The sequence below is a fragment of the Sardina pilchardus genome, chromosome 21, assembly GCF_963854185.1.
Source record: "Sardina pilchardus chromosome 21, fSarPil1.1, whole genome shotgun sequence".
Lineage (NCBI taxonomy): Eukaryota > Metazoa > Chordata > Actinopteri > Clupeiformes > Clupeidae > Sardina > Sardina pilchardus.
In genome coordinates, this window is record NC_085014.1 from 7,728,079 (window position 1) to 7,800,167 (window position 72,089).

Below are 72,089 nucleotides of genomic sequence, written 5' to 3' on the forward strand. Positions count from 1 at the left end.
AAGCCACACACACACACACACACACACACATACACACACACACACACATACACATACACACACACACACACACTTCCATCATCAGCACTGTAGCTGTACTGCACCCAACACCGAAGCCACACACACACGATTAGAAAAGCTTGTGCGAAATACAAAATGTCTTCCAAGGTCAAGAGTTAGGTCAGGGATAGAGACCCCAACAATAGTTGTCATGGTAATTACAGCCCATAAATAGTTGTCATGGTGATTAGAGTGACTTGACCAGTCATCTCTAGTCTCTGTATTAACTCCTAATTCTTCATAAGTATGTCCCCTTCTTCATTACATGGTCAATCCTAACAACTACAACCATGTGATGGGCAATATGCAATATATAGTCATATATCAAATGTTTCTCACATATCACGGCAGAATATGACGCGTACGTACGTCCAAAGTATTATGTGTGGAGGAAACACACCATTATCTAGTGTGCACACTTTATGCTTCCATTTTGCTCAATTCACTATTATTACTATGACCTAACCTAAGTGGGATATGTATGCCTCTATTAACTTTTGCATGTAACTTTAATGAAAAATCACATCATTTTCAGTAACTAATGTGGTATATATTTTTTTACCTTTTATACCTTTAATCCGATAGGACAGTAGAGAGAGACAGGAAGCAAATGGGAGAGAGAGTTTGGGTGGGATCCGGAAAGGACCACGGGGAATCGAACCCGGCTCGCCGGCATGCGGTGCAGGTGCCCCAGTCAGTTGCGCCACGGCTGGGGCCTAATTCTTCTTTAAAAATCTTAACCTAAATCTTCCCCTACACATTCCCAAAAGCTCTTCCCATAAACATTCCCAAAAGCTCTCCCCCATGCATTCCCAAAAGCTCTCCCCCTATGCATTCCCAAAAGCTTTCCCCCTATACATTCCCAAACACTCTTCCCCTACACATTCCCAAACACTCTTCCCCTACACATTCCCAAGAGCTCTTCCCCTACACATTCACAAAAGCTCTATCCCTACACATTCCCAAACGCTCTCCCCATACACATTCCCAAAAGCTCTCCCCCTACACAATCCCAAACGCTCTTCCCCTGCACATTCCCAAAAGCTCTCCCCCTGCACATTCCCAAAAGCTCTTCCCCTACACATTCCCAAAAGCTCTTCCCCTACACATTCCCAAAAGCTCTTCCCCTACACATTCCCAAAGGCTCTTCCCCTACACATTCCCAAAAGCTCATTCCCAAACGCTCTTCCCCTACACATTCCCAAACGCTCTTCCCCTACACATTCCCAAAAGCTCTCCCCCTGCACATTCCCAAACGCTCTCCACCTGCACATTCCCAAACGCTCTTCCCCTGCACATTCCCAAACGCTCTTCCCCTACACATTCCCAAAAGGTCGCTCACCCCAAAGCACTGGAGCAGCACCCTCTTGTTGGTGAAGCTGCGCTCCTTCTCCATGTAGCGCTGGACCGACTCCAGCACGCTGAGGCGGATGTTCTCCGTCACGCGGACGCTGGTCATCTGGCTCTCCTCCAGCGCCACCAGCAGCACCACGGAGAGGCTGGCAGCCTGGCGCAGCGCCGACGCCACGCCGGGGGTGAGGAGGCGGTCCACGCGCGGCAGCACCTCCGCCAGGCCACAGCGCACCAGCATCTGCAGCGCCTGCAGCTCGCTCGCGCTCGCGCCCGCGCCCGCGCCCGCGTGGCACACCGCGCCAAAGTCCGCCGCGCTGCACGACCAGTTCAGACGCTGCGCCACCTCACGCACCGGGCACGGGGGGGCAGAGGACGGGGGCAGCGTTGGGGAGGGAGAGGAAGGGGTGGTGGTGGGGGAAGAGGAAGAGGAAGAGGAGGAGGAGGAGGAGGAGGAGGAGGGGGAGGAGGAGGCGGAGGGGGTGGTGGTAGTAGTGGTGGTGGTGGTGGTATTGGGGCTACTGCCGTCACCACTATCTGCCCCGCCACCAGTGGTGGTGTAGTTGGCGTAGGTGGCACACAGGGTGCCCACCCAGGCGCTGGAGCTCTCCTGGCGGAGGAGGGCGAGGACGGGCGGGTTGGAGCAGACGGACGCCACGAAGTTGGCCTGGTCGTAGTCCCAGCAGAAGGCCAGGAAGAAGGGGTCGGGTAGTGCCACCGTCCAGCTGGCGTAGTGGCAGTGCCGCGCGGGGTCCACGGCCGCGCTGTGGTTGGCGCAGCGCTGGAGCAGCCAGGTGTTGTCCAGGTTGGCGAGGAGGTTCTGCAGCACCACCCGGTCGGCGCAGACGTTCTCCGTGAAGTTCTCCGGGTCCCGGTCGGCGCAGAGCGCCACGTCCGTCATGTCCACGATCGCCGGGCGCGTCCAGTCGCCGTAGCGGCACGTCCGGGCGACCACGCGGTCGCGCTCCTTCTCGTCCTCCACGCACGCGGACGTGAGCCACTCGTTGAGCGGGTCGCGGGTCAGGCGCTCGAACAGGTCCAGGTCGCAGCAGACGTTGTTCCGGAAGCTCGGCCGGTCCATCTGCCAGCACAGGCCCACCACCGACGGGTCGACGACGGGCGCGAGCGCCCACTGCGTGTAGTTGCACCACTCCGGCACGCTGATCTGCGGGCCCGTGGGGGGCATGGGCGAGGGCAGCGTGGCGCAGAACTCCCTCACCCACCCGTGGGCGTCGTTCCTCAGCAGCTCGGACAGGAAGGTGGCGTTGTTGCACGCGTGCAGACGGAAGCCGAGCTCGTCGTGCTGGACGCAGACGGTCAGCTTCTCGGCGGTGACCTGCGCCCGGACGTCCCACCGGCCGTACGCGCACGCCTCGGCCACCAGGGCGGCGGGGTCCACCCTCTCGGGCTGCCGCGTGCAGTTGGGCCGCAGCCAGCCGTTCTCCGGGTCGGAGAAGATCAGGTTGAAGAAGTCCAGGCTGAAGCCGCACAGCAGGGCCTTGAAGCGCTCGCGCTCGAACGTCCAGCAGAGGGCGACCACCAGGGCGGGCTGGACGCTGTCGGGGCCCCAGGTGTCGTAGGCGCAGTGGCGGCGCACCATGGAGTCGCGCGAGCGGTTGAAGCAGTAGCCCCACAGCCAGGCGTTGGAGGCGTCGGCCAGGAGCGCGCCGAAGACCTGGACGTCGTCGCACACGCGCGGCACAAACTCCTCCGGGAAGTTGTCGGCGCACAGGGACACCACGCTGGGGTCCACCCCGCCCGCCGCCGTCCAGTTCTCGTACACGCACAGCAGCTCTTTGAGACTGCGGTTGGACCGGGACACACGCCGGAGACTGGTGGTGCTGGGGGAGGAGGAGGAGGAGGAAGAGGAGGGGGATGAAGAGGAGGAGGAGGAGGAGGAGGAGGATGAAGAGGAGGAGGAGGATGAGGATGAAGATGAGGAGGAAGAGGAGGAGGAGGTGGAGGAGGGGGAGGAGGAGGAGGAGGAAGATGAGGAGGGAGAGGAAGATGAAGAGGAGGAGGAGGAAGATGAGGACTCCTCCTGGGTGTCCAGCGTGTCCTCTGGGCTCAGGGGCTCCTGGCTGCAGGCGGCTTCGTCCAGGAAGGGGTCCAGCAGTGAGCGGGCGGCGTGGCAGCTGTTCCTCCACACCTGCCGCACCTGCTGGGGGGAGAGCCAGCTCAGGGCCCTGCACAGCGACGCCAGCATGGGGGAGGGGGAGGGGGAGGCGGCCTGTGTCTGCCCCTGCGTCTGCCCCTGTGTCTGCAGCAGCTCGGCACACATGGTAGCGTCCAGGGGGGCCAGGCTGCTGCGCTCGCAGCTCAGGAGAGGCTCGGAGGCGGCAGCAGCGTCGTCGTCGTCGTCGGAGGGCGCGCTGCGGCTGAACTGGGGTGTGCCCGTCTGGCACTCGGCTCCTGCGTACCCGCACTGCGGGAGCTCGGGGGAAAACAGCATGTCCAGCAGGGACTCCCCGAAAGACCAGTCCAGATCGTGCGTCATGCCCCTGAGGAGAACAGTGCACACCTCACTAGTTTACACTCTCTCAAACTTTACACCTCACTAGTTTACACTCTCCCAGTTTACACCTCACTAGTTTATACCTCACCAGTTTACACTCTCTCAGTCTACACCTCACTAGTTTACACTCTCTCAGTTTACACCTCACTAGTTTACACTCTCTCAGTCTACACCTCACTAGTTTACACTCTCCCAGTTTACACCTCACTAGTTTACACTCTCTCAGTCTACACCTCACTAGTTTACACTCTCCCAGTTCACACCTCACTAGTTTACACTCTCTCAGTCTACACTTCACTAGTTTACACTCTCTCAGTCTACACCTCACCAGTTTACACTCTCTCAGTCTACACTCTCTCAGTGTACACTTCACTAGTTTACACTCTCTCAGTCTACACTCTCTCAGTGTACACATTAAGGCATTAAGATCAATAGTCAAAAGATTTAGACTTTATATTCCTCTTTTTAGCCAACTTTAGCATGGGGTCAAACACTTATTCTCCCCACTGTGTAGGCTGCACCTGTATAAGACATCAAATATTCAGCTACTGTACATGGGTAGGCTGTAGCTGTAGCAAGAAGACAGAAGCAATCGTTCAGTGTTTAGCTTACCACATCAGGAGTTGTTTTAGATCACCTATGCACAGAAAGGATAAAAGTTACTTAGATAAAACTGTCATCTGCGTTATGCAATGAATAAACACGGGGTATTTCTGAAATCACATGTTTTAATAATATAATATGAAAAAAGCACCTTGATTACACTGCTCACTTTGGTCCAAGGCAGGGATTTCGATACCCAGTTGCAAAGCAATTTTTATAAAATCCATCGGGGTTTGAAGAAACGTCACCATGAAGCCAGATACATAAGAAACTATAGATGGCATGGTCAGATCAATGAAGTTGTTCCAAGACGAAATAAAGTTATTAGTGGCATTTAAGGGAATATTGAGCAAAGCAGTGACCAGCATGTCCTCAAACGCATTCATCTGATTGAGCGTGGTATCTTCGACTCGAAGATATGACGTAAAAAAGCTAGTACTTGTGATGGATTTCGACAGTGGACATGTTTGACTTCGAGCTGATGCCACGAACGAGCGCAGTGGTCCCTGTGACGCACTGATTACTATCCGTGTCAATTCGGCCTCAAGGCCGCAGTCTGTTCTCTCAGACAAGATACACACCAGACTACTAGGCAACTCGTTTAGGAATCTGTCTCTCAGCAGAGGCTGCGAGATGGCAAAAATGTTACTTAAGATATCGACATAGATGCTGTAGCTGCTTTGCCCTGGCGCGGAGCGCGCGCTAGCGGCCCCGGTGGTTTCGCCTTTAGATAAATCGGAGGGCAGTCCTCTGGCAGTGTTCTCTTCTTCACCATTTCCACCGGAGAGAACACGCATGTCCTTTAACAAATTTCCCAGCGTCTCTTCAAACTGTTTGTCACTTTCGGACCGCGTGTCTGCTTTTCTTTTTACAGTGCGCGTTCCTGAGTTTGTGATGCGCGTGTGCCCACAGCGCACGACTCCTACAAATGAAAACACACCAACAAAAACCCTTTACATCTTAAGCCAAATAAATGTTCACCCTATTATAATTAAATACATAGTGAAACTCTTACCCAAGATGCACACGGTGACGACAGTCAAATGACTCAGGCGCATCTTGCTAGTTGGAAACCCCGGACTCTGCTAAATTCTCGGGCACTGCCCAGAAGAGGACACTTTCAAAATATCCGGATAAGCTGATTTTTTTACACGATCCCCTCCAAACATTCTTTGTAGGAAATGTCTAGTTATTTCAGTAAAAAACAATACTGAAGATATCGACACCCTCCATTCTGAGGAACCTGCTATAAGTGGCTTACCTGTAGTGTCACCACTCAGTTGGAGTTTTCGTGCCCATTGAAGAGCTGGGTGACTCCTCTTACACCAAAAGGTGGACATTTCCACCGCCCTGTCGTATCTATCACGGCTCCCGTGTCCGCTTGACACTCTACCCCGGGAGAAGACCTAATTAAAAGACAACACCAGAAACGAGGTGCGAAGAATTGGCTGTGAACTACAACGGCCGGATTTCTACCCGGTGGCCGGGCGACGGAATGAAAATTTAATTCTCTGAGTTGACCGTCGACACTCCAAACGTTGCCGTTAACTGACACCTGCTACTAGTGAACCAATGATATTTGAGGAGGCTGAACCAAGAGGGCGGAAGAGAGCACACTCATGCAAGAGCTACAGCAAAGTTTCACATCTAGTACATTTGATTGAGGCGCTCTGTGCGAAGGCGAACACTAGACGCTTTTACGCACCCAGATTCGGGCATGGAGATAGACGCCCATTGGTCCATTTCTGTTATGCATTGGCCTATGGGCCGGTTTATAATTCAATGTGAATAATCTTCGTAAATGAGCATCATCCTCCTCGAAAAACTAGTTAATTCTTAATTAGGCCTTTTTTTTGTGTTCAACATTGAGAAGAACATGCAACACTATACTGTACTTTTAATGTCAACCCCAGGATTAATGTAGTCTGCAGAAACGAGGTGCTTATGTGCCTGAATTAAATATATTCCCCCCACCGAATTTACTACAAAAACATGCAAAAGAACAGGAAATAAATCAATTCTGAAACAGTTTTTTTCTGCAGAAAAAGTGCCAGGATTAAAATTTAATTAAGGACTTTCCCACAAAACAGGCTTATGTTTTTCTACATGCTAAAGATTTGTCCTCTACTACAGTGCCCTAGCTAAACGTCCATACACAGACAATACAGTAAGAAAAAACAAACAAAAAACACTCCATCTCTTGTAAAGTTAAATCTTCATTAATACATTTAAAAAGTAGATATGACATGCCTTTTGAAATCAAAAATACAAAAAGTTTTCCTTATTTTAAGGATTTTTTTTTCTTACATGAAGCTGCATGTATTTCCGTACAATATTACTCCATTGTACAATAAAAATGGTAATGCACATAAATGAACTGGTTGTACATTTTCAAATCCCTCCAACGCCACTTTCTTCTATATTTTTTTTAAGCATCAATCTGCTACTGCTTAGACAATTGTACAAAATAAGCTCTCTTGGTAAGAAAAGTGCCTGGGTTTTAGTCGGGGCAAGTTGCACCCATATCTTGTCCTATTAGGGGGGGAACAATTTATAATTGGGGGGGGGAGGGATGCTGGCTACAGGGCTTGGCTCTCACACATTTGCATAATCTCGTCATGATCGTTATTAGGTGCCCAACGTCCTCGCAGCGGAGGACAGCGGGTGGTCAGGGCTGAAGGTGGAGCCAGTGTCCTGTGTAGTTTTAGTCTTATTTCTCCCCCCACGTGGACAACACAACATAGCTTTCCATGTATGGCGCAGTGAAGGGTTTTTTGCAGTCTTTACACATGAATGAATGAAGGGGAAGCCTGCATTCCAAAGCGGGATCCTTGGGACCAAGCTGTCTTTTGATCTTCCGACTCTCAGTGAGGGCTTTGCTTTGGCCGAGACAGGAGGTAGATCCAGGAGACCACTCCTGCCGTTGCTCAGCAACGGCGTTCTGGAACACTGGAAACCCCAAACTAGTCGTGGAAGTTCCAGAGACGTCCACCCTCTGCCAGTATGCATTTTTGACCCACTTTACAGATACAAGTTACAAAAAAATAAAAGGAAAATGAAAATGTATATAAAGTTAATATGACAAGATAAAAACATACATGTACCAAGTTCATCTTTGTCCATAAGGAGACATACATGGTGTGAGGGACAGTGGCCCTATAAACCGTCCTCTGCCTCAACGCCTAAGCATGTCCTCCCAACACTGTAGGCCCGGCCCTTAGAGACGCACGACACGCTGGGCTGCCGACCGCCCAATAGGAGGAGGAAGAGGAAGAGGAGGAGGAGGAGGAGGAATAGAATGGCACCATGAACATGATTCTACTCAGAACAGGCGGAGGAGACGAGCGCAAGGCCCATCACTACACACACACACACACACACACACACACACACAGGCAAGGCAGAGCAATGACAGAAAGAGAGAGTGAGGCTACAACATGGACACCCCTGTTTTTAGCTTTTTTTTTTTTCTTTGTGCAAAGGACAAAGGTCTATTTGCCGTGAAGTGTCCATGGCCCTGGGAGTGATGCAGGGGGTGGTGAGTGGACAAGTGTATTCCCCGCCTTCCTAAACCATGTTTTACTGATTTCTCTCCCTCAATCCCACAAAGTTGACCAGAGTCGCACATTCAATCAAGATGCTTAGCACAATACTTGAAACTGCATTATTGTTTTGTTGTACAAACCAAGGCATTTAAAAATACAAACGTAAGTCCACAGAATAAGATCCATTTAAAAAAAAAAAAAAAAAAAAAGTAAAATAAAAACTACGAAACTTTTAAACCAGTCATGAGTCACCAGTCACCACGGTGATCTAGTGTTGACCATTGCGTCGCGCTACATACAAGGTCCGTGGCCCTTTGGAGAAGAGGGACCGGAGAGTTCCCAACCGTTCAGCACCAGAGGGCAGCCCTATGACACAAGGCTACCTGCTTATCCAGGTAACTTCAGGAGGAACCATTTGAAAAAAAATAATAATAAAAAAGAAACAAACACTTTTGACACCATATCTACTCTCAATCCAGTGTTTTTTTTTTTTTTTTAAAGAGATCGGTGAGAGCAGGCTATCTCTCTCTCTCTGTGTGTGTGTGTGTGTGTGTGTGTGTGTGTGTGTGTGTGTGTGTGTGTGGTGTGTGTGTGACCACCTCGCTTCATAGCTTGGTAACTCCCCGCGCGAGTGAGGCTGTGGTGATGGAGAAGCAGACTGGGAGAAAAAGAGAACCGGACATGGAGAACAACCGCGAAAGAGAGGAAATGGAGTGAGCATGAGGAGAGAGAGAGGGAGGGGGAGAGAGAGAGAGAGAGAGAGAGAGAGAGAGAGAGAGAGAGAGAGAGAGAGAGAGAGAGAGAGAGAGAGAGAGAGAGAGAGAGAGAGAGAGAGAGAGAGAGAGAGAGAGAGAGCGCACTACATAGGCATTCTGCAGATATACACATCACATTTAGGCTGTGTAAACCCTGCATGATCTGCCAGCGATGTGGATTTCGCCCTGCAGCTCAGGCTGGAAACCTGCGCATCTACCTCTCCTGCTTCCTGTCCACGTTTTCTGGGTCCAATCACAAACTAGCTCATCCAAAGTGCACAGCCGGATTGTTGGTCTGATTGGTTGAAGGACTATCCAAAAGCGTAGTCATTCAAAATATGCCCATTGATCACGCCTCTTGTTCTGTAGAAATAAAGCGCACACTGCCCAGACTGATGTTCAATCATGGTGACAGCCAGACTACTTCCCACTATCACCTGCAACACTATGGAGGCAAGTCAGATCTCTTTCATACACCTACAGCCGGGGCTACACCTGGTGCACAGGTTGAAGCGGTACAATATTTTCCAAAGACTGATGTCATTCTTTTCAAATGTGCGCCCTGCCATCAGGTCTGGTGTGGCCAGTGACCACTGACTGTAGTGTGGTAGAGGTGAGTCAATGCTGCAGACACTCCGCTAACCAACATTTCAGCCAGCTGTCTGGTGGAGCCTACCTGTTAGATATCACATATCCAACACACACACACACACACACACACACACACACACACACACAGAGCCAAGTCTAAGGACCAAAGTCGGGAGAACTAACAACCGTAGAGGTCCATTTTTACACCGTCACCTGTTCACAACACTGCCATTATTCCTACTGTTACAAGTACATCAACAAGACCAGACCAGATGACGTGGCTAAACGGCCCGGCAAATCATTACTCTCTTCCGTCGAGATTTGAGGGAGGGTAAATATACAAGAAGGAAAAAAACCTCACAGGTTGTTCTGTTCACAATCAAATATCACTTTTTTTATATATATATAAATGACTTCATTCGTTTTAAAAATAATAATAATGATAATATAATAATAATAATAATAATGGGATCATGGTTTAAACAAATACAATCTTTAACCCTGTCAACAATTTTGCTACTTCAGAGCCGGACCAGCTAAGCTCTCTGTTACTGTTATGTTTCCTTTGTTTCTCTCTTTTTTAAAAAGAAAGACAAAAGACAGAGTCCTCTTCTGCAGTCACCAGCAGACACACTGTAGGCGATCAGACGGGAGGAACACAACAAACACCGTTAGAGTGCACGAGGCTTCAGCACGGGCCAGCACACCAGAATACTACACATGGAGGAGACACAGTTACAGGAATGCATTACACCATGCTGGGGGGAGAAGAAAGGCTGTTTTCACTCACTCTCTCGCTTTCTCAAACTCACACACTCTCTCTCTCTCTCTCACTCTCGCCCACACACACACACACACACACACACACAGATGTTCCTTTGCAGTACTGGCCATTCCTGTTGAGAGTGGGGTGCTGCTGAAGAGGCATGGCGGCCCGTGTGTGAGAAGAGGCGGCGTCCTCCTCCTCCTCGTCCTCCTCCTCCTCCTCCTCCTCCTCCTGCCCTCTCCTCCCTCCAGACCTTTACACATTCACTTCATCCAAATCTCTGATGGGGTGAAGGGGATTGTGGGAAAATGAGTTTTCCTTCCTCTAATTGACTACATTTCTACAGGTCACGGGGGGGGGGGAGTGAAGGAAGGGTGTAACCCCCATCAATCAAGTCAGTAAGTCAACAGCTTGTTGACACAAAATTCTGTTTTTGTTACTTTCGAATGCGTTCTTTGTTTTAAAAACAAATGAGGGACTACAAAAGAAAATTAAAAAACGGTAAAATTTCAACAGCAACAGCAACGCTGTGGTCGGAATCCAGAATCGGTCTGCTTGTTTTTTTTTTTGTTGTTGTTGATTTCCTTTGTACAGGTCTGTTTGTTGTGGTTAGAGTTGTTTGTTTGTGTTTATTACTTCGTGTCCGTCAGAGAAGGTCCGTTAGAGGCGGGAGTTTTAGTCCGGAGGCAGCAGGTCGTGGAGACGGAACCTCTCCCTTACGTGAGGCCGGACATCCTCATTCTGCTCCATAACACCATGGATGGAGGGAGGGAGGGAGGGAGAGGGAGAGAAAGTTTAAATTAAATACTCGCAATACTAAAGGTGATCACAGTTAACAGTCAGACTTAAAATACCAAGACAGACATAGTATGGGTTTAGGACATTAAAAACAGGGCGAGTGACCTCATCTTCTTGCTTCTCTTGCTCTCTGTGTGTGTGTGTGTGTGTGTGTGTGTGTGTGTGTGTGTGTGTCAGTCACAGTTAAGCCACACTTGAGTACACTCACCAGCTCAACTAGTTTCTCCAAGAAAGGAACCAACTTCTGAAGCTCGCAGTCATTCCTGTCCATGAACCAACTCTCGATCGGGATGCCATTAGACAGCTGTTGGGAATGCACGCACGCACACACGCACACACACACACACACATTGAGAAACAAGAACCCCTAGCCTGCAGCCATTAACACCAACTAATGACTGTCTGTCAGTCTAATTGGCCGCCTCACCATCCACACAAAAACATCAACACAGTTACACTTTAGCAGATTAAAAGATTAATAGCACAATTCATTTGAAACAATTTTGGCTATCGAGTTGTGTCGTAAGGTTGGATCAATCTAAGCTCCTGGCTACCATACAGCTAATGTGTGCTGTGTAACACGGCGATGTATAGTTTATGGAAACTGTTGTCAGGCCCAAATTACAATAAAAGCCAGGGAAGTTCACAACGTAGCGGAAGACACATTAACGCTTTTTGGGTGCACAAAAGTAATTGGCGGGACAGGAGAGAGGGGAGCGATTTGAGGAGCAGAGGTGAGTCTACTGGCTCATCTGGTAAGCAACGTTTGAGTCTACTGGCTCACCTGGTATGCGAAGGCCTGCGGGGAGTTATCGATGATGATGGTCTTGGACAGGTCCCTACCGAGGATGTTCAGGTCTTTGATGTAGTTCCCCTGCACGCACACACAGTGCTCCCGAAACAACCGGTGTCTGCCAGGACGAGAGAGAGAGAGAGATGAAACACGCTGGGAAAAGGGCGGATGAAGAGACAATCTGGAAATACAGCAAGAACTGGACTGGGAGTGAACAGCAGCAGCATGGCACTGGACTACTACTGCGATCCAGTCCTGTCAGGTCATCAAATCTGTTCAAGATGCCGTTCAGATGTTAATCCATTCCAGGCAACTGGATTATTACTCTCACTACCAGCTCTACTGCACACTCCAACATAACTGGACTATTACTCTAATATAACACAACTGGATTATTACTCCAACATAACACAACTGGATTATTACTCCAACATAACACAACTGGATTATTACTCTAATATAGCCCAACTGGATTATTACTCTAATATAACACAACTGGATTATTACTCCAACATAAAACAACTGGATTATAACTCCAACATAACACAAGTGGATTATGACTGTCAGCTCTACTGCATACAATAAAACAACTGGTTCAGGTCCTTCGGGGAAATGATTAGTCGTTAATCTTCAATCACTGATATCAATATATCAATTTATCACAATGGCATCACTTTACACACGTGTGTGTGTGTGTATGTGCTGTCCATGTGTGTTGACTGAGCTAGAGGCCTGTTAGTAGATCAATAAAACGGCACGTAAGCGCGCAGGAGCGGACGAGGCAGAGGAAAGGAACCGGGACAAGCTCAATCAATCAGCACAAATCTTAGGAAGGAGATGAATAATTCACACCGAGCATGGAGCAGGACACCCTGAACACACACACACACACACACACACACACACGCACGCAATCATTCATCATTCTCACACTCTGGACTGTAACATCATCTCCTGGCACGTAAAAGGCCAAAGGTGGGGCAGGGTCAGGTTACCCGGAGACTGACACACACACACAGTCCAGGATGGGGTCAACACCATCTGATAACACCTCGCCGACAGACCCGGTGTTTAGTCACGACCTGCCGAGGGACAAAGCGGCAGCAAGGGGCCTGGGGGGAGCGCTTGACGCCGAGGAGAGGAGAGAGAGAGAGAGAGAGAGAAAGACAGAAAGATAGGAGGAGAGAGGAGAGGAGAGGAGAGGAATACTAACCTAACCAGCTGTTTCTTGGGGTCGAGGATGTTGAGCAGTTTGTCTGCGTACACCTTCTTAGAGGCCGTGAAGAGGATGATCTACAGGAGACAGAACGCACATGAATCATTAACACATATGGGATAAGAGGGATCAGGGCTTACAGGAAAGGAGCCTTTCTGGGCCTGAAGTTGAGAACACATCAAAGGCGTTTGTATATTATAATTATTTTCCAGTCGTATATAGCCTTGCCCAAGCACAGTTCTTAAGAACTTTAAGCCCTAAGACAATGAAATACACAACAAAGTGTGCTAAACATACAAATCAAAATCAGGCAAACAAACACTCGAACAAACAAAGGGTGTTGTGGATTGAGAGAACCTTCTGCCCTAAGAAAATTCAATACAAAAACACACACACACACACACACACACACAACAAATACAACACAAAAACACACAAACACACAAACACACAAAGGGTGTTGTGGCGTGAGTAAAGACAGGAACCCTTACCTCATAAATCTGTGACATCCGCTCCAGGAACTCCCGAAAGAACGGCCTCAACCGCACATACACCTGTACACAGACGACACAAAACACAGACACACACACCTCAACGTCACCTCCACAAAACAGCCCTGTCCACTCTCTGCTGCAGACAGCAGATTCCACATATCTACAACACCTGCCTTGCACACCCTGAGGCCTTGTTGTTCACACCGGAGAGAAATCAGACATATTCTCCAAGGCAGATCCTTATTGATAATCTTCACAAAGGACACCAGCCTCCCTAGAATATTCCTTGCCATTGGCTACAGTCCTTATCAGGCAAGTCTAAACGATTAGCCATATCAATCTAACTTAACTAGTCTGAATTACATGGAGCATCACAGACTCACTGAAGCATTACCAATGGGAGTCCCTGAGATGGCTCAAGGTCATTCAGTGGGATGGGGCGTTCATGCAGCGCCATCGCCCTCTAGTGGTCATAAGAGGAATGTGTGCTGAATGAGTCCAGCATGAGTAAGAGGTTTACACTGTGTGTGTGTGTGTGTGTGTGTGTGTGTGTGTGTGTGTGTGTGTGTGTGTGTGTGTGTGTGTGTGTGTGTGTGTGTGTGTGTGTGTACCTGGTATATAACGTCTTGGAAGAGGACAGGAAAGGTGAGTGCTGCGTCCTCCAGCTCGTTTAGGCTACAATGTACTAGCGTCTCATCCTGCAAACACAACACGGAGCAGAAATGCAATGTGTTACACACACTTATACACACACGCTATATCTAGGAGCAGACATATCTGAATGAACGCCTGTTCGCCATGCTCTGACTGAATACAAATATATTTTACACTCCCACCCACCACATAACTAGACCACACGTCACATCTACACACACACACACACACACACACACACACACACACACACACACAGGTGCATCGTAATAAATCTGTCCGTCGGGCAGGACATCACCGCTTTAAATTTAGCCCCACGTCACAATTCTGGGTGTCTCTGGCACGGAGTCAAGTGGGCAAAAGGTGGCAGAACGCCATTATAACGAGGAAAGGAAGTACTCAGCGGAGGCACCCCGTAAATTACTGCTGTAGTTAACAGTTATTTATACGGGGAGGGATCAAAGCACACTGGGATCAATCTGCATTCCGCAGGGGCTGAGAACTGTAGCAGGGGACAGTGGCGGAGCTGCTTCCCCCATTCATAAAGTGCAGCATCACACAGCCCTACACACTATGGAGGGAGGGAGGGGGGGGATGAAGGAGAGAGGGGTGGAGGAAGGAAGGGAGGAAAGAGGGGGATGAGGGAAGGAAGGATATACGGACCCTTCCTTATATCCTTCCTTCCTTCATTCCTCCATTCCTCCTTTCATGGAACCGGGTGAGAGAAAGGTAAGATGACTCCAAGGTCCACTACATGTGCCCAGAGTGTTGTACAGGCCTCGGAGAAATCAACCCAACTAGACCCAACCCAACTCAACCAGACCCGACCCAAATAGGCCCAACCAGTACTCAACCAACCTAACCAGGCCCAACACAACTAGGCCCAACCCAACTCAACCAGACCCGACCCAAATAGGCCCAACCAGTGCTCAACCAACCTAACCAGGCCCAACACAACTAGGCCCAACCCAACTCAACCAGACCCGACCCAACTAGGCCCAACCACCCAGTCCCAGTCCAGCCCAGCCCAGTCCCAGTCCAGTCCCCCCTCACCAGGTCGAGCACCAGGGAGAACTCTGGCGTGCTGCGGGTCTTCAGGGGCAGCGCCGGCTTACGGGTCAGCTGCTCCTCCGTCAGAGGGGGCACGTGCTTAATGAAGAAATACCTACAGAGGAGACACACACACACACACACACACACACACACACACACACACACACACTGTTAACATACACTGAGAGACAAGCACTGGATGCAAGAACGACAGATCCTAATGAGCATGATCTACTTGTTAACGGTTATTCTCAAATTCTAAAGAAATACCTACAGAGGACACACCCACACACACACCCACACACACACTTGCTGTTAACATACACAGAGAGACAAGCACTGGATGCAAGAACGACAGATATAAACAAGCATGATCTACTTGTTAACTGTCATTCTCAAATTCTTAAAATGTACTCAAGCAGTGTGAAAGAATGTAGAGAGAGAAAGAAAGAAAGAAAAAAAGAAAGACAGAAAGTAAGTGTGTGTGTGTGCGTTTGTACTCACGGGTCAAAGACCTCCCAGTCCTCCTCGTAGGAAGCCTCTGCTGGGACGGTGGCAGGGACCTCCACATAGGCCACCTCCGGAACTGTGTCCGGGGCTGGAGAGGGAGAGGGGGAGAGAGAGAGAGAGAGGGAGAGGGGGGGAGAGAGAGAGAAGGGGGGGGGGGAGGGAGAGAGGGAGAGGGGGGGAGAGAGATAGAGAGAGAGTAAGAGAGGGAGAGAGGTGTAAAGAAAGGGAGAGAATGAATGGGCCTACCCAGTGTTCGGAGGTCTGATATTTCTCGATTGCTAAGTATAACAGACCACTGTCAAGGAAAATGGGGTGGGGTTCTCACCTGTGAGGGGGGGCAAGTCCGCGTCTACGGCAGGTTCGGCCTCCACAGGGGGCTCGTCTGCGGGCGGCGGGGGCCGGAGGGGGGGTGGGTGCAGGTCGGCGGGGGGGTCGGCGTCAGCATCGGCGGGGGCGGGGTCGGGGGTGGGGGTGTAGAGGGGCGCTCGGACGAGCTCTGCGGAGGTAGCGGTGCTGGTGGGCGTCTCCTCGCCCTGCTCCATGTCCAGGGCCTTCACGATCTCCTCCGCCTCCACCGCCTGGTCCGGGGAGTCAGAGCCAGACGTGCCTGGGGGGGGGGGGGGGGGGGGGAGTGAGGAAAGATGAGAGTAGAATAGAGTAGAGGAGAGGAGAGAGGGAGGATGTGAGAATAGAAGGAGGAGGAAGAAGAGAGGGGGGTAAGCACAGGTAACGCAACAGCACATGCATGGATTAAAGTGAAAAAAACTCATCTGACTGAAATTTTTTTGTCCAAAAAAAAAAAAAAAAAATTGACACACGCAAGTGAGGCAAATCAAAGGGCCTTAGCGCAGACCTACATAAAATAGGGCCATACAGACTAATTGTACCCTCCGTTTACAAGTAACACATTTTAAAGTAGGCCTAGCTATTCAATACTGCACACTGTTGCTTATTAAGAGTGCTCCGAGGGCCGGCCATAGCCCGTTGCCCCCCCCTCCCCCCCAAAAAAAAATAGGGGGTTGGGGGGAGTCACTGTCACCCCTGAGAAAATTTATTAAATACTGTTATGTAAATGCATAAATTCTGTGCATTTTCAATCAGAGATTAGGGCCAGCATTATGCCTAAAATGCATGTATGTCTCCAAAACATTCCTCACCAGACATGCATGAAAACAATTAAAACTCACAGCCATAGGTTAACCGTCAGATAGGCCTCTGTTATTGAAGATTTGGAATAATTGATTTGAAATGTAATATGCTAAAGAATTCTGATGTTTGCTGATGTCAGGATATAATTTGGTGTAACTTTACTTAGTGTGATTACTGTAGGTGACATGTTGTTTAATTAAAGGTGCATGTCGCTTTAAGACGTTTTAGTTGTTGGAGAACGTGATGCACGGCAGAAATGTTAGGAGTTCCACGGTATTTCTGACCGTGTTGGTCGTGTCAATTGTATGAGAACTGTGCTGTTTGTTACAATAAACATCCAAGAATATTAACTGGAAGACAATACGTTTTTATAAGAACACGCGTCAGTCATAGGACTCCTAATATAAAAGTTTCGTTTCTTGGAAACGGACCTACGACTTTCTCTTTGAAGAAGACAAATTAGGCAAACTGTATAGACATAGCCTAAGCTACTGGATCCTTTTGAATTGTATAAATTAACCTTGTTGGCTTATTATAATTATTTTTAGAGAAATTAGCAGTTAAACTAAACAGTAGGATAGCCTAATAGTGGCGTGGCGCAGACACACACTTTTCCGTTGTCTGTCTCTGCGTTTCGGGCGCACCCGACTCTATTAATATTAATAATGACCGAAAGTAGGCTATAGCCATGTTCTTTTTGACTATTCATCTTTAAGCTCCCCAACACTGCCGACCTCTAAGTAGTCTAATTTGATGAGATCGGGGAACTAGCAAGTGCGGACAAGAAGTCATCGCAAACAACGCAGAACTTTGCGCAGCTAGTGCGTGGATGTCTGTCCTGAAGCTATTCTATAGCTTACTATTACAACTGGCGAAACTACTGTTTATTTTCATTTTACTTTTATGAAGAATAATTAGCCCAAATCATAGACTAATTAAACCGAAAAAACGACAGCTTTCCTGAACTTCTGCAACGCTTGTCCTACAAACGCCTAGTAGGCAATGTTAAGCATGCGGCTCCAAAGTAGGCTATAAATCAAGACTGTTCTTTCATCTGTTTCAATTGGCCTTTCTCTCGTTTATTATTGTATCATTATGATGATGATGATGATTATTATTAGTAGTAGTAGCAGCAGCAGCCTAATAGTAGTAGCCTAGTAGTAGCCTAATGTTCATCAACGCAGTTGCACGACCGCATTTATTTATTTATTTATTTTGCGCACAACGAAGATTTTAACATAGGCTAAAACACAGGCCTATCACAAAACAGGGTTCAACAAGAGGTGTAACCATCACTGCAGCTTGCAAGGGAGGTCGCGCCGCATCCCCCCCCCCAAATATTTTCTCCCCGGATCTGCATCAATCTCATGATTGACCTAGCGCCTCCGGTTGACGGAAATCCGTCATATGACGGAAAACTTTAATCCATGCACATGGCATCAGCAGGCCCTGACAGGCAACATGCAGAACAAAACTCACATATGAACCAATAGAACTCTGAAGTTCGCCTACAAAAAGGATCCAAAGCTGCCATCTTTGTCCATATAAGGAGATCCAGGAGTTAATTGAAGCTAACTGCCTATGACAAGTTGCATGGTAAGTTAGCTCAGGGGTAGCAAAAATCAAAGTGTGCCATCTTCACCTACCGAAGATCACAGTACCACTAGATGGCAGTGGACAAAACTGTGTAGCGAAAAACGTCTGCATTTCCAATGTCATCATCCCCGCGAGAGTTTAACAGGTGCGATAATTGAAAATCCCCATGTTATTTTCCCATAGAAAAAATCTCAAGATACCGGATCTCCTTATTTGGGCAAAGATGCTTTTTTGTAGGCGAACTTCAGAGGTCAATGGCAATCAAGCAGCAAAGATATTGGAGTAGCTTGGCTGTTGCCCGTCACTGGAATTGGGTATGTGTCTGTGCATGAGGTGATGCTCTCTCCCCCTCTCCCCCTCTCTCCCTCCCTCTCCGCCTCGTGGGACTCACCGTTCTTGTTTGCGGGGGAGAAGTAGTTGAAGACGGGGGAGAAGATGGTGTCCAGGAGGGTGGTGCGGGGCGGACTGGTAACCGTGTCAACCGCCTCCTCCAGCTTCCCATTGGGCTTGGAGCCTTTACTCGTGTCATGGTTAGTTGCCTCTGAAAGTACACACACATACACACACACAAATTCAATATGTATGTCCACCACTTTTCACACCTTTAACACTTTAACTTTTGATGATCATTTATCAGTTAGAGCAGGCAACAGCACAGCATGTCCCTCAGGATCAATGAAGCATCATTCATTGTGTTTATGACTACTGCAGTCTGCTACACGGCGTGACGCATGAAGTCGATGCATTCCCTCCGTCGGTTGTCTTGACGCGCTCCAGTCCAGTCCAGCCCATAATACTTTAGGGTATATCGCTGACGCTGCACATCTGCCCTACTGTGAAAGGAAGCCCTTCTGGCACCGAGCTGCCATTGACGTCAGAATAAAGCGAGTTAGCGGCCACTGACGGCCGGACACACACACACACACACACACTGGACTCTTTTATGCTTCCCAGCATCCCTCTCTGGACGCTGGCACGTGTCCAAGCGACCGTCGGACCACGAGAATCGCATCACACCTCCTCTCGTCTCAGCTGAGTGTGTGTGTGTGTGTGTGTGTATATATGTGTCGTGGATGACCCCAGGGACTGCAGGGGTGTGTGTGTGTGTGTGTGTGTGTGTGTTCTGCACCCAGCCCCGAGAGAGAGGAGAGAGGGAGTTCAGCAGCTGTGGCTTCTCCAGATCCGTTTATTCAATCACAGATAAATGGCCTTTAACAGAACAGTCCTCAGGCGTTCACGGGGAGAAGTCCGTCACCAGCAGAGCCACCCAAAATCAGTACGGCAGCCATGAAGTGAAGCTAGCAGAGAGACATGTGGCCATGAAGTGAAGCTAGCAGAGAGACATGTGGCTAGTAGAATATGGGGTGAGGTGAAGCTAGCAGAGAGACATGTGGCCATGAAGTGAAGCTAGCAGAGAGACATGTGGCTAGTAGAATATGGGGTGAGGTGAAGCTAGCAGAGAGACATGTGGCTAGTAGAATATGGGGTGAGGTGAAGCTAGCAGAGAGACATGTGGCTAGTAGAATATGGGGTGAGGTGAAGCTAGCAGAGAGACATGTGGCTAGTATAATATGGGGTGAGGTGAAGCTAGCAGAGAGACATGTGGCTAGTAGAATATGGGGTGAGGTGAAGCTAGCAGAGAGACATGTGGCTAGTAGAATATGGGGTGAGGTGAAGCTAGCAGAGAGACATTTGGCTAGTAGAATATGGGGTGAGGTGAAGCTAGCAGAGAGACATGTGACTAGTAGAATATGGGGTGAGGTGAAGCTAGCAGAGAGACATGTGGCTAGCAGAATATGGGGTGAGGTGGGAATTTCAGCCTCACCCCCGTTAAAAATGACCTCCAGGGAAGATGACTCAGAGGTGAAATGGTGTGTATGTGTGTGTGTGTGTGTGTGTGTGTGTGTGTGTTTTCCTCAAGGAAGCTTTTACGAAGGTGAGGTGAAGTAAGATGAGGTGTGTCTATGTACATGTGTGTGTGTGTGTGTGTGTGTGTGTGTGTGTGGCATAGTGGGCAAGGAGTTGGGTGAGAGGGGGTGCGTGTGTGTGTGTGTGTGTGTGTGTGTGTGTGTGTGCGCTCACCCCCATTGACGGAGCCTCTCCTGCGCACCCTGGTGTATGTGTGTGTGTATGTGTGTGTGTGTTAGGGATGCAACGGTTTTCAATAATTTATTGAACCGTTCGGTTTGGCCTGTTCGGTTCAATAGACTCACCTAAACCGCAATATTTCGGTATACGCGACATTAAACTTTTTATTTAATACAAGGTTATTGCACGCGCGTAGCCTGGGAGCGATAGCAAGGAGTGCTTAGGACCCGGGGGATGAGTTTTCTCTGACTGTTCAGCTTGCCTCTCGTCAACCTTGCAACAACCAATCAGAATTTTACTGAATTTCCCAAGACCCAATAAGCACGTTGAAATGCAAATGAAGGAGTCATGTGAGAAGAAACAAACTTTACCGGCGGCTGCACGATCATGGCGACATTCGAAGTAGCCTAGCCTACGAACAAGTCAAAAAGACCGTCAGTAAACAAAGCACAGTGTGCAAGCACTGCTTCACAACGATCACCTAATAAAGGTAACACATCCAACATGTCGGCCCATTTGCGCCATCATCACCCGGCTGTAACCTTAAGTGGAGCAGCACGGAGAGCTAGTTTGCCACCGAAAACCCAACCATCCATTGCTGCAGCCTTTCGGCAACAATATTCCTATAATTCCCAAAAACACAAAGACATAACGAATGCGATTGGCGTGTTCATAGGAAAAGACATGATGCCCTGCCTATACGGTGGTTTTGGGTATGGGATTTCGCTACATGATAAATGTTCTCGATCATCGCTTCAATATCCCCTCCGGCACGCATTTCAGCAGTAAGATTCCTGAACTGTACGAAGTGTGTAAGAGAGAAGTTGAAAGTGACTTTTAAAGTTTACATTTTATGCAACCTACTTAATATTACAAAAGGGCTATATGTTCTGTAAGACAACAGGTAAGGGATAATCAACGACGCGCCGTGCGTTTATAGGAAAATAATGCACGTTCGAAGTGGTAATAAGGACCCGACGCCGCAGGCGGACACTTCGATAAGTGCATTATTTTCCTAGAAACGCACAGGGCGCGGAGTTGATTATCCCGCTTATACCACTGCTACTATCATTTTCATTTATATTGCCGCTGTCTTAGATGCAACATTGCTGTTTTTACCGTTACATTCACATTGGCGAATTAATATTCAAGTGTAATAAGCCCAAAAGAAGGGAACTACATAGCCGTGCGGTATATAGAAAAATAATGCACGTTTCAAATAGCGCACCACAATAGGACATTTGACCAAGCAGTGGTATAATCAGTAGTCGAGTTGAGGGGGGATGAGGAGGGATGGCATCCCCCTTTGGAATTGATATGGTCAAAATCATCCCCCCTCTGAAACGGCCATCCCCCTCCCCATCCCCTGTAATTTTTCAATGAGTGTGGAAATATCACCACTATTTCATTTTCAACATTTAGCTTTTGCACACATCGAGGCTAAAATACTATGTACGAGGGGCATGCTCCTCCTATTGTCACGGCAATCAGCGAAGCATGCAGCCTTCTTTTATTGTCTATGCGCACGACAGGTGATTTCATTCAGCAGCATCATGGCCAAGCGACAAGCAAAGTTTGATCTAAGGGACGTCGGCTTTATTAAGAGGACAACACGTTGATGAATTAGAAAGAGTACATTTATACTCAAACCTGAAACGCCCAGTCTCCCTTGTTTGCTAAAGTGAAGGTTCCTAGCCCGCTAGCGAGAGCTAGGTGTTCACTCCAGCTGTTTCTGAACAAACTTGCCATAATGTAATTGGAAAGGATAGGCTACCGTAGCGGCTCATGGCGAACGCAATGTTGTCCAACTTTTTAGGTCATCTTATTGAGAGTGATGTATGAATGCATCCTCACTCACACGAAAGAATAGTTTTGTAGTGTGCGATTCTGCAAATAGACAATGTCACGAGGTGGCTGAAGAGACAAACGTCTCTTCATCTGTTCATCTTTAGAATTATTATTCCGCTGTGCAAGTAGCCTAGTCACAAAGAATAGGCTACGCTTTTGTTTTGCATTTTTAAAGGTAGAACGTAAGACTGAGACTGAGCTACAAAGTATCCCACCAACATTGTTGTGTGGCAATTACAGTTTCTGTTCTAGGCTATTGTAGCCTATGGTGGTAGAATTCCAGAGTGAAAGCAAAAAGTTTCAACTTTTTTTGTTCGTTCCATTTAACTTGGCTAGATTGGTAATTCTAACAAGTCATCGTTGAATGCATTAAAATTGATGTCTGGTTCACTAATTCAGATCTGATAGATATTTAGTATATTTAAGTGATAATACTCTGAACTGGGATCAATTTTAGCAACTCAATGTAGACATGATCTAAAATGTTAGTGACACATAAAATGTACATGAATTGGAAGAAATTTAGAATTTGCCAATGTTCAGCAGGTCACACTATAAATGGACTAGAATACAGGAAATTGCATCTTAAAAATTAAAAATTTTCTGGGGGAGCAGCCCCATACCCCCCGCAAGACTAATACCCAGATGTGCATTTTAAAATCCACCATCCCCCCTGCCATTTTTTAACAACTCGACTACTGGGTATAATAAATAAATAATTACACATTACTTTATGCTGCACTTCACTATGGATAATATTGCCTGTTTATGACAGAAGGCAATGATGGTGTTCTTTTCTTATAATACATTTTTGTGATTCTGCTTCATCTGTGTCTGGCTATGCATTTAATATTTTCTCTGCAAGTGTAAGTAGAAGCACATTGTTGATTTGAAATAGAAAAGGCAAATATAACCTCCTGTATGCTAGAGCCAAGATAATATTGATATATTGAAACCGAACCGTTACCGTGGCCCAAAAACCGTGATACAAACCGAACCGTGGCAAAACTGTACCGTTGCATCCCTAGTGTGTGTGTGTGTGTGTGTGTGTGTGTGTGTTCACCTCTCCTGCGCACCCTGGTGTGTGTGTGTGTGTGTGTGTGTGTGTGTGTGCTCACCTCTGCTGCGCACCCTGGCGATGCTCTTCTTTGGCCGCGTGCCCGTCTGTGGCGTGGAGGTGATGAGGTCACAGCTCAGGCGACTCCTCTTGGCCGGGTTCTCATGCTCCACCTGCACACAAGATCCGACAACAGAACCCACTTTAGAGCTCTTAGAACATAGCCTAGTGCTCGCAGAACATCACATCCGCAAAGGAGGATGGTAAAGAAAGTGCCATCCATGAGCCCAGTGTTGACTATGATGACAAAAACCCTCCCCGAGTTGTGCCCTTTATCATTACTTTCAGTTACAACTAGAAAAGCACTGGTGCTGAAATAGACTATGTGAGCCTCCCTGTCTCCCTGGCTCCATGAGCGAGTCAAACAGAATGAATCTACAGTTGGACGCATATTGAATTCAGACTTATAATAGAAATGTGTGCAGGACTCTGACCCACCGGTACTCCTCTAGTACCATGACACTTGAGACTCTGGACTCAGTTCTAGGGATACAGCAAATCATCGATTTGACGTCATCTATTACATTAATCCGCAACTATTTTAGGCATCCAATCATCAGCTTGCGTCATTCATTTAAGGAAAAATCTGAGGAAATTCTCTAGTTGCAGTGTCCAACTTTATTTGTTCCTCTATAAGTCACGTCTCTGGTGTGTAGACAATAGTGTGTGTGTGTGTGTGTATGTGTGTGTGTGTGTGTGTGTGTGTGTGTGTGTGTGTGTGTGAGTATGTGTATGTGGGAAATTGAGAGCGTGTCCAGCTACCAAACCTCACAGCTGCCACCTTTGCTTCCTTCTTCACTACCAGTGGTCCGTCCTCTGAACCACACAATCACAACCTGTGTCAGCTGGTTAAGGGTAGTCTGGCTATAACCATACTAAACTCAATCTTTTAAGATTGGACATTAGTCTGGGGAGTCGGCGCTTTATTTCTACTGCACAAGAGACGTGATCAATTGGCATCGCTCAAATGACTCTATACGCTTGGATAGTCCTTCAACCAATCAGACCAATGATCTGGGTGCGTCTTTTGGATAAGCTAGTTTGTGATTGGAGACAAAGGTTGTGGACAGAAAGCAGGGGAGATAGATGTGCAGGTTTCCAGCCTGAGCTGCCGGCAGGTCAGGCAGGGTTCAGCCAGCCTATATGGACCAGGCATTTGTGGGCATAATCTTGAGCTTTAGGAAGCCCACTGACCAGCACTGTTTTCATCATCTGCTGTCATTTTATCGATCAAACAACTACTTGAGAAAATAACTCCCAGATGAATTGACTATGAAAACAACTGTTAGTTGCGGCTCAATTCCATCCTACAGTGCCAGCAACAGCCCAGAGAGGTTGTCAATATGAACTCTTAAGCTGCTCTTACTGCTACCGCCACTACTACTACTGCAACAACTGCATTAGTGTCCATTTACAGAGGATTTAGGATCTCCGTTGTGTGTGTGTGTGTGTGTGTGTGTGTGTGTGTGTGGAGGAAGAGAGGGAGGGAGAGCAGGCTGGGTTGTGTGCCAGCCTGATTTGAGACGGCGCGGCCGAAGCTACTCGCTGGAATGCGTCCATGCAATTAGGCCGAGCAGCGCGAGAACAAAGGCGGCCTTCTGCTGTAAACGTTCCCTTAATGCCGTGTTGTCACTGAGATGATTAAAACCATGCTGCTCTGCGCTGCTCGACGCTACGCTGGACTGTGCTGGACAGCGCTGCTTGCAAGGCTCTACCAAGGCACAGATGGAGCTCCTTAAAGGTGCAGTGCACCATCCTAAACCCCGATACACTTTCTTCTGAGCCAAACTCCAGCTAAACTCTAGCTGTCGGAAGTGCAAGGTTTACAAAGGCTAAAGGTAAAGTAAAAGTAATGTTTTGTGCAATGGTGGTTATCAAAGGTGAAAAGACCATACACAACTTTTCATTTGTAAAAATCATGTATAAGAATGTTTCATTAGGAAACCAGATAGTTAGGCCTATTTAAACAGATAATGCCCCACACCTTCATCCAAAATGTTATGGGAGAAAGTTTTTAAATTGTGTTGGTTAAAAATTACTACCTGTATCGGCCGATATCAGTTATTGAAACTCTCAAATATGGATATCGGTATCGGTCTTCAAAATCCCAAATCGGTCGGGCTCTAATGCTAATGCACTTTTAAACTTAACCCCTTCATGGATGGGCTAGCTGTGAACCGAACTGCCCCTCGGGAACTAATAAAGTTATCTGAATCTGAATTTGCTCATTCAAGCTCTTATTTAAGTTCTTACACGGTTCTCCTGACATTGTAAACGCAACGCAAAGAGGCTCGGACTGAAGAGTACGCTAATCCAGACCATCAACGCTGTGCTTGAGGAGGATGGATGGAAGGCCGGATCATCAGCTACATTCAAAATCACACACAACATTTTTAATAGAGAGCCGAAGTCCCGCCCTTCTACTTCCGGTCTATGGGACCTATTTTACGACTTTTAATGCACGGGAGTCAATGGAGAGATAACAATTATTTTTTGGTCCCGTTCGAGTTGGACCGTGCATTTCACATATGATGTGTGGGAATTTAAAAGATAATTTTTCACATGAATAAAGTTCTGTTTTTCGTTAGACTTTAAAAGTTATGTAAGTTTTGTGCGAATCCGTTCAGTGGACTACATATCTCGTCTCAAACAATGCACGTCACCAACTAGCAAACGAGAGGCTGGCTAGTTAGCTAGCTATTATGCTAGTTAACGGTTACATCTTGCTGCCAGCTAAGTCACTAAACAGTAGTGTTTGTACAGTCTATGAATGAAATTCAACTTATCTGATGTGTTTAATCCTCTGACTCATGATATTTTCATCGGCAAGGGGGAAGCTCAAATAAGACCTGTTGCTGGCGCCCGTGGCTGTGAATTGGTCTAACGTCACTGACGCGACTCATGTGTTTGTAGTCGTTGGAAACACGATCTTTCACAATGTTGTAATTCACTAGTTACGACATACTTTTCAAATGTCTTTACATGAAAAATTGTCATTAAAATTGACAAACATCATATGGGTAACTCAAGGCACAAGATAATCGGGACCAGAAAATAATTTATCTTTCTCCATTGACTGCCATTAAAAGAAAATCAAAAGATAGGTCCCATGGAGGCAAACGGAAGGGGCGGGACTTCGGCTCTCTCAAAGCTGGACATCTTACTATGAGATATGTCACCTCCGAGGCTGTGGCATTATTCAACTCTGTTTAGTAAACAGAAACTCCGCCTCAGCTATTCCACAGCTTCAAAGTCCACAGGCAGCTGGCTGCACGCTGCATGCTTGCTCAGGCCTCTGCTACCTAGTGCCATTATGCAGGCGAGCACTCTAGAACCCGCAGCTAAAATTAGAATGCCGCCAATGTTCTCAGACAAGTGGCTGCATTCCGCCGCTCAGTTCTGGGGGGTGGAACACGACACCAGCTCCTGACAAACTCTGAATTTACATCTTAAATCTGGAGGCGTGGGCTAAATTAAGGACTGCCCAGAGGCAGGGGAGTGGACAGTGTGTATGTCTGTCTGTCTACGTGTGTGTGTGTGTGTCTGTCTGTCTGTCTGTCTGTGTGTGTGTGTGTGAGAGTTGTGTAACAGAGCCCTAAAAGAGTTCTCAAACCTTCTGAGAGGGACAGTATAGATTTGGATTCTTTTTTTCAATGCTCAGCCATAGCTTTAACTATAGCCAACTATAGCTTCTTTTAGCGACATATTTAACAATACATTTTGCATTTCTTGTCTAAACATAGTCAAACTTCGACACGCAGAACCACGCTGAGTAATGGCCCATACTGAAAAAGACAAAGACCTAAGACACTATTCGGTGTGTGTGTGTGCGTGTGTGTGTACCTAAAACTAAGGCTGTCACATATAAACAAAATAATATCTTGAATGCAAGACTTACAAAGAAAACCTTACGCCTCACAAAGTGATGAAACATTACTGGGACAGACGAGGCTTGCCAAGCGAACATTACGTTCCATAATACGTTTGTTTTACCCCACCCGCGTTCAAACAAATGATCACATTTCAAATACAACGAGTGCCCTACCCTTGCTGATCATGGAGGTGGTCTAGGGATTGGGGATCAAGGTTACAAAAGCATTATTATGTGCAGTCACGCCACAGGGGTCCTGGAAGAAGAAGCCACTGGCTAGATGCTCTTGGGCTGGAGGAGGCTGCACTGGCTAGATGCTCTTGGGCTGCAGGAGGCTGCACTGGCTAGATGCTCTTGGGCTGGAGGAGGCTACACTGGCTAGATGCTCTTGGGATGGAGGAGGGAGGAGGCCACACTGGCTAGATGCTCTTGGGCTGGATGAGGCTACACTGGCTAGATGCTCTTGGGCTGGAGGAGGGAGGAGGCCACACTGGCTAGATGCTCTTGGGCTGCAGGAGGCTACGCTGGCTAGATGCTCTTGGGATGGAGGAGGCTGAAGTGGCTAGATGCTCTTGGGCTGGAGGAGGCTGAAGTGGCTAGATGCTCTTGGGCTGGAGGAGGCTGAAGTGGCTAGATGCTCTTGGGCTGGAGGAGGCTACGCTGGTGGGGCAAGGTGCAACTGCCAAGGTCTACCTCTGGACTGGAGGCCTCTTTAAATAAAAACTTCCAGCCACCTAATAGATGTGATGCGCGTGTGTGTCTGTGTGTGTGTGTGTGTTCCTACATATGTGTGCATGAATGTGCACAAGGCAAGCATGTGCATGCATGTATGTGTGTCTCCATATCGTTGTCTTCCTGTGCCTTGACAGTGTTGTCTGTGTGCATCAATACCTTAACAGCTTTGTCTGTGCGTGTGTGCACGCGTCTGTCCATACCTTCACAGCACTGTCTGTGTGTCTGTACCTTGAGAGCGTTGTGTGTGTGTGTGTCGATACCTTAACAGCGTTGTCTGTGTGTGCGTGCGCGTGTGTGTGTATCTTGACAGCATTGTCTGTGAATGTCCATATCTTTTTTTTTTTTTAAGTATATTTTTTGGGCTTTTGTGCCTTTTTTTAATTTTGACAGGGCAGTAGAGAGAGACAGGAAGCGAATGGGTGAAAGAGTCGGGGTGGGATCCGGAAAGGACCACGGGGCGGGAATCGAACCCGGGTCGCCGGCGTGCGGTGCAGGTGCCCCAGCCAGTTGCGCCACTGCTGGGGCGTGAATGTCCATATCTTGACAAGATTGTCTCTGTGTGTGTGTGTGTGTGTGTGTGTGTGTGTGTGTGTGTGTGTGTGTGTGTGTGTACCTTGACGGCGTTGCCTCTGATGATCTTCTTGATGGTGGAGAGCAGGCCCTTGCCCCCGGCGGGACACGCGTGCACCTCGGAGTGCTTCCGCTTCTGCCGCGAGGGCCGCGCCGCGTGGGCGGGGCCTGTCTGCTGAGACGCCTTGCGCATTCTCAGCCTCATGATGCGAACAGTCACATGTACGACTGAGAGAGAGAGAGAGAGAGAGGGAAGGAGAGGGAGAGAGAGAGAGAGAGGGGGAGAGAGAGAGAGAGAGAGAATTAGGAAAAAGAAGAGAGCAACAGATGTTATTGCAATTACTACAGTTAGTAGTTATTTCAACTCCACACACGCAGCAATACCACTCTCCACACACACACACACACACACACACACACACACACACACACACACACACACACACACACACACACACACACACACACACACACACACACACACACACACACACACACACACACACACACACACACACACACACACACACACACACACACACACACACACACACACACACACACACACACACACACACACACACACACACACAAGGGTTTAAAATGTGCACTTGCCCCTCGACAGGTAAATAAAATGAAAGGTCATTCGCCACTGTAGTGGGTTGCTGATATAAGATTGCTTCACTGTACACGCAACAGTGTGTGTGGTTTTCTTAATTCAGCTCCCGCCGAATTTCTGAGCAGTAACGCCGGCTCACACAACATGTGGGTTACGCTAACTCCCGCCCACTCAGGCGACACGTGTGTGTTACACTCACTCACTCTCGCCCGCACCTGCAGTGTGTGTGTGTGTGTGTGTGTGTGTGTGTGTGTGTTACAGTCACTCCCACCCGCACCTGCAGTGTGTGTGTTACACTCCTTCCCGCTCACGCAACGTGCGTGTGTGTGTTACTGTACACTCACTCCCGCCTGCTCATGCAACGTGTGTTTTTCTTATAAAACAAATCTGCATGAAGACACGTAGGCCTACGTTTGCAAAGAGGAGAAACAATTTCATTTGATTTACAATGAAATACGTTACGTTTACTTTACATGTTACTAATGAGTGGTTTTGGTTGTTGTTGGTGGCGTTATCGCATTCCTCAGTTACAATGCACAGTTATGACCTCGTGATTGAGAGCTCCTGTGCATTTAAAAACATTGCGACGTGAAATGCCACAACACGGCTTGGAATTGTTTGTGAATAGGTCTTAGTGAGTTAGGAGGAGTCCTCTTGACTTCTTTTAAGCGGTCCCAGACTAAGGTGCTACTTTTAGGGCTAAAATGCTTCATGAATTACTCTGAGTAAAAAAAAAAGTGACACGCCCACCATTTATCCTAAATTCGCCATTTAGGAGCTACGTTAACTTTAAAAATCGTTGTGAACATGGCCCCAGAACTTCTAACAAAACTACTCATTACACAAAAATAATAACGTTAACATACTAGACAAACCAAAACATCAACATTGGTTATTTCCAATGACTACCCAGGAAACCTCACACTTTAACTAACAACATAACTTCAACACAACCAGGATGTAATATATCCGTGTCAGATTTCAGTTCTTGGGCAGAGCATCATTTGCTAAAGTGAGAGAGGGAGAGAGAGAGAGAGAGAGAGAGAGAGAGAGAGAGAGAGAGAGAGAGAGAGAGAGAGAAAGAGAGAGTGTGTGTGTGTGTGTGAGTGTGAGTGTGTGTGTGTGTGCACATTGAAACTAAGCACAGAACTTCTCTTATATGTTCCCCCACCCCTGCCTGTTACATAACCGCGGCCTGAAAATGTGTTCCCGCATGTCCGCGACCTGTCAGGAACTCAGCCAGGCACAGTCCTGCCTGCACCATCTACACACACACACACACACACACACACACACACACACACACAGAGAGCAACATCTGCAGCAAATCAAGACTACAGTACTGAAAGCGCACACACACACACACACACACACACACACACACTTCACTGTAACATTAGCATCCTGTACACAAAGAACCGCAGCAGCACGGTTCTGTGAGAAACTAACTGATGACCTCAGAGCGCTCCCATCCCCTCTCTGTGCTACACACACACACACACACAGCTCCCCTCCTGTCTCTGTTCTGCGCACACACACACACACCACTACAGCGCTCCCATCCCATCTCTGTTCTGCGCACACACACACAGCGCTTCCATCCTGTCTCTGTGTCTGGTTGCACACATACACACACTTCCATCCAGTCTCTGTGTCTGGTTACACACACACACACACACACATCCTTCCCTCCTGTCTCTGTGTCTGGTTGCACACACACACACACACGCTTCCATCCTGTCTCTGTGCTGGTTGCACACACACACACCCTGCCCTCCGGTCTCCGTGTCTGGTTGCACACACACACACACACACACACACACACCCCCTATCCTGTCTCTGTGCTGGTTAAACACACACTTCCATCCTGTCTCTGTGCTGGTTGCACACACACACACAGCGCTTCCATCCTGTCTCTGTGCTGGTTGCACACACACACACACGCTTCCATCCTGTCTGTGCTGGTTGCACACACACACACACACACGCTTCCGTCCAGTCTCTGTGCTGGTTGGCAACATTACAGGCAGCCAAGCAGAGCAGGAGTAAGAGGCAACCCAGAACTCTGTGTGTGCTCTGCTGTGCACATTTGTCTGACAATAGGGATGGCGAAATTTAAAAAAAATCTTTACCGGTTACCGAGCCTCCTTAACCGGTGGTTAACCGGTGATCGAAAATTCTATAACGGCAGTTATGGACCCCCTGTCCTGTCGCGCGTCGTTTTCTACCAGTGAAACAAAGTTATGCCCCCAAATTAGAATGGTTAGGCGCATTACAACGTCGCTTTACAACGTCGACCTTCTATGCAATGCGACACAGAGCTTGGGCTATAGCTCACGTAGCCTACAAAGTCACAAACAAAAAGCTGCTAGGTCACTATAGCAACCGGTAAACTGTTCGTTTTCCGAATGACTGTGAGCTCTCCCGAATGACTGTGAGCTCTCCCACAGCAGAGCCATGGTCTGTGCTGTGGTTGTTGTGCTTAATAAATTCCACCACGGGACGGCTCATGCTGACAGTTATATTTTTTAGAAAGGCTATTGAGTGATCATATCGGCCCATATAATAGCGTACAACACCAATAACGTGTGTGTGTGTAGGGCGGGGGGGGGGGGGGGGGGGGGGGGGGGGGGGGCGCGGTTAACCGGTAAAAAAAAATTTAACCGGTTACCGTACATCCAGTCGACTACCGGTTAACCGGTTACCGGTTAACATCCCTAATTTGTCATACAGCTCAATCTTCTACTGGAGAAATACACATACACACACACACACACACACACACACACACACACACACACACACACACACACACACACACGGTAGTATAAATGGCTATTCACTTAGGGTGCAGTTGATTTGCTTTCATGACGCATGCACACAATAATAGGTATACTACACTAAATGTGTGTATGTGTGTGTGTGTGTGTTTGTAACCAGCACAGAGACAGAATGGGAGCGCTGTAGTGTTGCCTGTGTGTGTGTGTGTGTGTGTGTACTGTGGGTTCTGTCGGCACATGCTTTGCTGAAGGGCTGGGCTGGTGGATAACAACACCATGACCATGGTGGAAAGCTGGGGATGGACCTATCAGTGTTATGGATACTGCATCAAGATTACATTTGATTTGCCTACATGAACAGAAGACAGTCATCACTCATGCAATGTTACACTGCACAAAGCAATGGGCAAAATCAGTAGGCTTCACCCAACTCTACTTCAGAGGGGTACATGCACAGCATGAAGCTCTGCCACTGAGCTGGGACTACTGGCATGATCAAACTGCAACCGGTGTGTGTGTGTGTGTGTGTGTGTGTGTCAGTGTTTATGATTGTATGTGAGTGAGACAGTCTGAAAGACAGTGTGCAAATGTGTGTGTGTGTGTGTGTGTGTGTGTGTGTTTTGAGACATAATGTGTGAGTATGTGAGCGTGTGCCGTTGTGTGTGTGTGTGTGTGTGTGTGGTGTGTGTGTGTAGTAGCCTCAGGGCTTCCCAGTAATGGGACCAGCCGGGTGTCAAGCTGAGCAGGGACACAGTGGGGGGACCGGCATGCCGCAACAAGTCACCAGTCCTAAACAGCAGCAGATATTTGCACACACACACACACACACAGAATTACATCCTCCTTCCATCTGCAAATCAGCACTACATCACACACACACGTATATGCTCATTCATAGGAAACACATCTATTATTTTAACAAATGCACCAGCACGCAAACAGGCACAACCACCACACACATACAGCTTTCCAATAATGTGGGCACATAATCGCAGACAGACAGTGTACGCACCCCCCCCACACACACACACACACACACACACTCTTCTACCCGCAGAGTCCTGTGATCTGGCAACTCCTCACACATGCAGGAACAGCGGCCGGCTCAAATTAGGCTGCAGCATGCTTGCTGTGAGCAGGAGGGAAACACACGCACACACACACACCTCTGTCGGAGTTTGGGAGAGAGAGCACAGATTTGTAGCTTGAAGACGCTCCCTGTCTTTTTTCTCCTTCTTTCCAATCCATCAGAAAGCATGACTCATCCACAGCTTCTAACACACACACACACACACACACAGTGGCTACCAGCTCCAACAACGCTACATTCATATCAGTAAGGAAATGGCTGAGAGTATATATACACAATTACTGCAACATATCTTACAAGGAGTCATTTTTAATATTTAATTTCATTTTTAAAAGATCCATTTGTTCTCAGACAACATTAGACAAAGCCTACATCACAGTCCTGCAGAACATACTGTCCTCTTTCCGCTCGCGTTCAGATTATTCCTCTTAAAATTACATCCAGCTGTTACACACTCTGAACAGAGGGAAATGACACCACACATGCGCTTGCTCACTGCTAGACACACACACAGACACACTTGCATAGAATACCACTGTATTGTTGTAAGGGGGGGGGGTGGGGGTGGCGGGCAGTCCAGTCTGCCCGCGAGGCGAATTAAACACTCAATAATACCCAAGACCAGAGATGATTCACCGCTGCCTTTGGTCACGCCGACACACACAGACGCACACACAACCCATGCGAGCGAGCAGCACACTGGGAGGTGTGTGTGTGTGGGGGGGGGGGGGGGGGGGTCTATGGAAGCAGAGGGAGATCTCTATGAGCTTTTTATCAACTGGACCTTCAAGATGCAGTCCTTGATCCTGGCGGCAGATGGCTGATTTTTGACTGCTAATATTTTTGGGAAGGAGCGTACATGCACACAGAGGAGAGAGAGGACCTTGACGGAGAACTCACAGCATCTGATGAGAGGTCCTTTGGGTTAGACAGTGTCTTTAAATTTGAAACTGAAAGTAAGTCTGCAATATCCAGATGTTCACAGGACTAGTTCACTGAATCACGCAATGCAAGACGAGATTAAACTTCTGTGCTGGATCTTTTGCATCTTCCTTAGACTGTACCATCTCAAAAGTTGTAAGTAAAAGTTTAATGACACAGAACAGAAGTGTTCCAGTTTCTGATCCATTTACCCATCCAAGACATATGATTCCTAAATAATGTGGACAGACCAAACATATTATATTACACAATATTCAATATAGCCTAATAAAATAACTAACTATCTGAAGGAACACGTTACTTAATGGTTAGTTGGGCTCCAGTTTAAGGAAAGTTTCATTTATTTAATTATTTATTTAAATCTCAATCCATTTTTGGTTAACGCATCATACATGCTTAACTGATTCAAAAACAATGTCGAAGGTTACACACCCCACCTGTTGGAATAGACAGTTTGTGCCGTGCCGGTGCCAGTGATAAACTGGCAGGACAGAGCAATTATTATTACATCGGAACCCTCGCGAGTTGCTTACCAGCATGCCGATTCCTAGACTGACCGTAAGTTAGATAGCCTACCAACAACTTCTCGGCCGCAGGCTCAGCTATTACAAAGTAACACTTCAGTTCCGCTTATGGGACAAGTTTGTAAAGCCAAAAATCACAGATACCGGTTTGGGAGTCCAAGTGACCACGTAGCAAATTGCTGCAAAATAGGTTTTAATGGCTTCATTTTAAAGCTGGCTAGCTTGCTACTGCACTAGAAAGTGGGCGGGAAATCAGAGACTAGTACAAACTGGAGATAGTGTCAAGACGGATTGCTTATTGTTGAAGACTGTCAAGACAATCAAAGCTTCAATGAATTCTGTTTAACAAAATGGTATTTCCAAGACTGTTGCAATTTAGTCAAACACAGAAATTCCCTCACTCCTGGAGTTAACGGTACTTTCAAGTTGTTAGCTCGACAGTTCGAAGCGTTATCAAAGTGTTTGGTAGTGTCTAACCTTATTCCCTTGAATATATTAATTTATGAAAATACTATACATCCCGCACATCGCCGCGAAATAGATAGTTCAACAGCTTGAACATTTGCAGTTATGTTCGTCGCCTCCCTTTACTTTGATGGGACAACTAGGGCTGGTTAGCTAATTGGCTATCCCTTAGATACCGTGCTACCTTGTTGTGTCGCCTGTGGTATCAGAAGGTCTATGGTCGCGACATGCAGAATGGAGTACCGTTGGCAAGGTTGCTAACTAACATTATACTTTCCACAACTGCTAAGTTTATACCTGTTTAGATTACTTTTCATAGAATGACCAGAAAATTGGTAAATTTGGTGCGTGACACCAAAGATGAGACAAGGTAACAATTTACGAGTCGAGTTGCCCATCACTTCTACAAAGTGAAGTTAAGTGGCTATGCTATCCACCAGGTGCTAAATTACGTTAGCTTATCCATTTGAAATAAGCAGGCTAGCATGGCTAGCTAATGTAGGGCTTCAGTCCTCGGATAGTCAACAGCGTCTGCTTTAAACTAACCTGGCTAGATTAAGGCAACAATGTATGTTCCTGCCAACGAATAAAATGTAAACTACCTCAAGCATGTCATGCACACGTTAAAAGAGCATGCGGTCTGGTAGGTTGGTGAAAGTAACTTAGCTTCCTAGCCAGCTAACGTTACGCTGCCTCGATAGGTGAAGTGGGATAGAACATGGGTAGGACAAGACGGGAGCAAAATATTTATCTGTTACGTTAGCCAGCAACGACAACCACACTGGCCACTACATGCATTACACAAAAATAGACGTACGAGTTTCACTTACTTTACAAAACTCCAAAGTATCTCTTAGACGAGATATGGGGATACCCTTAGCTGTTCGGTCACCGTGCCGAGGACGGCCGCTGTCTCTGGCCACCTTTCCACGGCTAAATTCAGGCACCGTTTGTCCAACCGTGCGCGGTACCTCCAGACGCCATTTCCCGCCTCCTTACCCTCACACTCAATGGCAGTAGCCCGGATGACTAGAAATTCTGCGCAAGCGCACCCCGATGGCAACACCTCCATATATTTGAGCTAATAGCAAAACAATATCGAGGAGTGACGGATGTCAGTACAAACACTGGTGGATGCTTGGCTTGATGTTTGAACACCCCCAACCGCGTTTGTTCTCCAAGGTACCGTAATACTAGGCTCGGAGTCCATAAAGACATTTTCTCAGGAGAAGTGGCAGAATAGACGAAACGATATTTCAGCTTATTTTTTTTTCCTCCTACGAGCCTTACTTTCTGCTTTCGTGTGAGAACAAACGACATTGAATGCAGAGTCGATTAGATTAGATTTCCTTAAATTGCCTTTATGTGGGTTGACCAACATCTATTTTGAGTGTGTGTTGTTGGGGGTCTGCGGGTGTGTTGTCAGGAGACGCTTGGTCGGGCAAGTCTTCATTTGCACACCACCACTTCAGGATGAAAATAAAAAATAGACATTGTGCGGCTGGGCTGAGATGGAGAAGGCGGGAGACAGCTGAAAGGGGAAAACAAGTCCCCGTCGCCATGGCGATGTAGGTGCTGTTACAAAAGCTACAGTAGCAAAATGACTGATGCTCACGCTGGGCTGCCAACACACAGTCCATCCATGGAGCCTGAAGTGTTCCCTTCCGCTCTCAATTCAATTCACGCTTTCTTGCATGAGCATTTACAAGGAAATAGTGCTACCATAAACCATAAGAGTTAACATACAGGAATATAATTTAAACTCTAAAATCAAAGCATATAAATAATAAGAATCATATCTTTATTTTTTACTTTTTCCATTTTTGTTATTTCTGTTACCAAAATTGTTCCCTTAAAATCAGAAAAGGCACACGTAAAGTCACATTCTATTTTAGACTAGTAGCCTGCTCTGAACATAATATAGGCCACATGTGATATCAGATATGACAACTGCTGTATTTCACTGAATTAAAAGGCTGCTTGAGATTTTTTACTGTAGTATTCATGGGTTTCATCAGGTCCCTTTCCACACATAATCAAGCACCAGGCAGTTTGCATTCATAATCTAGGCGCTCGACTTTATACACCTGTGGTAAGGGACCTGATGAAACCCATGAATAGCCAACCGTAGGTGGTTGGGGAATGAAGTCCAATGCTGTTCTTTCTTCTGTGCTGCCTGTTTGAGTGAAGTGGAAAAGGTATTACTGTCTATCAGTGAGTTATTATATTATTGGCTTCTGGAAGATTACATTAAACCAACAATGTAATCTTTTCCAATAGTGTACTGATTTGCTAGCCTACATCATTGGTACACATTGCATAATTAGTTCAAACAGTTTCTTACATGAATGACAACTAATTGCATTTCTGAGATTTGCTGCATCTTGGACGGACGGACGCACACACACACACACACACACACACACACACACACACACACACACACACACACACACACACACACACACACACACACACACACACACACACACACACACACACACACACACACACACACACACACACACACACACACACACACACACACACACACACACACACACGATTCAAAAAGCCTGGCGTAATAATATGCAATTAAAAACGACAATATTGTCATATCCACACGATACCATGCTCTATAACAAAAACCTATGCTGCGCACATATTCACACCCAATTTAATGATTGACACGGTCAAAATGGGAAATATTTATTATTGTTTTAATGATGACGATGATGATGATGATCATTTAATATGTTTTGGGGAAGTAGACCATGTTTGCCACCGAGCAGATTTGTCAAATGTATGTCAATGAGCCTTTTTTACGGTCCTTTCACAGTGATATCGCTGGCCGTCGTAACCTAATAAGAGTCTGTGGAAAAGGTGGAGCACATAGTCTTACTCTACTAAGCTGACCATTAGAAACTACATTGCACAGCTGTTTAATTGCCTACAAACCCCCTCCCCCCATGTAGTTCAGGGCTTCATGTCTAGAAATGAATCAACTTTTACAACAGCTGAGTACATTCAGGTTGCCAACCCTCCTCTCCTTCATCTGGACCTTGATCACCTGTTCTCTGTCCCCAGCCCAGCCCAGCCCACCCTACCCCACAGTTCATTCATACGCATCTCCCATAATCTACATGACGAGGAAGAAAACTCTGAATACCTAAAAGGTGCGTTTTTGTCAAATATATACGGCCATGCTCATCTGTGCAGACTTCAGCTGCTGTTACCGCGAAAATAAAGTCTGCCCTTCAAAACTGTACTTAGGTGTGTATGTATTGCTAGTTTGACATATTCTAGTGGCTTGATGCCCAAGCCTACCATATACTTGCATGCAACAACGGTCTGGAGCGAGGCGTACACCTCAGGACACAGACCATGTGGAGGAGGAGGAGGAAGAAGCTATGGTCGTCCAGGACCATCGTTGGGTTCTTCTCCTCGTCTGTACAGTTCCTACTTAATCCTCCTTCATGGCAATCAACAATGAGGTCCCAGCAGGCACAAAGAATCAGGTAGAAGTCCTTGGAGTGCAGTTCCAGAATGTGAAAAACACTTCTATTCCAAGATTCTAAGGAACAGTAACATAGAAAAATGGAATCGCTGAATCCTCATTGTGAGCACGGTAACCGTGGAGATGTTGACAAAATGGGTTGTTCCAGGTCAGTATTCCAAAGCTCAGGTCCATGTAAGCGCTCCCTCCATCAGTTCCTCTGACATTATTTAACTGAAATTCTTCATAGAAAACGCCCCTTCACACCCATCAAGAGAAACAAAAAATAATAATAAAACAAAAACAAACTAAATCTTGTTTGTAAACATAAAAAGAACATTTCCCCATGTACATATTATTCGCATATATACACACACATTTGCACAGTACGTCATCATTACCACTTTGGGATCATACCTATTTAGGGAGATGGACAAAAAGTAAAAAGGGCAATAAGTTACTCACATTTCTGATGCCATGATCAGAGCCAACAGCAGGCCATTTCTCCTTCCATAGTTCAATAGTAAACTCTAACTCCCCCCCCCCCCCCCTCCCCCCATTCATTTTCCACCTCCTCAGAAAAAACGTCAACTTGTCCATGACCCTGGTATACTGTATGCATCAAATGTCTAAAGATGGCACCTCGAATTCATTAGATCAAAAAAAGCCGCTTGTGAATCTCGAGGCCATGTTGTCGGGGGTTTCGTTCTCTTCCGTTTCTCGAGCAGTGTGAGCTCGTAGCAGACATCCCAAGAGCCGCTTACAGGATCTCGTTGGCCTGATGGCGCTTGCCGTAGTCCACCCCTCGGTCACCAGGCAAGTCTCGATCCTCATCATCTAGGAGACAGAGAGGAGGAGGTGAGCAGAGACTCTTTCTCTCAGGATTTAAACTATGTGTGTATTGAGTATACGCGCACACACACACACACACACACACACACACACACACACATACACACACACAGTGGAATGGTGACCTGTATTGAACAGTGAACAGTTCAGTGCAGTATTTTACAGCTATGAGAGAACATCAATAGAATAAGGAAGCTGAGGATGGGAGAGGTGGCTCATGACTGGCACAGACAACAACAACAACAACAAACACAACAACACAACAACAACAAACACAACACGCTAGACATCAGTACAACACCACTAGATGGGCTGAACACGGTCCTAGGGCAAGCTGATGGCTGAGAAAGTAGCTTAAACACACACACACACACACACACAATACACTAATTGAGTTTCCTACTCTCTTGCATGCGCACAGACACCATATGAACCAATGAGCACGGTGCAGAGGATGCCCCCTGAGAGCAGGTGTGCAGAAGCTGATGGCTCACACAGCAAGCAGAGTGGAGCCCATCCACGCATGCAGCTAGCTACTCACAAGAGGGCCACTCACTGGACCCCCGGGGATATGTGGATGGAGTGGAAACCTCTACACACACACACACACACACACACGCACACACACGCACACACACGCACACAATGCCAAATGGAAAGAGAGGTTCATCCCTCCATGAGGATGCTCGGTGTGGGTAGTGTGTGTGAACGCAGAGTGCTCTACTCCGTGCAGTGCGGACAGCACCATCAGCAACAGCGGTGGCAGCAGGGGGGGGGGGGGGGGGGGGGGGACCGGAGGGAGGGTGGGGTGGGGTTGGGGTGGGACTGGGACGGACTGGAGAAAACTTGAGGCAAAAAAAAATCCCCTTGGAGAGAGACACTGCTTCTCACAGCAACCCAACCCCCCCCGCCCCCCTCCGTGGTGGTCCGGGGCTCACCTTGGACGTCTTCCTCCCCACCATCACCATCCTCCTCCTCATTGTAGGCGAGCTCGGCCTGCTTGTCGGCCTCGTACTCGCCCACGTTGCCGTCGTCCCCGTTGTAGTCCGCCAGCTTAGAGCCGTGCTGCGGATCTACGGGGGACTCGTTCTCATCAAAGAAGCGGCCTGCAGAGGCAGAGAAGGGCCCCGTCAGGATAGGAGGGACAGACAGAGAGAGAGAGAGAGAGAGAGAGAGAGAGGGAGAGAGAGAGAGAGAAATGGAGAAGGAGAGAGAGAGAGAGAAATGGAGAGAGAGAGAGAGAGAGAGAGAGAGAAATGGAGAGAGAGAGAGAGACAGGGAGGACAGACGGAGAGAGAGAGAGAGAGAGAGAAAAATGGAGAAGGAGAGAGAGAGAAATGGAGAAGGAGAGAGAGAGAGAGGACAGGGAGGACAGACAGAGAGAGAGAGAGAGAGCAAAAGGAGAGAAATGGAGAAGGAGAGAAGGAGCGGAACGGAGAGAACACGAACAGATGAGGAAGTAGCATGCAGAGAGGACGTAGGTCGAGGAAGAGGAGGAAGAGGAGGAGGAAGATGGCGAGCTGTAGAGGGTAGGAGAGGATAGAGGAGAGAACGCATGATGAAATGGAGGAGAAGAAAGACAGGAGGATAGCAGAGGAGGAAAGAGAGAGAGAGAGAGAGGGAGGGATGGGGGAGCAGGAGGAGGACGTTGGTGGATGGGAATCTTTTCTTCTCAAAAAAGGAGGAGAGAAGAGAAGGCAGAGGAGGTGCAGATGGGGTGGGGAGGTGCACGGGGGAACAGAGGTGTAGATGGGGTGGGGAGGTGCACTGGGGAGCAGAGGAGGTGTAGATGGGGTGGGGATGTGTAGATGGGGTGGGGAGGTGCACGGGGGAGCAGAGGAGGTGTAGATGGGGTGGGGAGGTGCACGGGGGAGCAGAGGAGGTGTAGATGGGGTGGGGAGGTGCACGGGGGAGCAGAGGAGGTGTAGATGGGGTGGGGAGGTGCACGGGGGAGCAGAGGAGGTGCACGGGGGAGCAGAGGAGGTGTAGATGGGGTGGGGAGGTGCACGAGACTGACTGAAAGACTAGAGGAAACACAATGGAGTGAAGATGCAGGAGGACCAGAGAGGAACACACAGCACTAGAGGAGATGAAGGAAGAGGAAGAGGGAGAGAGAGAGAGAGAGAGAGAGAGAGAGAGAGAGAGAGAGAGAGAGAGAGAGAAAATATAGAAAGGAGAGAAAAAGAAAGAAAGAAAGAAAACTGAAGATGGCAGAGGCTGATGAAGAGGTTGTGTCGTGCAAGAGGAGAGAATAAGACTACAAAGAAGGATGAGGGAGAAAAGAAGGAGGGATAAAGAGCATGGCAGGAGGAGGAAAGAAAAGGAGGGATACAGAACATCGCAGGAGGAAAAAGAAGGAGGATATAGAGCATAGCAGGAGGAGAGAAAAGAGAGGGATACAGAGTATATAGCAGGAGGAGAGAAAAGAAGGAGGGATACAGAGTGTAGCAGGATGAGGAGAAGGAAGAAGGGATGAGCAGTTGGGGGTGTCACGATCTCCATTGTAAGTCGAATATCGACCGAAATGACAACGCAATCTGGAACGTCGAGGATATATCCGCGCCCCTAAAGTCACATCCGGCAAGCATGCCAAGAGGACCAAAACACCAACACTGCCCCCTGCAGCCTGTTGCACATCAACCGAACCCCCCATACACCCCCCCGCCCGCTTCTCTGAAATCACCAGTGTGGAAACATTTTGTGGTTCAATCATGCTTCAAAAAAACACACATTAGCAGTGCAATATTAAATACACACTAACCTTGTGTGTCTTTGGAGAGTGAGTGCTCAAATAATCATTCTGTGTTTATTGTTTATGTCCATATGTTCTGTTTAGTAGCTATCGGTGGGAACTAACCAGAGTGAAGTTCATAGCATCAAAATAAAAGCCCCTCAAAATAAAGCTTGAGAATCGAATCATGACTTAAAAATCGAAAAATTTATGTGAAGCAAAGATTTGGAGATTCGTGACTCCCCTAATGCACAACATGGCAGGAGGAGGAGGAGGAGGAGGAGGAGGAGGAGGATGAAGAGGAGGTGGAGGAGGAGGAGGAATAGGAAGAAGAGCAAGAGGAAGAGGAGGTGGTGGTGGAGGAAAAGGAGGAGGTGGTGGTGGTGGTGGAGGATGATGATTAAAAGGATGAAAAACAGGAGGAAGAGGAGGAGGTGGTGGAGGATGATGATGATGATTAGGAGGAAGGAGAGCAGGAGTGAGAGGAGGAGGTGGAGGATGATGATTAAGAGGAAGGAGAGCAGGAGAAGAGGAGGAGGAGGTGGTGGTGGAGGATGATGATGATTAGGAGGAAGAAGAGCAGGAGGAAGAGGAGGTGGTGGTGGAGGATGATGATTAAAAGGATGAAAAACAGGAGGAAGAGGAAGAGGTGGTGGAGGATGATGATGATGATTAAGAGGAAGGAGAGCAGGAGGAAGAGGAGGAGGTGGTGGTGGAGGATGATGATGATTAGGAGGAAGGAGAGCAGGAGGAAGAGGAGGAGGTGGTGGTGGAGGATGATGATGATTAGGAGGAAGGAGAGCAGGAGGAAGAGCAGGGGTACAGAGAGCACAGCAGGAGGCGGAGCTAAAGCCAGGCAGCAGAGGTCATTAAGAGCTCAAGATATCAGTCTTTGATTGGAGAGCAGAGACCCCCCACCCTTAACTACACCCCTCGCCCTCACACAGACATGCCCTTTACGTGCTCCTCCATCCTTAAACGCCCTCCCCCCCACCCCCCTCCCTCTCCCCCACCCTTAACTACATCCCTCGCCCTCACACAGACATGCCTTTTACATGCTCCTCCATCCTTAAACGCCCTCCCTCTCCAGCATGGACATGCTCCCTACAACTCACACACACACTGTCAAGGACATCTGACCTCTGACCTCTCACTGGTTTACCTCAATGACCCGTTTTGAAGGTGCAGTAGTAACAGTAGTAATAGTATGCTGGACCCAAGATGCTGCGTTGAGAAGGGATGAGAGGTGTGTGTGTGTGTGTGTGTCTGTGTGTGTGTGTGTGTGTGTGTGTGTGCGCAAGAGTAACACCCAGAAACCCTTTTGTTTTTATAATTTGACTTGTGACAATTGCAGGTCCTTCACTCATACACAACTGAAGATGATCATGCTTCATAGATGCCAGATAATGAAATTAACCTGAGCCTCTGTGGTAGTGCACTGGATGCTTATCAAAGCTTTGTTCATATTCATGTTTTATCAACAAATCAGATTTCACATGCACTCAAGGCCTATAAAACCTACCTAATGACCTGACTAGTGTCTAGTCATTTTTGGGATTATTTAAGAGACTACATTACATGCAACTGAGCATCAAGCCATGATGACACAAACACACAAATGCACACGCAGTCACGCACGCAAACATACACGCGCACGCACACACACACACACACACACACACACACACACACACACACACGATGATGGTATCAGTATTTCAGGACCTGTTTGGCTCCATGGCACATCACAATGGCTCTTGTGACAGCCCACACACACACACACACACACCCTTCCCATGTGAGTGAACACTGAACAGCGGGCCAACAATCTCAAAACAAAGTCAAAACCAACCAACCAAATCAACAGTCCCACTAACGTAACGTCCATGATTAATTAGCTCACATTGCACTGTGAGACACAGAGACAGTGTGTTTGGGCCAGGAAAGCACCACTGAAGCCCTTTCCAAAACCTCATAAATGACCCCCCCACCCCCCCACCCATCCCAAGCCCCTCGACCCCCCCCCACTGCGCGGGCATGCGGGCACTCACTCTGGCGGTGGCGTGGGGGCTCGGCGGGCGCGGGGTCCCTGGCGCGGCGCGGCTCCATGGGGTTGGGCAGCACCTGGGCAGGGTTGGCCTTCGCCTCCAGCATCTTCCCATGCGCTACGTCAGGAGCTGAGACACACACACACACACACACACACACACACACACACACACACACACACACACACACACACACACACACACACACACACAACACACAACACCATCACACCTCTAACACTAGGCTCATTATTCGTCTTATTTTTTTCCCATTTAATTTTCTTCTTATTTTTATAATTATTATCATCATCATTATTATTGTTATTATTAATATTCAAATCAACATTTGTTGTATTGAAATTGTGTACATGCTTTGACAATACAAGCATTCGTCATGTCAATAAAGCTTTTGAAATTGAATTTGAATTTGAGAGAGAGAGAGAGGAATAGATAGACAGATATATAAATAAAGGCAGAGAGATGGGAGAGAGAGAGAGAGAGAGAGAGAGAGAGAGAGAGAGAGAGAGAGAGAGAGAGAGAGAGAGAGAGAGAGAGAGAGAGGCATACTGTAGATAGATAGACAGATATTAAATAAAGGGAGAGAGATGGAGAGAGGGGGGCACATCTTATCAAACAGGGCACTCGCAGTGTACACACTCAATCCAAGACAAACAAGTATAAATATTCGTGTTGATTGCACATTGAGGCTGATGAGTCAAAGCTGACTTAATTAAATTCAGTAGGCTGAATCTTCCTCTCTCCTCTTTCAAAAACCACACCACTATCTCAAAAGGACCATCTCAGATATCTTCAACTGCACATTTCACAGAGAACACATTTCACATGTACAACAGAAGAAGGACTGATAGAAAAGAACACATTTCACATTTACAACAGAAGAAGGACTGATAGAAAAGAACACATTTCACATTTACAACAGAAGAAGGACTGATAGAAAAGAACGCAGAGGGAAGGAAAACTCCCCGGCAGCCTGTTCATGCCATTTGGGAGAAAATGATTAATCACCGAGAGAACGTAAGAACACAGAGCCAGCTACCGAGGACAGAGGGAGGGAGGGAGGGAGGGAGGGATGGAACAGAGGGGGGGGGGGGGGGGGGGGGAGAACAAGAGAGGGTAAAAAGAATAAATAAAAAGATGAAGCGAGTCAGATGGGACGGAAGAGTAGAGAGCGGAGAGAGGATGGGGTGTTGAGAGAAGGATAGAGAAAAGAGAAGGGCCAGGAATGGAAAAAAGAAAGGAGGAGTAAAAGGAAGAAAGAACAATGAAGGAAAAAATTTAAAAAGCCACTAAATGCTTCTCCTCCTGCTGCAGCCTATGGCAAGCGAGTTTAACATTTCATGGATAAATATGACTATCCAGAATGAACATTACCAATATAAACATCTTCATTTTGACATACATGTACACATGTTGGGCTGATTGCCAAATCCAATACGCATACATCTTTTATTTCCTTTTAAGCAACACAACCCTTTTACCCAAAACAAATACTTCAAACTCATGTTGATGCTTCAATAACCATAGGGTCATTGGGAATACCTGAAATGCAGATGCTGACTGGGAATAATTTAACTAGGGACTGTAAAGGCCAGTTCAAACGGAAGATTTGCGACGGTCTGAGACGGTTGCGGAGAGCAGTTGCGGCGGTGTGAATCAAAAGTTGCAAGCCGTTGCAAGCAGTTTCAAGCCGTCGCTAAACATTCAACACGTCAAATCTTATTTGCAGAGTTTTAGAACACTTTTGCTCAGAGCTATTGTGACATTGGCTGAAAACTTCTATCTTGCCCTCACGCCTAGACTGTTATGGTAACATTGTTGCCGTTTTAATGTCGTTGCAGTGGTCTGAACGCCCCAGTTTTAGAACACATTGTTGCAGAAAGTTGCTGGTTTTTAGAATGTTGCAGCTCGTCTCGTCGCGGATCATGTGTTTGAACTGGCTTAACACATACTCAGACTAGCTCTCACATGTTAAAAAGGCTTGCCATATCGGTCTGCATTTGCTCCATGAGTGTTGGGAGGTGGAGAAGTAAAGAAGCGTTTAGAAATGGAAAGACAGGCTACTGCCGAGGAGACGCCAAAGACAGCAATGTTCTTACCACACACACACACACACACACACAGTCACACACACACACTAACTCCCCTCCGTGTACAGAAATATAACCCCTACACACTCAACCTTGCTCAGCAGCACGAAGCAGCTCAAGGTCAGATATCGACACACGACCATCAGAGCAAAAGCAGGCCTATTTCCTGACGCAGGTGTGCTGCAGAGAGGTTACCTGGCCTGTGGTGTTGAGTTGAAGTGATCGTGTGACCACCTGCTTTTGTTCTGATCCACATCTGGACCATGAGTGCTCTTACGACACAGAGATCTGGAGCCTGTGCTCTTATGACACAGAGATCTGGAGCTTGTGTGGTGTTATACTGCAGCACAGAGATCTGGAGCCTGTGTGCTCTAATATGGCACAGAGATCTGGAGCCTGTGTGGTGTTCTACTGTAGCACAGAGATCTGGAGCCTGTGTGCTGTTCTACTGTAGCACAGAGATCTAAAGCCTGAGTGCTCCCATCTAACAGGCTCCTCAGTGGAGTCAGAGGCAAATGCATACCAGACGACTAGATCTACATGTAGCTGCTTCAGTGCCTGCATTTCAGCTGAAATAGGCCTGTAGAGTGATGCTAGAGTTGGCACAGCCATCAGATGGAATCCCCTGTGATTGCACAGTGCAGTACAGGGCTACATCACTGCTGGCTACCAACAGCACAAGCAATTACACACTGATTAAGGTCATCAGTCCATCTGACTAGACAGAAGTGTGTGTGTGTGTGTATGCATGTGCTTGTGTGTGTGTGTGTGTGTGTGTGTGCGTGCGTGTGCTTGTGTGTACATGTGTGTGTGTGTGTGTGTGTGTGTGTGTGTGTGTGTGCGCGAGTGCTTCTGTGTAGGTGTGTGTGTGTGAACGTACATGTCTGTGAGTGTGTGTGTGCTTGTGTGTGCTTGTGTGTGTATGTGTGTGTGTGTGTGTGTGTGCGGTCACCTCTGAGCTGTCTCCTCTGCTCCCCCAGCTCGTCGGCCTGCACCCTGACTTTGTTGTCCTCGTCGAACAGTATGGGTCGGTCCCCCTGCGCCAGAATGGGTCGGTCCCCCTGCGCCAGAATGGGTCGGTCCCCCTGCGCCAGAATGGGTCGGTCCCCTTGGGCTAGAATGGGCCGCTCCGCCTGGGCTTGTGGCGCCAGCTGCTGCTGCTGCATCAGGACCCCGCGTGCCTCCATGCCCACAGGTCCGTCCCGGGGCAGCTCGGGCCGGTCCAGAGAGATGCCCACGCCGGCACCCTCCACCACCCCGGCGCCCGCACCAGCACCAGCCCCAGCACCGGGCATCGGCCCAGGGCCCGCTCCGGCCCCCATGCCCCCCCGGTCCTCCGCCTGCTTCTGGGTGATGGCCGGCTTCTTCAGGCCTGAGGGAGGAGGAGGAGGAGGAGGAGGAGGTGGAGGAGGAAGAGGAGGAGGTGGAGGAGGAAGAGGAAGAGGAGGAGGAAGAGGAGGAGTTAGCTGCTGAAATGTGACTGATGGAGGACACCGTGCTGCGCTTCAACACTACTGTTATTGCCATCACTAGCGTACTTTACTTTACACTACACGTGATGCTGTTGTCATGTTTATTGTTATTGTTGTGAGTGGTTTTGTTTACCAATAACCAGTATGTTAATCAGCTGCCTGTACTTTACACTACACATGATGCTGTTGTCATGTTTGTTGTTATTGTCGAGTGGCTTTGTTTACTAATAATCAATATATTAATCAGCTGGCAGTACTTTACAATTTACACTACACTTAATGCTGTTGCAATGTTTGCTGTTATTGATTATTGGTAAACAAAGCCACTCACAACAATAAGTTAATCAGCTGGCTTTACTGTACTACACGTGATGCTGTTGTCATGTTTGTTGTTATTGTTTACCAATAATCAATATATTAATCAGTCTTATATCTGCAACCACTAAGCTGAGTAATGTTCTCACCTTGGATCATATCAAGGTGATCATATCTTAAGTTTGATTAATAATTTCCTCAGCTCTCTACAGTAACACTCCTCTGTGTGTGTGTGTTTAAGAGAGAGAGAGAGAGAGAGTTTGTGTTTCTGTGTGTGTGTGTGTGTGTGTGTGTGTGTGTGTGTGTGTGTGTGTGTGTGTGTGTAAGAAACACGAGCCCTCACCAAACTGCACTTCTTCCATTTTGCCCACTTCGCTGTCCTCGATGCCAGGCATGCCCGCATCGCTGCCAAGCTTGCCCATCTCATCTGTGCCAGCGCAGATGGCAGACAGACAGACAGACAGACAGACAGAGAGACAGACAGACAGACAGACAGAGAGACAGACAGGGTTAACGTGGCATGTCCCCTCCACTGCACCCAGGACGGAGAGGAAGCCTAAACAGAGGCAGATATCGATGTCTGTTTTTTTATTTTAGATGTCAGGCTTTGGATGTTCCTTTTTCAGTGGCGCTATTCAACGGAGAGCAAGCAACAGAACCATTGGAACACAAGGGAAAGGGCTCAGCCAAGCTCTTCAGTGTGTGTGTGTGTGTGTGTGTGTGTGTGAGAGAGAGAGATTGAGTGTGAGCGTGAGTGTGAACGTTTGAGTGTGTGTGAGAGAGAGTTTGAGTCTGTGTGTGTGTGTGTGTGTGTGTGTGTGTGTGTGTGTGTGTGTGTGTTGATCTCCAGGTACCTTTGAGGTCTGCGGCGTCCTTCTGCTTGGTGGCCTGTGTGTGGCGCTCTCCTCCCGCCTGTCCTTCCGTACCCCCCTCTGCTGCCCCCACACCTGCTACCACCGCCGCCCGCTGGCTCTCCAGCGACTACACACACAGAGAGAGAGAGAGAGAGAGAGAGAGAGAGAGAGAGAGAGAGAGAGAGAGAGAGAGAGAGAGAGAGAGAGAGAGAGAGAGAGAGAGAGAGAGAGAGAGACAGACAGACAGACAGACAGACAGACAGACAGACAGACAGACAGACAGAGAGATTCAGACACTCAGATAGAACAGAGACAGACATTATAATAATGAACATTAACATGATTACAACTGTTGGGTCCTGTTGCTGAGAGAAACACATTTTCAATCCTCTATAGTTCTTGTACAGATTTGACCATAAAGATGACTTGAGAAGGAGAGAGAGAGAGAGAGAGAGAGAGAGAGAGAGAGAGAGGAAGTGATTGAGAGAGAAGGGGGAAGTTTCAAACTGAAGTGTGTTTGTGTGTGTGTGTGTGTGTGTGTGTGTGTGTGTGTGTGCATGTGTGTGCATGTGTGTGTGTGTGTGTGTGTGTGTGCGCGTGTGTGTGTGTGTGTGTGTGTGTGTGTGTGTGTGTGTGTGTGTGTGTGTGTGTGTGTGTGTGTGTGTGTGTGTGTGTGTGTGTGTGTGTGTGTGTGTGTGTGTGTGTGTGTGTGTGTGTGTGTGTGTGTGTGTGTGTGTGTGTGTGTGTGTGTGTGTACCTTTCTCAGCTCTGCTGCCTGCACCTCCAGGGCTCGCTTGGCCTCTTCATACTCCTCCTTCAGCTGGGCAATCTGCCGGCCACACTGCAGGCTACAAGACACACACACACACACACACACAGATATTACCTTTACTGGTACAGCTAACACAGCAAGGTAGAGGATACACACACACACACAGAGAGATATTACCTTTACTGGTACAGCTAACACAGCAAGGTAGAGGACACACACACACACACACACACAGATATTACCTTTACTGGTACAGCTAACACAGCAAGGTAAAGGACACATACACACGCAGGGGATAACCTTACTTGAACATCCAGTTTGACAATGATACACACACACACACACACACACACACACACACACACACACACACACACACACACACACACACACACACACACACACACACACACACACACACACACACACACACACACACACACACACACACACACACACACACACACACACACACACACACACACACACAGGCTACCCTCACACACAAGGTTTGATGAGGACACACACAGGGCAGCAGTGTGATGGTAGCAAGGTTATCATTGTAGGGTAGCGGCCACACACACACACACACACACACACACACAGGGCAGCAGTGTGATGGTAGCAAGGTTATCACTGTATGGTAGCAGCCACACACCGTGGCAGAGTAGCACAGTCAGCAACACTGCAGAGTCTCGGACACATAAGGGCACGAAAACCCAGCAATGCGATCCACACACACACACACACACACACTATACACACACACACAGTTGGAGTTTGACATACTGACTCCAGTGCCCAAACTAAAAGAGCCATCACTGCTGCAGTGTTGTCAGTGACGTGATCACTTACTGTGAGCCTCAGTAGGTCATCAGGCTCTGACGACAAGGTCACACATCCTGATAGTAATGTATTCAATACTTGCACTCATACTGCAATTCCATCTTAAAGAGGAAAGCTGGTGGCAGAAACACAGGTGGACATTGTGGTGCTGGAGACCAGCAGACAAACCCCCTCATACACACACACAGCAGCAGACAAAACCTCCTCACACACACACACAGCAGCAGGCAAAACCCCCTTCACACACACACACACAGCAGGCACGCTGCTGAGCTAGACTGCAGTGTAGCGCCGTCAGGCCCCGTCCAGGCAGCCGTGTAACACACAGCAGCTTTAAGTGGCACGGATCTCAATATGCCTGTCGTCCATCTCCCACCACTGGTCGTCCATCTCCCACCACTGGGCCCCACCACTTTAGACGGGCGACTCTTTAGGCCTTCAGACCGGACGACTCTTTAGACGGGACGACTCTTTAGACGGGACGACTCTTTAGACGGGACGACTCTTTAGACGGGACGACTCTTTAGACGGGCGACTCTTTAGGCCTTTAGACGGGACGACTCTTTAGACGGGACGACTCTTTAGACGGGCGACTCTTTAGCCCTTCAGACGGGACGACTCTTTAGGCCTTTAGACGGGACGACTCTTTAGCCCTTCAGACGGGACGACTCTTTAGGCCTTTAGACGGGACGACTCTTTAGCCCTTCAGACGGGACGACTCTTTAGGCCTTTAGACGGGACGACTCTTTAGACGGGACGACTCTTTAGACGGGCGACTCTTTAGCCCTTCAGACGGGACGACTCTTTAGCCCTTCAGACGGGACGACTCTTTAGCCCTTCAGACGACAGCAGCTTGGCGGGCAGGTGCTGTGCTGACTCCTCTTACTGTAGCTGCCAGTCAGGGCCACTTAGACCCCGTTCACACGACGCCACTTAGAACCGTCAGGCTGAGTAAAACGTGCAGCTCAACCTGGCTCTGACTGCAGGCATTCCGTCTCCACGACAACACAGCACAGACAGACAGACAGACAGACAGACAGCGCATCCTGACGGGTTCTCACCTCTCGTACTCCAGCTTCCTCTCCAGGGTGGTGCTGTTCTTCTTCACCTCTCGCAGCTGATCCTCCTGCTTCAGGAACTCCTGACGGAGCTCCTTCAGCTGCTCTGTACACACACACACACACACACACACACACACACACACACACACACACACACACACACACACACACACACACACACACACACACACACACACACACACACACACACACACACACACACACACACACACACACACACACACACACACACACACACACACACACACACACACACACACACACACACGTAAATGTTATGCTTCTCAGTAGACACTTGAAAAGCATGAAAAACACATGCATACACAAAATATACACACAAATGCACACACACACACACACTCACCATAAGAATAACAAAAGGACATAACACAACACACACACACACACACACACTGTACATACAGTAGGTATGCAGTGCATGCATGTGTGTGTGTCAATGCACAACCTCAACAAAACAACCACCCCCTCTATATTCCCCCCGTAACACACTTCAGCTCATTTCTGACTAGTCAATACTACGTACAGTAGGTTAGAAAGACCAGAGCAGACCAGTGACCCAATCACTTGCCATTAAGGTCAACATCAACATCAGTAGAACTATGTGAAGTGTTCTCTAATCAGTCAAAAGTACATACTGCATTTATTCTTAAACTTAGCCTTATTCTACTGCCCTCCATTCTATTATTACTGTTCTGTTGGTAATTCTTTTATGTTTTATTTGTTTGAGTGTTGCACTTTGAGAGTAAAAATGAACCAGTCGAGTTCCTGGTTTGTTTACGCAAACCTGGCCAATAAAGCTGGTTCTGATGCCGATTCCTTCAGCCAATGAGAAAGTGAAATATCGCCCTCTGCTGGCGGCACTGCAGGCTTACCTTTCACCCGCTGGATCTCCGCGCTTTGGGTAGTGACATCATTCTGGAGCTTCATCTAGAGGGGAGGGACAAAAAAAAAAACGGTTAGCTTATCTATACAGTCAACTTTCAACTCACAAACATTTTTCATCTGTGTGGAGATTTTATCTGTTTGTTTTACAAACAGTTTATATCTGGAGACGTGAAGTCCAATCTAAACCTGCTTGTTTATCTCATGGGAGGCGCTACTAGTCCCTCCATCCCAGCAGGTAGGACTGCGTAGAGGCCTCAATACTTCATAACATGCCTTTGGAGGGCCCAGTAATGTCAGCCTCCCATAGGAGCTCAGTCTGCCCGCTGCAGCATGGACTGGCCAACCGTGTGTGTGTGTGTGTGTGTGTGTCACATCAGAGGCCTGTATGAAATTTGCTGTGCTCTCACACACTCTCACAACTCTGGACGCTTGAGTGGAATCCCAACACACTGCCCAGCGGTCCCATTAGGACACACTGAGCACTGGTCCCATTAGGACACACTGGTCCCATTAGGACACACACTGAGCACTGGTCCCATTAGGACACACTGAGCACTGGTCCCATTAGGACACACTGGTCCCATTAGGACACACACTGAGCACTGGTCCCATTAGGACACACTGAGCACTGGTCCCATTAGGACACACACTGAGCACTGGTCCCATTAGGACACACTGAGCACTGGTCCCATTAGGACACACTGGTCCCATTAGGACACACACTGAGCACTGGTCCCATTAGGACACACTGAGCACTGGTCCCATTAGGACACACTGAGCACTGGTCCCATTAGGACACACACTGAGCACTGGTCCCATTAGGACACCACACACTGAGCACTGGTCCCATTAGGACACACTGAGCACTGGTCCCATTAGGACACACACAGAGCACTGGTCCCATTAGGACACACAGCACTGGTCCCATTAGGACACACACTGAGCACCGGTCCCATTAGGACACACACTGAGCACTGGTCCCATTAGGACACACACTGAGCACTGAGCCGTATTGACTTTCTAGTCACACTGACCACGTTTCCCTCGCTCGGCCTTTTGTCTTGCACTCTCTCTCTTTCTCTCACTCCCCCTCTCCTTTTCTTTTCTCTTGCACTCTCTCTCTTTCAATTATTCCTTCACTCAAGTCCTCTCTTGCTCTTACTCTTTCTCTCTCGCTCTCTCTCTCTCTCTCTCACAAACACACACACACACACACACACACACACCTCTGCCAAGGCACTGAACTGCACTGCAACTTGTATTCATTGAGACACAAAGGGCAAATCTACTGTGCAGTACTGGCTGTGCTGGAGGAGGGTGGAGAGGACGGAACAGCAAACGCGCGCACACACACACACACACACACACACACACACACACACACAGCACTGGGTCTGATGGAGGTAAACGTGCACACACACAGCACTGGGTCTGATGGAGCTAAGCGCGCACGCACGCGCGCACACCTTGAATTTCCCCTCTGGGATCAATAAAGTATCTATCTATCTATCTACACAGCAGTGTGTGTGTGTGTGTGTGTGTGTGTGTGTGTGTGTGTGTGTGTGTGTGTGTGTGTGTCTCTCTCTCTCTCTCTTCAAAAGCTGGAGCTCTTGTTTCCTTCCCTTATTGTCTTCATAGTGTGGCTCTACTCCAAAGTCCACACACACACACAACCTTGGGCTTCCACAAGTAGTCACGATGCCCATATTACCTGGCTGGCCTTGGGTCTTAAAACAGCTCTCTCCACTGCTCTTTTTATAGGCCCAGCTACAACAATGCAGCACACCTTCACCAAGGCACTAACACACACACACACACACACACACACACACACACACACACACACACACACACACACACACACACACACACACACACACACACACACACACACACACACACACACACACACACACACACACAGCACCATCACAGTCTGTAACAGCAGCTCACCTCTACTGACACACATCTAGCAGAGGACAACACCAGCACAGACTGCACACTCACTCACACACACAGAGATAAACACACACAACCAACGCACACTGCAACATCTAGCAGAGGACAACTCCAGCACAGACTGCACACAGACTGCATACAGACTGCACACAGACACTGCACACACACTGCACACACACTGCACACACACGCACACGAGGACATCTCCAGCACAGACAACTGCAGCAACCAGACTGCAGCAAGCAGTGGCGAGGAGACCGCATACGGACACTCTAGTACCTGGATACCCTCTCAAAGTATAAACACACACACAAAATATAATAATAACCTACAAAATACACACATCATAGCCTCTATGATAGTGTGAAAGAGGGTGTATGAACCATTGTGTGTGTGTGTGTGTGTGTGTGTGTGTGTGTGTGTTCCTCAATGCCTACAAGAAGAACAGAGAGAAGCAACAAACATGATCATGAAACAACACACACACGCACACACACACTCACACCAAAAATCCTCAAGGGGAGTCGGAGACACAGCTGGCTCCTCAATAGCAGAGAGAGAAGGAAGGACTATTAGATTGCAGATCAAAACATCTGAAGCACACACACACACACACACACACATCATGAAGAAATCTGGATCAGACCATTCCAACACTGTGTAGGGGTGGGCCAGGTAGACGCAAAGCTAAATCACTTGACTACTGAGTCACTACCACCTCAGATCCCCCTACACCACAGCTATCTGCTAGTGCTTCACATCACTCAAGTGAGACTGGGGCAGCACAGCCAAAGATACAGACCCATATCCAAGGAGACAAAAACACTAAACTAAACACACACACACATCCAAGGAGAGACATCGGTGTGGCCAAAATATGATATCACAAGAGACAAAACACTAACCTACACACACACACTCACACACCATCGACAAGAAACAAAACAAGGCCCTCAGAATGGCATTAAAGCATGCCATTAAGTAGAGGACAATCTGTAGACTGTAAACAAACACACACACACACAGAAGACCGGAATATACAGAAAGAGAAGAAGAAAGAGTGAGAGAGAGCAGCATGTGATGACTGAAAGCACTTGTGTCAGAGAGAGAGAGAGAGAGAGAGAGAGAGAGAGAGAGACACAGACACAGAGAGAGAGACACAGAGAGAGAGAGAGAGAAATGATGAAAGGGAATGAGGTACAGTAGACAAGGTGAAGGGAAGAGGAGAAGAGACGACACACTGAAGATGAGGCAAAACTAATTTTCATTGGAGAGAGAGAGAGAGAGAGAGAAAGAGAGAAAGAGAGAGAGAGGTGAGCCCCTCTGGCATTGCAGAGACCAGAGAGGCTAACGCCGCTGCTCTTTACACACACTCTCTCAAAAGGACAACCCGCTGCTGACAGGAGACACACACACACACACGCTCTCAGCCAGCATACACACTTCAACACAACACGACCCCTGCAGCTCGCAGACATCTGATATCACACAGCAGAGCCTCCACTGGAGACACACACACACACACAGACCCCCCCACACACACACATATACACACTTGAGATGCCTGTGAGGATTCAGACAGTTCTCTGTTAAGGTTTTGAGGAGGCCCAGACTGACGACTGACAGCATTTCTAGTCATGGGGCTGTTTTAATCTCTTAAGTAGGACAACCTGATCACAGTGAACTTGGAGCCACATTGTCTACTGTGGAGGGGTTAACAGCAATGACAAAGCCGCAGAGCAGAAGAGAGGAAGATAAAAAGAGAAAGAAAGACAGAAACACTACTAAAGCACTTTTCCTCTGTCACACACATGCTACTTGTTTATCCAGGACTGGCTCTGCAACGATGTCCACAGACAAGGGAGAGTATGTTGCATGATTTTATGAAAGTATGATGTATTGCAACATTGAAGGAAGTCAAATTTGTGTTTTCTTATGTCTCATTCCATCGAACGACAGGTCCGCTAGCCGATCTGGTAACCCTACATAGTGCGGTTATAGCCGACAGAGGGCCTGGAAGCGAATGCAGAAGTGCCGTTCATCCTGTTACGGGTTGATGAACCGCTGAAGTGATTTTGGAAACATTATCTAAAAGGTACAAAAAACTCTTTAGTGTTGCTTTAACAAGCAAAACAAAAAGGAGAGAGTGAAGGAGAGGACAGAGAGAGAGACTTTGTGTGTGTGTGTGTGTGTGTGTGTGTGTGTGTGTGTGTGTGTGTGTGTGTGTCTTTGACCGTGTGTGTCTGAGTTTCATACAGGCTGTTCCTTTGTGCCGTGTTCAGAATTGTCTTCCTGGATTCTCTCGTTGAACACACAGGAGGCAAAAGAACACCATCTGACATCATCTGACACCCACTCAGCTACTAGTCTACCACTTCCTCTGTGTGTGTGAAGCAACAACACAAATTTGACCCCCTGGGCATATTTGACTTTCACCCATTATGGTAAGTCCTCCTCACATTGTGAGCTCCATAATCACTCTTGATTGGCCCAAAGACAGCACAGAGCAATCAATCATGTTACAGGGCGGGCCATTAGCACAGGAGCCCTTCTTGTCTCGCTGGTGACGCGCGCCCATAGTGAAGGTGCACCACTGCTGCAGGTCATGGCACGGCTGCTAACATTCGCCTACCTGTGTGCCACCACACAAGCAGTAAACACAACACAGCACAGTCAGTCATACACAGACACACTCACCTCGGAATGCTAAAGAGGAGGACTGAACCTTTAAGAAAGACGAGGGGGTAATTATCTGTGCCCCAATGAGCTCCACACACACGCACACACAGCACACAATAAGAGTCTATAGGGGGAACAGCTGGTCCTCGAAAAGCCTGAAAGCAAACAAGTGCCCTTCTACACACACACACACACACACACACACACACACACACACACACACACACACACACACACACACACACACACACACACACACACACACACACACACACACACACACACACACACACACACACACACACACACACACACACACACACACACACACACACACACACACACACACACACACACACACACACACACACACACACACACACACACACACACACACACGCCATGGGCCAGCCCTCCCATGCTATGTGATCCATACGAGGGCCCCAGTGAGTAGAGTGGACAGGGGAAGATGGGTGGGGCAACAAGGGGTGCTACTGTAGGAGGAAGGGATGAAGAGGGAGAGATGAGAAGAACAAAAAGAACAAGATACAGAAAGAAAGAAAGAAAGAAAAACAGAGAGAGACATATTTTGGGACGTGGCAGTTAGCTTAAAGTTGGCTGGCAGTCTCACAGCCTGAAAACCTGTGTGTGTGTGTGTGATATTCATTCAATATGAGGGAAAGGTAATAAGAGGTGTGTGTGTGTATGTATGTGTGTGTGTGTGTGTGTGTGTGTAAGAGAAAGAGAGGGAGAGAGAAAGAGAGCAAAGAGGGCAAGCAGCAAGTGACAACAGCCCAGATTGGCAGCCAAGGCCTTGTTAGCAGGGATTGGGACGGACTCCCTATTCAGCCTAGCTAGCTCTGTTAGCAGGGATTGGGACGGACTCCCTGTTCAGCCTAGCTAGCTCTGTTAGCAGGGATTGGGACGGACTCCCTGTTCAGCCTAGCTAGCTCTGTTAGGCTCAACCCCTTAACTGCTTTATTAGAAATCCAATGGGGTCCTCAAGCTGGTGATTAAGCCCTGAGAGAAAGAAAGCCAATCTTCCAACCACACACACCCTCCATCTCCCCCTCTCACACAAACACACACACACAACCCGATAAAAAAAAAAAAAAAAAAAGCTAAATCTTAGACACATGTAGACACTGTTGGGTAGACAAACCAGTACTGTGGCTCCTTCACTATGGCAACCCATTTTTATAATACTTCTGGGTGGAGAGACATTACAGTTTGCTTTGGTGTGCCCAGCAGGACCAGGATACAGTGGAAATGTTTGCCTGTGCCAGAGAGCAAACTCCTTATGCAACTAAAGAGGCTTTTTTTTCTTTCTTTCTTTTTTTTTAAGCCTTCCCGGTAACTAGCCTTTGTTGACAGGAACTACAAAGGGGATCTGGTATCTGACAATAGAGTTTGCTCTCAAATAAGACAGAGTTCCGTGCCAAAAGAATTTGGTAAATCATTCATTGTCAGAAAAACTGCCAGAGGGTCAGCGTAAATAACTGAATATTGAATATAGATAGGGGGGGTTATACTTAACGAGGAAATCATGGAAGTACACCGTGAGGAACCTTGCCAAAGTGTTGATCAAAGTTCCATCATACAGACACAGGTGCATTCTGATCATGAGGACTCACCTTATCATCGGTGCACTTTTTGATCAGGGCTTCCCGAGCCTGGAGTTTGCCCTCCATCACGTTGAAGTCCCCATCTTTCTGCTCGATCTGCTTCCTGTGCGTATCCACCTGCACCATCAGCTCCGAGTTCCGCTTCTCCAGGCGGCTGCGCGCCGCGTCCGTCCGCTTCACCTGCGTCTGTACCTCGGCCAGCTCGTCCAGCAGACGCCCGTGTTTGTTGGACACGCTCCAGTAGTTGAAAGATAGGATGGCGATAACCACCATCAAGGCGATAAAGATGAAGGACGGCAGACGGCCTCCTCTGCGATTTGCACTGAACCCTACCATCTTCAGACCGTTAGTCTGCTTTGTTTTCAATAAATAAATAGCTTCCCTTTATTAGTAGGAAATACGACGCTACTTCGCATACACGAACCGTGTATTGACCGCCAGGCTGGCCGGTTGACGTTAGCTAGCAAGCAAGCTAGGCTATCAGACTACCAATCTTAATTATAAGGCATAGTCCACGTCCAGCATTTAGCCAACGGAATAAGTCTCGTTTGAGGAAGACGACAAACATCAGTTTCCTTAAACTTGTAGTAGGTACTATTACCTAATTCGTATGTTTCTTACCAAGCTAGCTATCATCCACACAAACCCAACACTTCTGCCTGAAAGGCTTCACAGCAGCAGCGACGTGGCCTGTGTGAGCCACACAAAGCAGACGTTAGCTTGTACTTGAGCGGACCTACCTTGGACAGCACAGCCTAAAATGTTAGCTACTTCAAATTCCCATTACAAATTAACATCCCGGTTTAAATCCCAGCATAAATACGACACGCTTGGTTGTAAAACACCTTTGCAAACAAACTTAACTGCAGGTTATCTGCCAGACCAGCGTTCCTCAAGTCCTCTGGGTGGCCGATTAATGCACCACGTCACATCAGTAAACAGGAATATGCATTCAATCAATTGTTTTTCAATCATTCATAGCTCGCTTGCTATCAGTTACAGCTAAACTGACCAGATATGTGTCACGGCACAATACTTTACTGCAGGCAACGATTATATACTTGGCTAGCTTCTTATATTCGACCACATACTGCCTTTCACATTGAAAGACTGTGGTGTGCAGCTTGCTAGCACAGCATGGCTGCACTGTCAAGCAAGCCTCGAAGCATTGAAGCTTCTCGCTGATGGTTCCAAGCTGACCAACGTTTCGTCCGCTTCACAGCGGCTTGTCTTCCACCAACAGTTGCCAGGGTAAAGCCAGAAACACTAAAAAGCTGGCTAGCTACAGATTGCTAACTTGCTATTGTCAACAGATCCGTAAACCAGCTTACCCAGGCTGACTTTGGTTGGAGGAAAATAATGGCAGTGAAATCAAAACTTGTTCTATTCTGCGGTTTTAACAAAACCAAAACACCCCTGACCCTAACAAATGTCAAAAGATTTGCATGCAGATATGACAGCTAGGTCGAATGCTAGCGTACTTCCTTATGTGTGATCTGCATCTAGCATTCTACAGACTGCTAACCTGACAGACAATTTACATAGCAAGCTATCATAGCAAGCTAAGTATCACATCGCACGACAACGTCTGCACAAGTAGTACAAAATGTCTATCAAAATCGAATAACAGATTATGCATACCGAATCAATAACGGCAACAAACCAATCAAGCTGCTACGTTATACTTCTTCCGATATCCACGTCTAGATGGAGGCAGAAAATCTTATTCGGAAGCGTTCCTCTGCATGTAAGGTGTCAGGGAAATTAGAATTGACAGTTACAATGTCCAATCCCACCAATACAAGTTGTGACTTGCTTCAAGGTTAAACATGATTGGCTTATCTTATAATAGGGTGGGCGGGCATTAGTTTGCTAGAATGAACCGAAAACTCAGAAGGATGGTCGCGTGAACAAAATTGTAGATGTGGCTCTCAAAGTTCCGCGTTCGTTGCAGACATAGCCTATCAGAATATTAACCTACCTTCTTGATTGTTTGATGAGAAAAACTTGACGAGAAAACACCGTGTGTGTTTGTGGTGGGTGGGTAGGGAGAGGGGAGTCTAACGTGATTTCTGTGGGAAAAGATACGGAAATATAGTAGGCCTATAAGCCTAAAAATAAATGTGCCTGGAAAGATGTGGAAAGATAGTATAGACCTGCTTTCCTAGTAAGGCCTAGCCTACTATAGGTCTATTTGCAATTAGTTCACACATGTGGACAGTGCGTCATGAATGGGCTCCCGAAGTCTAGGAAAGTCTGTGTATTATTGGCCTATCAACATCACTCTTACTATGATTTGTTTTAGTAACACAAGAACATCATATTCTGTTAATATCTTTATTATGACTTTCAAAAAAGTATACTAACGCGCCAACATGTGAAATCATGTGTTATCATGTGAAAGCTGATGGTTTAATGCAATTATCATACAGATTATAAAAACTTACAAACAAACCATTGGAGTGTTTTTAGAGGCCCCTTGAAGAGTGAAGGCTATTGATGACTGCATCTGCATCAGCTGCTGTCTGCATTCCAAGGCTGGCTCAAAGTCGAGTCGTACTGGAATCACTGGTTGGGCCAAGTTGGGCTACTGAGTTGATTTTTTTTCCACAGTGATGAAAATCCAAAATCAGTTTGAGGTATACAGTGCCTATGAAAAGTGTATTTCCCATTTTATTGCTTTGATAAATTGAATCTATGTCAATTTAATTTGCCCTTATTTTACAATAACTTGCAAAATCCCCTCTTTAATGTCAAAGTGAAAGCAAATTTCTACACAGTAATGTTGATGAATTAAAATAAATACATAATGTAATGCAAGGCAATAAACTTCAGGATGAAAGAGAGCAGCCTGGCGTTGGTGATGTAAAATGAATTTGCGCTGCTCTGGCCTGACAGAGCTTCAGGCCACATGCCTGATCTCTACTGTAGCCTAGCAGCACACAGAGGGTGCCTCTCATTTGGTGCTTTATACACCCTCCCTTCCTTCCTCGATCCTCGTCCTCACTGATCTAGATAAAGAATGATGGGGCGGCAACAATGGGATAGTCTATCCAGTCTTAGTTATAGATCAGTGGGAACGCCCCTTGAGGATCGAGCATCGAGGATCGAGGAGAGATGTTGAGAGGCGCCCAGAGTCACTGGGCTCAGGCCACGTGTCTTACCTCTGTAGCCTGCACCCAGAGTCACTGGGCTCAGGTCATCAGACACAAGTGGGACACATCCACAGGGCGATGAAAGTTAAAGGAGAAGTTCAGTGTGAAATTGACCATCAGCTGTACTGAAAGATGTTGCCAAGTACTTACATGTGTCCAATAGGCACCTTCGCTCACCCCCTAGCATTCCGAATTACACCGTTTTCAGCCGAGCTTGCAGTAGGCTGCTGTAGCTAGCAGTGTGGGCATAGCGTAGCCTATGCAGCTAAATCGCTATTTTTAAACCATTAAAAAGGTTCCAAGTAACTCCACACTGCATTGGTAGACTTCTGAGGGTCCTGACATTTAAAACGAGATACTGAGAACTTTGGAAGTGCACAGGAAGTTTAAAAAGACTGTTTATACAAGCAGTACCTTCATAGAATCTCTCCGCTGGCCGCCATCTTGTAATGAAGTCGCGATAAGTCGACTGACGAGCACGAACGAACAGGAAGGACATGGGAACAGATTGCAAAAGTAATTCCATAGGAAATACAGTATATAGTTACTGTCTACATGAGCATGATGAGTACACAGTATCAACGAAGCTCAAAAGGTTTGCAATATGTTCCCCTGTCTTTCCTGTTCGTTCGTGCTCGTCAGTCGACTTATCGCGACTTCATTACAAGATGTGTGTGTATGTGTGCGCAGATTTCTTCATTTGTGTTTCTTCAGATTGCATTGAAGTAGACCCCCTAAACCTATCCTACAACCAGTGTTGGGAAGGTTACTTTAGAAATGTAATGTGTTACAGTTACAAGTTACCCTGTTTAAAATGTAATAGTAGTGTAACTGTTTGAATTACTTTTTCTGAGTAACGTAACTAATTACTTTTGATTACTTTTTGATTACTTTTCCGATTTTTTAATGATATATATACTCCCCAAATCCATGCGAAGATTTCGGCCTTGGTCTACAGGCTGCCGAGCAGTTCTGTACAAGCGCACAAGGCAGCAAGGGCATTCAATACATGAATTAGCATCACATTTTTTGTGAGGATAATATAATGATAATCATAACACGTTTACAGGCAGGCATGTAGGCCTACGCTGATGGTGCTGTAGACGTGATAGAGCCTATCAGAAGGTCCCGTATCAAACTATGGCTGTGGAGGGAAACAGTTCTTTTTACATAGAATATTCTTTGCAAGGTTTTGCTGACAATATTGAGATGTAATTCAAATTGTAATTTTGAAAAATTGCTATGTTTCTACAGTAACTGTAATATATTACTGTTACATTTATTTTGTAATTTAATTACGTAACTCAATTACATGTAATGCGTTACTCCCCAACACTGCCTACAACTGATTTTGAACACAGTGTGGATGGTAACTACAAGACATGCTTTGAATTCATACTCTTCAACAATACAGCCGTGGCCTATTGCTTTAGGCTTCGAGCTTGTAACCGGAGGGTTGCCGGTTCGATCCCCGACCAGTCAATGGCTGAAGTGCCCTTGAGCAAGGCACCTAACCCCTCACTGCTTCCCGAGTGCCGCTGTTGGGCAGGCAGCTCACTGCTCTGGGTTAGTGTGTGTGCTTCACCTCACTGTGTGTATACACTGCGTGCTGTGTGTGAGTTCACTAATTCACATATTGGGATAAATGCAGTGCCCGCATTTCCCTAACGGGATCAAAAAAGTGTATATACTTATACAGTTAGGGGCAGATCAGATGGCCAGAGACTTCAGACTTTACTTGGACCTGTAACAAAAGACTGCCCTTAAGACTGGACTCGAGCTCAAAGACTTGAGACTTGACTTGGACTTCAACAAAATGACTTGTGGACATCTCAAAAGCATATTTCAAAAAGCATATTCCAATTCCAAGCACAGTTCAGCACAAAGTGCTTCACAAAATGCTAAAAAACAAAACAGTCTGTAGCCTACAGGTTCAACCTTGGTTGTATTGAAGTTGGAGGCACAACAATATCTCCCAATTAGTCTCTCCAGTTAATCAAGCTTTAAAGAAATCCTTGACATGTATCTGCAGTGTGGTATACTTTTTGCAACACAGGATGATGAAAAACACAATGTCCCATAACTCAAATTTGTGTGTATACTTTTTTTTTCTGTATCTCTGTCTGTGGGCCAGCAGAATGCACAAAACATGTGTCCACATTAAGGTTTTGTTGTGGTTGTGTAGTGTAGTGTCTGAGTGGATGTGAATAGCCAATATCTCAGTGTGCCTGGTGTCTTTGCAAGTGCACCAATTGTGGTTCCACACCTTCTTGCCACCGTTTTCTTTTGCTTGCCTCTGCTGCACCTGCAATCTCTTGGTGAGGGCAAGCGATAATATATGGGCCACTATGTTTGTCAGCTATTTCCAAGGCCTTAATCTAATTTAAGTGAGGGTAAAATAAGGTCAAATTGTTAATAAATGGATCCTCTCCAGGGGGTGTTTTCTGTTGGTGTAAAGCACCTTGGAGCGATTTCATTGTGGGCATGTGTAGACCAGGACTCTAAGGCTTTGGTTGCTAGGATACCTGCCCCTGATACCCCCCCCCCCCCCCCCCCCACACACACACACACACACAAGAGTCTGCTAGCGTCTGCTAAATAGCCAGCGGCAAAAGTTTGGTGTTAACCAGGTCAGTCCAGTTTTTCATAACATAATAACCACACATTAAAAAAAAAAAAAAAAAACACTTTCAACTGAAATTTGATCTCATGCTGTTGATCATTGTTTGTGTAGGTAAGGACCAAAAATAGAGTGTTCACACAGCCTAGTCAGCTTGGGAGAAGGAGGGGGTAGATTAGTAGCACACTGAGCCATACATGTCATGCACATACTACTGAAGTTATATATATAGTTATATCTCACATCACTGTACTTCTGGGAATGCAGCAATCAGCGCGCGCGCACACACACACACACACACAATCTGCAGTCTGAGAGCCTATCTGACTGTCACAGATACACAGTGTTCCCCTCTAAATCATCACCACACATAGACACGCACGCGCACACACACACACACACACACACACACACACACACACACACACACACACACACACACACACACACACACACACCACACACACACACACACACACACACACACACACACACACACACACACACACACACACACACACACACACACACACACACACACACACACACACATACACAGGAATAAGCAGTCTGGGCCTATCTGACTTTGTCACAGGTACACAATGTTCCCCTCTAAATCATCACCACACACACACACACACGTAACTCCAGTGCCAAGGAATCCTTCATGTGAGTTTTCGGAGCCCCTAATCCGTCTTCACGTGAGGCGTCAGGGCGCATGATGGAGCAGGGCTGGCTGTGAGGGTGATGCATGAGGCCCTGGATGCTTCTAAACGCTCCTCGTTAGTCAAAATGAGAAGTGCTGCTGCTTTCTCTATTCTGCACAGAAGGCAATTTGTCTCAAGTCTCCTCCACCACCATTATATCCAACTACTTCTCCTTCTACTCTTCCTCCTCCTCTTCTTCTTCATCGTTATCTTCTTTTCTCTGTCATCCTCCTCTCAACTCAAGTCTGGGTGTAAAATACATGGTGCCTGATTATAACATTTTGTTTTGATCATGTGGAGCTTTTGTAGCAAGGCTCCGTCTGTCTACTGTCAAGAGTCTGGCGTACGAGGCTAGAGCCTTTGTGCACCATTTAGGGACTTATTGTGTCTCCTTACCTTTTTGTTCCATTCACATTCATTAAAATAGCCGACTGTCTCAATTAGGCCTACTGGAAACTTTAGGAAAGAATGAATCATAAATGTCACACTGTTCAGAAAACACAAGACTCCCCAGATAAAAACCCATATCTTTTTTATTATTATTATTATTGTGATGCTGATATGGACCTTCACACACTGAGGTAAGTGAGATAATCCAGAGTGGTGGACAGCGTCACACAGGCTTCCTCTGCAGCACACGACGACACCACCAACGGCACCACCAACGACACCACTCAGCTCCAAATAAAAACACACTGGGGTGCGTTTCCCAAAACAACAGTTGCTAACCTGTTCGCAACTTAATTGGTTGGTAACGGGAAATTACATTGCAAACAACTAAGTTGCTAACTTAGCGGCTAGTTAGCAATGTTAGCAACTAACTTGGTTAGCAACTAGCTAGCAATGTTAGCAACTAGTTAGCAACTAACTTAGTTAACTACTAGTTAGCAACTAACTTAGTTAACTACTAGTTAGCAACGTTAGTAGCCTAACTAGTTAACAATTATTAGCAACTAACTTAGTTAGCAATATTAACAACTGGTTTTGGGAAACGTTCCCCTGCGGAGGCCAGCAGTGTGCCCCGTCTCCTGTTCACGTTCACAGTTTGGTTGAGAGGTCTGTCTGTCGCCCTGGCCACCGTCCATCTCAGGCCAGGGCCAGCGACGTCTGACTGACTGAGATGCTGCTGATGCAGGTCTGAAATGAGTTTTGCTTTGACTGATGTAAAAAATAAATATTCTTTAGTCCATCTGTTCTTTTCAGGTATTTCTTTTTTGTTTACTTCTTGAATTGTTTTGTGTTGTTTACTTGCTTGTTTGTTTGTTTGTTTGTTGGCACGAGGAAAGCCCCTCCAAGAGATGATGAGCTGTGTGTGTGTGTGTGTGTGTGTGTGTGTGTGTTTATGTTAATGCTACAATTTTTTGCTGCTGATGAAGGTCATGACCTTGGCACTTCCCCCTTTTTAAGGGCACTGCAGGTTGTGGGCGTCAGAGGTCAGAGTTCAAGGGGGAGGGGGTCAGAGTATGGTTTCTGCAGAGCAGAGGACGTCAAGGGGAGGGGTCAGAGTATGGTCTCTCTGCAGACACTGATGAGGCTGTGTGGGCGGGTGGGGGCGGAGGCGGGGGTGGGAGTGGGGGTGGGGGCGGATGTGGGGGTGGATCCTGGGGGTTCGGAGGGGTGCGCGGGGGTCGGAGCGCCGGGGGTGGAGTGGCGCAGACGCACCGGCGTGCAGGGGGAGCTCAGCGCTCCGCAGCTCTGCAGGTGCAGCTCCTCATGGAGGCGCTTCCTGGGGCTCCCCGCCGCCCGCTGGGACTGGGTCATCACCTGAGGGCGCACACACACACACACACACACACACACACACACACACACACTGGGTCATCACCTGAGGGTTAACACCATCACCTGAGGGTTAACACACACACACACACTAGGTCATCACCTGAGAGTACACACACACACACACACACACACACACACTGGGTCATCACCTGAGGGTCAACACACACACACACACACACACACACACACACACACACACAGACAGCAGGGGAGGGGATACAAACACTGCTATAAAGTTGGACACTTCCCGAAGTCTAAACGTGACCACGTGACGAAACATGAGGCACAGGCCCTTGCGGATATAAAGAGGCATCTAAACGCCAGCACATACATCAGGGATGTAAAAGCCAATTAGGGCAAAGTCCTGACGTCATGAAGACAGGGTCTGGGCAAGGCAGCGGAACTGGAGCGGAACTGCGCTGCGCCTTGCTCCCGCGATAAGTTAAGGCCATGTGATATCGACATCAGAGTCGTGAACACGCCCATCTAGACCATCGTGGACAGATTTTTTTTTTTTTTTTTTAAGTATATTTTTTGGGCTTTTGTGCCTTTCATTTTGACAGGACAGTAGAGAGAGACAGGAAGCGAATGGGTGAGAGAGTCGGGGTGGGATCCGGAAAGGACCACGGGGCGGGAATCGAACCCGGGTCACCGGCGTGCGGTGCAGGTGCCCCAGCCAGTTGCGCCACGGCTGGGGCCGTGGACAGATTTTTAACCATGTGCATCTTGTGCTACGCAGTTCTGTGCAGCACTGCTCGATGCTGCGCCATCACAAACTCACCTATTGGCTGATGTTCCCACCTGATCTATGATGAGACTGGCTGATGTTCTCACCTGATATATGATGAGACTGGCTGATGTCCCCACCTGATCTACTGTATGACGTTGTGGTCTACGATTGGCTGATGTTCCCACCTGATCTATGATGTTGTGGTCTATGATTGGCTGACGCTCCCACCTGATCTATGATGTTGTGATCTATGATTGGCTGATGTTGTGATCTATGATTGGCTGACGTTCCCACCTGATCTATGATGTTGTGATCTATGATTGGCTGATGTTGTGATCTATGATTGGCTGACGCTCCCACCTGATCTATGATGTTGTGGTCTATGATTGGCTGACGCTCCCACCTGATCTATGATGTTGTGATCTGTGATTGGCTGATGTTGTGATCTATGATTGGCTGACGTTCCCACCTGATCTATGATGTTGGCGCTGAAGATGGCCTCGTCCATGTGCCTCTCGTCGGACTTGATGACGTAGCGGATGCTGTTGACCACCTGCTGGATCTCGGGCGGCAGGCTGCAGCTGGACTGTTCCAGGAACTTGGCCACCAGCACCTTGGTGTCCTTGTAGGTCTTGAAGTCGGCCAGCGAGTGCGGACGCTCCTGGGGGGTCGCCGACGGCAACGTGCGGGGCTTCAGACGCAGCTCCGCCTTGCCCCCCTCCCTCGCCTTACGGCCCCCGCCGCCGCCGCCACCGCGGGAGATGGGCTTGGGGGGGCCCTGCATAGATGCTGTTGCTTCTGGTTGCTCTGAAGAATGTGTGTGTGTGTGTGTGTGTGTGTGTGTGTGTGTTGGGGGGGAGGGTAAATGAAATTATTGGGTCAAAAATGGCTTTTCAAATCACTACTCACATCAGCTTAGTTTATTGACATTTCAATGGCATTTAACAAAGAATGATTAATTGAACTCCTCTAATTGAACACTAATTAGCCCATAACTATTTTAAGCGCCGTTCACAGAAAACTCATTCGCCACTAATTGAGTCCAGCCAACTCGCTATGTCTAACGGCAAGAGACAGAATGTCAAAGTAATAGCTTATCCAATCAGCGTGTTGATAGCTTATTCAATCAGCTCGGTGATAGTTTATCCAATCAGCTTGGTGATTGACTGGTGGGATTAAAAGGTGATGCACGACTTTCTGAGAACAGAGCGTACCTGGCTCAGGTGAGATTTGCGGGGGGGAGCCTTCAGGGGGCTGGTTACCTGGAGAAGCGCAGCTGCAGCCGTCACCTGTTGAGTGGGAGAGGCAGGTGTTCAGTAAAGCATGACAACAAACCGGCCGGATCAGCATCAGACATGAGTCAGAATGTAGGCTGCTGGAGAAGGGGGCTGAACACACACACACACACACACACACACACACACACACACACACACACACTCACACACACAAACCTGGTGGTGCATGACCTGAACAGCAACCCATTTTCCCCTGAAGGCAGTTTTAAAGCAGGACTTGTTTTACTACTGGAACCATTTTAGCAGTATACACACTTAAAAAGCATCACTATCTCAGTATACCCACTTAAAACAGTGTGTTAACATTTTGTATGTGTTCACATTTAGGGTTGATCACAGTAAACGCACGATAGCTAACTAGACTACTGCATTTTTTAATTTTCAGTGCAACCATGAAACTGCTGGTGATGGCTGATAGGTGCTTATCAGTTACACAACATGACACAACATAACTGGAAGACAACAGCAGTTGTCTTAACAACTTAGTGAGGGGGGGGGGGGCGGCTGTCAGGCATAAGGGTCTAATGTCGGTGGTGTCATTGAGACATATATATATCACCGCTTAGTTGGCATTGCGGTCAAAGTTATTCAGCACTTGCAACTTGTAGGTTGACTAGTTCCTGCTGCTGATGGAAAAGCAAAAGGGCGCACAGTACAGTATGTTGGTTTAGCTTTTAGCACAGTGGCAAAGCACAAGATACAAAGCACTGAGCAGTGAGACTGATTTCTTGTGTTGGACTCAGGCTTACGTTGCTTTTAGCATTGAGATGCTGTGATGAGCTTATCATTACACCACTATAACATGAAGTAAGCTGGGACAATTAGAGAGAGAATCAGACATACGAACACACAGAGAGAGGGAGAGAGAGAGAGAGAGAGAGAGAGAGGAAATAGAGAAATATAGAAAGAGAGAGAGAAGAGAGAGATAGAGAGAAAGAGGGGGAGTAATGAGCGAGGAGGAGAGGTCTCGGGTACCTCTGGACTCTGACGTGCAGGACACAGGGTCACTGGTGGAGCGCACTATCCGCGCCAGCTTCCGGTACCTTCTCCCAGCCGCCCGGAGCGCTCGCGGGCGATCGCAGGGCGCGGGGCCGGAGGAGGGCAGGGAGGAGGTGTGTGTGGTGGAGGAGGAGGAGGAGGAGGAGGGAGACCAGACGCTGAAGCAGAGGCGAGCACCGCGGGAGCGGGAGTGGGAGGAGGAGGGTGGCGAGGGCTGGGTGGGGGTGATGGTGGTGGTGGTGGGGGGGGCCCCTACGGCCGCAGAGCAGCAGCAGGGGTGGGGGCCAGACAGGGAGGCCGCCACCGGCAGTGTCATCTTCCTGCCGGACCCCCGGGAATCCCGGGAATTCCGCCGCTGGGAGGATTCCGAGATTTGGGAATTCCGGGAGCAGCACTCCCGCTCGTCCTCGTCTCCCGCGCCGGCGGCGAGGTTTTCCGAGGAGCGGGAGGTTGGGGTGGCGGGATGACGGAGGAGGTGATGGGGCGTTGAGCGGTGGCTGCTGTGCTCCAGGCTGGTGCAGCTGCCGTCGGTGGGGGTGGCTGTGGGACCGGCATTCCGGAGCGTTCCGTAGGGGGACATGTCCGAACCCTGCACCTCCAGGGAACACAGGTCCTCCGACGAGCAGTTGGGGTCAGGCAGATCGGCCAGCTCCGACACCATCAGAGATGCACTGTCCACTGAGGCTGGAATCACACACACACACACACACACACACACACAGATGGATAGACAGACAGAGAGACACACACAGACAAAAGAAACACAGTCAGTCAGAGACTTTGGAAATAAAAAGCTATTTTCAGCAGAAAAGTCCTGCTTTGCCGCGTTCTAGAGGCAGATGCAGAGAAGCCGGCTCTTATTGTCTGGGCACTTCCATTAAGCTTAGCCTCCCTGCAAATCTGTGAATATGGCCCCCTATCTGAGCACCCAAAGCCTCTACAGAGGTTAGCCACACTGACAGATCAGCCACACACACACACACACACACACACACACACACACACACACACACACACGCACACACACACACACACACACACACACTCTCTCCACAGAGGTTAGCCACACTGACAGATCAGCCTCACAAAAGCACTGCAGCAAGAGGGTCACCTTCCCTGCTCACTGTGCCAGTATGCGCACACACACACACACACACACACACACACAAAGGACGTGCACACACACACACACACACACACACACACACACACACACACACACACACAAAGCACGCACAATGCACCAGGATCATCCCTAGCATATGGGAGAGCCTTTAAGAACATTGAGTGTGTGACAGTGTGGTGTGTAGCGCTAGCTATAGCTTAGCTGCAGCTATAACTTCCCTCACACACTCTTAATCCATTGGGTGGTGAATAGAGCAGAATTGACCTTTCCTTTTCCCCGCCAAATCCAACTATTCATTCCAAATCCACTCCTACCTGTCTGGATGGGTTACAGTCATGTAGAATATAAGTGCAAATGAGAGCACCCCACTGAGACAGGGGACTTTAGAAGTGAATGAAGGATTAAAACTCTCTGTTCCGCAATACAGAACGAGCATGCGTCAAATTTCCCTTAGAGCATTCACTCAGTGTTTGGGGGGTTGAAAGCGTTATTAAATTGTAATATCGCGTGGTATTAACGATTAAGACTGGCAAACTGCAAGAAACTCAGGAAGCAGGTTTTATTCTGTTACAAGTAGAGAGGGTAAAAATGAACTTTGGTCTTTGTGTGTGCGTGTCCTTACCCTGGGTGCTAAGGCCAGCTGTTGTGTTGCGATCACACAGACTTGACTCTGTGGCCTGCTGCTCTAGACTGGTGGTGACCTGAGAGAGAGAGACAGAGAGAGAGAGAGAGAGAGAGAGAGAGAGAGAGAGAGAGAGAGAGAGAGAGAAGGGAGGAGGAGGAGGGGGAGGAGGAGGAGAAACAAGCACCCCAACATCTGGATGAGACGC

The 72,089-nt window shown here is 47.7% G+C and overlaps 3 protein-coding genes across 5 annotated transcripts in view; all 3 read right to left on the reverse strand.

Moving 5' to 3' along the window:
- Positions 1-7,979: 7,979 nt before the first annotated feature.
- On the reverse strand, positions 7,980-36,104 carry ctdspl2b (CTD (carboxy-terminal domain, RNA polymerase II, polypeptide A) small phosphatase like 2b). Its single transcript, XM_062524041.1, has 13 exons — positions 35,928-36,104; positions 28,721-28,905; positions 23,503-23,614; positions 18,840-18,989; positions 16,029-16,310; positions 15,698-15,791; positions 15,194-15,305; positions 14,098-14,184; positions 13,484-13,546; positions 12,990-13,069; positions 11,768-11,894; positions 11,192-11,287; positions 7,980-10,926 (listed from the first exon to the last, which is right to left on the reverse strand). Exons 2-13 carry the CDS (start codon positions 28,880-28,882, stop codon positions 10,861-10,863), a joined length of 1,431 nt encoding a protein of 476 aa, XP_062380025.1. The 5' UTR covers positions 28,883-28,905; positions 35,928-36,104; the 3' UTR covers positions 7,980-10,860.
- A 1,699-nt stretch (positions 36,105-37,803) lies between these two features.
- golm2 (golgi membrane protein 2) lies at positions 37,804-60,559 on the reverse strand. 3 transcript variants are annotated; one of them, XM_062524382.1, is made up of 10 exons: positions 58,852-60,559; positions 52,567-52,621; positions 51,653-51,755; positions 49,731-49,821; positions 48,974-49,100; positions 48,463-48,546; positions 47,285-47,704; positions 44,228-44,353; positions 40,384-40,551; positions 37,804-39,430 (listed from the first exon to the last, which is right to left on the reverse strand). In XM_062524382.1, the coding sequence occupies exons 1-10, from the start codon at positions 59,176-59,178 to the stop codon at positions 39,354-39,356; spliced, it is 1,578 nt and encodes a 525-aa protein (XP_062380366.1). In that variant the 5' UTR covers positions 59,179-60,559; the 3' UTR covers positions 37,804-39,353. The 3 variants fall into 3 exon arrangements, with proteins under 3 accessions (XP_062380366.1, XP_062380367.1, XP_062380368.1); XM_062524383.1 differs by lacking the exon at positions 40,384-40,551; XM_062524384.1 differs by lacking the exons at positions 40,384-40,551; positions 44,228-44,353.
- Positions 60,560-66,824: 6,265 nt separating this feature from the next.
- Positions 66,825-72,089, reverse strand: part of fam189a1 (family with sequence similarity 189 member A1) — a 140,231-nt gene continuing 134,966 nt past the window's right edge. The window contains 6 exon segments of the mRNA XM_062525445.1: positions 66,825-67,088; positions 68,306-68,643; positions 69,051-69,125; positions 70,110-70,339; positions 70,424-70,817; positions 71,882-71,960. Of these exon segments, the coding sequence (XP_062381429.1) occupies positions 66,825-67,088; positions 68,306-68,643; positions 69,051-69,125; positions 70,110-70,339; positions 70,424-70,817; positions 71,882-71,960 (1,380 nt within the window).

Bases quoted from the DNA above. Each gene is read 5' to 3' on its own strand.
- ctdspl2b (XM_062524041.1), bottom strand. From the start codon at position 28,882: ATGAGGCTGAGAATGCGCAAGGCGTCTCAGCAGACAGGCCCCGCCCAC. The intron at 15,792-16,028 runs GTGAGAACCCCA...CTCCCTCTCCAG, and splicing joins GGACTTGCCCCCCCTCACAG to CCCCGGACACAGTTCCGGAG. The intron at 10,927-11,191 runs GTGAGTGTACTC...GTTATGGAGCAG, and splicing joins TGGAGAAACTAGTTGAGCTG to AATGAGGATGTCCGGCCTCA.
- golm2 (XM_062524382.1), bottom strand. From the start codon at position 59,178: ATGGTAGGGTTCAGTGCAAATCGCAGAGGAGGCCGTCTGCCGTCCTTC. The intron at 48,547-48,973 runs GTACCTGGAGAT...GCGCTGGCACAG, and splicing joins GGACGCCGCAGACCTCAAAG to ATGAGATGGGCAAGCTTGGC. The intron at 47,705-48,462 runs GTGAGGGCTCGT...CTCCTCCCTCAG, and splicing joins AATGGAAGAAGTGCAGTTTG to GCCTGAAGAAGCCGGCCATC.